The sequence below is a fragment of the Benincasa hispida genome, chromosome 2 (genome assembly GCF_009727055.1).
Source record: "Benincasa hispida cultivar B227 chromosome 2, ASM972705v1, whole genome shotgun sequence".
NCBI classification, from domain to species: Eukaryota; Viridiplantae; Streptophyta; class Magnoliopsida; order Cucurbitales; family Cucurbitaceae; genus Benincasa; species Benincasa hispida.
The window spans coordinates 24,729,098-24,799,809 of NC_052350.1; the positions used below are offsets into that span (position 1 = coordinate 24,729,098).

Consider the following 70,712-nt stretch of genomic DNA (forward strand, 5'->3'; position numbering starts at 1 on the left):
AAAAGCATTAAAGATTTCTTAGTGTAAAATTAATAAAAATTTAAAATTAGTTATATTATGAAATGAAATTTAAAAAAAAAGTTTAAGAAAACAGTAGCTACATCCATCCATCTATCCATCCATCCATACATACATATATATATATAGGAATAATAATTTATATTAAAAATAATAATTTATATATAAAAAATATTAAAAAATATTCATTGTGAGGTCGGGGATGGGGACAGTTAGGGATGCCCTCCCCGTCCTCTCCTCTTCCCCATCCCCTCCCCTCCCCCTCATCCCTGATCGGGGACCCATTTTTCCTCCTCGATTTGACCTCTATTTTCGGTTAAACCACAAATTCTCCGCCTCGATAGGGATGGGTAACCGCGAGGATCTGACCCCATTGGGATTTTTGTCAACCCAATGGTGGATAAATTGAGAAGTCCAAAGTGATTTTTTATGCCTATGGAAAACCTGGACATAAATCCTACCAGTGCAATCAGAGAAAAAGAAGGCAAGACCAAAATTCAACTGTTGCAAAACCAATTCCACGAGCCAATGTAGTCGAAGATGACATTATTGTTGCAGTAGTCGTGGAGGCAAAGTTGGTGGAGAACAAGTTTGACTGGATTTTGGACACTAGTGCAATCAAGGCCTTTCTACTCAAACCGGGATCTTTTCATGACTTCTAAGACACCGACAATAGCAAATGTGTTTTCATGGGAAATTCAGCAACTGCTGGTTTTCTTGGAAAAGAGAAGATTTTGTTAAAACTTACTTCTAGAAAAACTCTATCGCTTAGTGTTCCTTTTTTGTGTAGGAATTTGGTGTCGATGAGTCTGTTGAACAAAGCGGGGCTTAGGATTGTGTTTGAAGCTAACAAAGTTATCACCACAGAAAGTGGTGACTTTGTTGGTAAGGGATATCTATCTGATGGTCTTTTATCTTAAATGTTGTCTCTGCTCCTATTTCCTTGAATGAAAATGCCTTTCATTTTACTTGTATGGTTGAATATTTTGATGTGTGGCATGATAGATTAGAACATTTTAATGTTTAATTGATTAAAAGGCTTAAGATTTTACATCTTATCAATATTTCTGATTCACATGAAAATAATAGATGCCCAATATGTGTACAAGCAAAATTTGCTGAAAAGCCTTTTAAATCAATAACAACATGTAGTACATAATTATTTGAGTTAATTCACACGGATCTTGCTAACTTTAGAAACACCATGAGTAAAGGTGGTAGAAAATATTAAATATCCTTTGTGAAGGAACCCAAGTTGAAAGGAACCTTAAGCGAAAGCGAGATGTCCCAAATACCATTCTTTAAGAAAAAGTAATTTTACAGAATACATAAGTAGATTATGCAATTATAAAATTAATTACAACATGTTAAGATAAACAAAAAATAGGGTTTCATAAACCCTTACCTTTGAAGATAGATCTTTAAGAATCCCTCTAACTGGAAACGGGCACTACCACGATAGCGACCTTGGTATTCTTAGGTAAAGAACCAATGAGTGGGATCTGGCTATTTTAGAATGAGAGAATGGATTACGAGAAGAAAAGAGGATGAGGAATGTGATTGTTCTCTGAGAAAATATCATACACAAAACATTTCCGTCTTTCCTCTCCGGCTCAAAGGAACTCCGATACTCTCTCTTTTCCAGGCCAAATATATTCATCCATTACCCACTTACATGGGTGGAGAGAAAAGAGCGTAGGAAGTTGTAACTCCCTCCTTAATTTAAAAACAATTTATTTATTAAAAAATATTATATATATATGATAATTAACTTATCACATATTATATATATTAAATTATATGTTATATCAAATATAACAAATATCTTATAGTTTTAATATTGTATCATATACAATATAACCTATAGCTTCTTTTCTCTTTCAAATGGCATTTAATATAAATCACATTTATATTAAATTCAGAAATTATGAATCCAATTTATATAATTAATATTTGAATCATATTCAAATATTTAATTCCTCTCAGATATGCTATAATATATCAATTACATCATAATAATTATATCATATATAATTAAAATAACTTAATCATATCATATATAATTAAATCCCTCGATTAATTTGAACAATTGAAATTAATCCAAAAATCGATTATCATTTAATCCTATTGAGCTCCCAAGAGGACCTCATGGATCTGTAGCTTGAAGCACCAACGGTACATGAATAATTAATCAAACTCATTAATTAAATTATTCATCATCCGTTAATCTTTGGACACTCCATTAAAGACCAACAGTTGTACTCTTTGTTGGGGATGATGACCTAAACTCCCGTATCCTGTAGTTTGTAAACACAGTTTTGAACAAACGCTTGTGATGTATAATGTATGATATTTTCTTCACTACTTGTCTTTGAACATTGGATGTTTTATTTGCTTTACCACAAACCAATAAATTAAAATCCCTGGTTGTCGTTTCTAACTTAAGCATGTATGTGGAAACATACAGGTGGATCATGTCTTAAGTAATAACAAAAATGGTTTGTAGTATATAGATATAGGAGGGAAACCTTATCCTGGTAACGCTACAGATGCGGCCTGCTTTGTAGAATAGTTACAAATGTTGTGACTTGCTATAGATGGTCTAATCTTGATCATTCATGTGGGGACAAGCGAGCGGGGGCGTCCTATACAAAGAGTTTGTATAAGACCTGACCACGAAGTGTTATAGTCTCGTTATATAACGTCGTTCATGACAGAGACTTCACTTCACTGGGATGACCATAGGTTACGTGACCTCAATCTTGAGTGAGTTGGGAACTTCTACCTTTGAGGGCGGTCCTTTGATTTGCATGAGCGCGAGTAGTCTGATCGCCGACTCAAACCTACCACTTTGGGGATTCGTCTGATTTGGGAGTTGGGAACTCAGCTACACAAGATGGAATTCACTCCTATCCCAAAGCAGGGGTAAGTAGATAGATTGCCCCCTTAAGGGTTGATCCCGAGGTTTCAACGATATGGCACCACACACCTTCTCATGGTCTGAGAGGTGTCCACACATAGTAGGACTATGTTGTATTGTTCATTCGAGGGATCAGTAGTACTTAAGAAGTTAGATGTAACTACAGGGGCAAAACGGTAAATTGGCCCAACTGTACTTACGAATATCTGTGAAAAGGGTTATCGTACTGTTGATTGATTATATCCAATGGACACAAAAATATATATGTGGTGAGAAGAGTTCAACTGTCGGTCTTTAGTGGAATGCTTGGCAGTTAACGGATGGTGGATCTCGTGGCTAAAGAGTTTAGTCAGCTATTCACGTACCGTTGGAGCTTCGAGCCATAGGTCCATAAGGTCCCCTTAGTAGCTCAATGGATTCAAGTTGAGAATCAGTTTTTGAGTCAGTTTGAAGTGTTCAAATTGACGAGAGGGAGTTCGATTATATATATGATTGAACTAGTTAATTATATATGATATGATTGACTTTATGTATGAGATACAATATTTGGAGGAAAATGATATAAATATGATTTATATCTAATGGAGGAGAAAACACTATGGTTTATATGTGATATTAAATCATAGGTTAATGAATATAATATGATTATATTTATTATTTTTAATTGGACAATTATGGATAATTGTGCCGACGTTTTCTCCGTAATCGTGTGTTAGTGGGAGGTTTCATTCAGTTTTCGTAACTGAAGAATAAAATGAAAATCGTTTTCATTTTGCAAATATCACATAATTCACTCACAAGTTGTATATAGCCTATTGCATAGCAAACCGAGAGACTACATGATAGCTCAACGTTGCTACACAATCCTATACACTTGCGCCTCTTTCTAAACGATCGCATAGGATTTGCTAAACGATCGTGCACCTTCTTCTAAACGATCAAGCATCATCTATACAATAGACCCTGCCTTCTCCCACTTGCTTGGTTGTGGTATACGATCACTTCCTCCTTCCCTCTACCAAATCCAACAGAGCTCACACCTCCTGGATTCTCACATCGAGAATATTGAAGGTTCTAAGTGGTGTCATCCCCATTGTTATGTTTGTGTGGAGGCCGTTCGTGAGTAAATGACCGGGTGATTTGGTAAACGATTGCTTAGATGTTTCAGCAAGAGTGAGAGAAGCAGTCCCTTGGAGAGAACGAGTTTTTCTGTGGAGAAGTGTTCTTCAACTGGTACGTATCTCTTCTCTTTGTTTTTTATTGTTCAAAGCATGTCGGTAATTTTTTGTATAATGCATATTTTGTAGTTAGAATGTAAATATGGTAATTCTGTCACAATGAGTTTGAAACGATCCGCTTCTGCTCAGAGGTACCCTTGTATAAGAGTTCATTCACTTTTCGCACTACAGATATATTACTGTGTCCATTAGATATAACCAATCAACAGTAAGATGACCTTTCACAAATTACTCGTAAGTACAGCTAGGCCAAAATTACCATTTTGCCCCTATAGTTACATCTAACTCCTTAAGTACCATTGATCTCTCTAATGAACAATAGATCATAGTCTAACTATGACTAAACCTTTCTCGTGTCGGGAAAGGGTGTGGTGCCACATTGTTCAAGCTCTAGAATCAGTCCTTAATGGAGAAATTTATTTACTTACCCCGATCTGGGGAATGAGTGAATTCCTTCTTATGTAGTTATGTTCCCAGCTCCCCAATCAGACGAATCCCCAAAATGGTAGGCTTATTGAGTCGGGATCTGGCCACTCTCACCCATACAAATCAAAGGACCGCTCTCATAGGCAGAAGTTCACAATTCACTCAGGATTCAGGTCATGTTATCTATGGTCATCCTGGTGAATTGTAAGTCTCTATTATGAACGACATTATATAATGAGACTAAACATTTCGTGGTCTGGTCTTATACAAACTTCTTTGTATAGAATATCTTCGCTCATATGTCTATACATGAATGATAAGGATCAGATCACTTGTAACACTATACAACAATTGTAACACCTACAAAGCGGGTCATACTCGTAGTGTCACCAAGATAAGGTACCCAGCCTTATCCATCTACTACAGACCATTTAGAATATCATTTAAACATGACCCACCTGTATGTCTCTACATACATGTTTAAGCTACAAGATAACTTTGGATGTTAGTTTATTGGTTTGTGGTTGATGCAACTAAAATATGGAATAAAATATCATATATTTTATTAAATAAACAGTGAGTTTGTACAAAACACAAACTATAGAACCCAACGGGATTTAGGGCATCAACTCCAACACTTTTTTTATTCTTATTTTAGATATACAAAAATTTATCTTTTAAAATCAAAGGATGAAGTTAGTAGCATGTTTGTAAACTTCAAGACTGTAGTAGAAAATAAATTAGATAGAAGAATAAAAAGAATTATATCAAATAGAGAAGATGAATATAGTGACACTTTCCTTAAGTAATTCTTTGAATTAAACAGTATCATTCACCTACTCCGTATTCACCTCAACCAAATGGCATAGCAGAATGTAAGAATAGAACTTTAAAAGAAATTATGAATGTTATGTTATTGAGTTCTAGATTATCTGATAACCAGTGGAGGGGAAGTTATGTTTTTTGCCTATTTTAATCTTAACAGTGCTCCTCACAAAAAGTTGGATAAGACTCACGAGTTAAGTGTAACATCCTGATTTTAGGAAAATTTAAGTTAGTTATCTAAAATTATTGAATTTTAATTTCACTTTCATTTTTGAAAATTGGGATTAAATTGATATAATTGAAAAGCTTTTATTGGTTAAATTGAATTTAATTGATTGGATATTCGAACTAATTATCTTGAAAATATTGAATTTTGTCTACCTTTGATTTTGTATTTTGGAGCCAACTTAAAAGATAATTAATTTTATATGGTTTTAAATTGATTTAAATATTTAAAAGAATTTAATTTGTATCAAGGATTTTATGCCATTTGATTTTGGTTTTTGATGCCTAAATTAAGGTAATTTGAGAAGTTAATTGATTTATTAATTTATATAATCTTCGGAGGTTTTGAAGATATTGTGATAAAATGTTTTATTTATCTTTTTAAAATTTGAAAAAAAGAATGAAAGAATTGAGATTTTTTTTAAATTAAAGGAGAGTGAAAAGAGGCAGAAAATCAGAGAGAAAGCAATTCAATTTTTCAGCAATAACTTCCACAAAATTGTCAATTGCTAGAGTTTGAACAGTTGGATCATGTTGAAATTTGGTCAGTCTATTCGAGACACATAGGGTTTCATTTTGAACATTTGGATCGTTGTTTTAAAATCTAGTTTGTCCGTAATCGCTACTGAATAGAATCGAAGGATTTTCAAGTGTTGTTCACCAAATTTGAGAGCAATTTCGAGACAATTTTGAGCAAGTGTTTCTTTCTTTTTGGGAATTTCTTGGAGATTTATTTTTGCCCACTAAGGTTTTGGTCTAAATTGATTAACCCATTATATCGGAATTCTAGATTCAAGATTTGGAGAATATTGGCTTGATCACCATCAAGTATTAAGTGCCATATGGGTGATTTTTTAAGTGAGAATCTGATTTTTGAATCCTTTTGGGCCTTGATATAATCACTGTAATGTGGGTTTTAATGCCTATTATGGAATGTGCAAAGGATTAAATTATTGTTCAAAGCTTTGGAGTGAGTTTAGGTCAAGCCACTATTTGGTTAAGTGGTTTGGAGACGATTTAAGGTGAATTTGTGTTTTAAGATTAAATTTTACGTGTTGAGTAAATTTTGGTTTATGCATAGTGGTTCAAGAATTTGCATTGGCAAGGATAGATCAGTTTGCTTGTTATTTGAACTTGCTATTTGAGATAAGTAATCTTACTATTGGAACCACCCATGTGCCAGGCGATAAATTTAAGATTTATTATTTGAGAATTCTAAGACTGTTTACATCAAGTTGCATGAGGATAAATAAGTTGATCTTGATTATGTTTTAAAGCATGTTATGAATGCCAGTATGAACCAAGTTACCTTGTTATTATGAATTGCTAGATGAACATTGACATGATGCTATGTATTTGTATGTTGTGAGACTATGTTTTATGATGCATGTTATGATTTTGATAGTGGTAGTTACCTCTACCAGTAATTAGTTACCCACCAGAAGTTTATGTTTCCTTCAGGATTTACCAAAGGTTTGTGTCTCCTTCGGGATTCACCAGAGATTTGTGTCTCCTTCGGGATTCACTAAAGGTTTGGGTTTCCTTCGGGATTCACCAGAGGTGATGACCTTTTTCGGGACTTTACTAAAGGTTTGTGTTTCCTTCGGGATTCACCAGAAGTTTATGGGTACTGCTAATCTACGGTAGTGTGGGTTCAACTAACCATTAATTAGCCATCCCATGGAAATTAGAGGTTTATGCATGTCTCACTAGAAAGTAGCATCTAAAGGACATAGTTTCTTAGTCTGGCCCAGTAGTGAGGTTACTTATTGAGTATTTTATACTCATCCTTTCTTACGTTATGTTTTTCAGGTATGAGCAAGGATGTACCAGCGAGTGACAAAAGGAGTCCTTGACCGTGCCATTGGGACCAAAAAAATGTTTCCGCTCATGTTTTCATGTTTTAATGTTTTAAATTTCCAGTCTTGAAGTGAGAATTTAGAGTTTCATGGTTTTTTTTTTTTTTTACTTACTTATCAAACTTCATGAAATTTATTTTGAAATATTTTCAGTTCTTTGGATGTTACAAAAGTATTTATGTAAATAAATTCATTTGATTTAGTCAAAATTTATGAGAGAGTCGTTTTGAGGTTTACGCATGTATGAAGTAACGGCCTAGTATAAGTCCTAAAAAGTCAGGTCGTTACAGGAAGAGTTACCCACCTAACCTAGGTTACTTAAGATTGTGGGAGTGCTTAGCCAAGGTGGCATATCCAAAATTCAAGAAACCCACATTTTGATCTAAAACTTTTGAGTTTGTTTTTGTTGGTTATGCTAATAATAGTGTTACATATAGGTTCCTGAGTTTAAATGATAATTCATTATGTGAAAATAGAGATGTGTTTTTTAGCATGTTTTTCTCATGATTAAAATTGTTGATAAATCAATAGTTAATTCGCTTAATAATCAAACTGCTAGTACTTCAACTATTGATAAAATGTCTAAATACCTTTTTTCTACTTCTACTAACACACATGAATTATAGCCTAGAAGAAATAAAAGACAAAGGGTTAGTAAGAATTTTGGACCTGATTTTCTAACTACTCAGTAATTTCTAGTTTTGGAAAGAAGCAATCAAGAGTGAATTAGATTCCTTATTATGAACCAGACATGGGAATTAGTGGAACTAACTAAAGCAAATAAACTCACTAGGTGTAAATGGATCTTTAAGAAGAAAATGAGACTAGATGGTACAATAGACAAGTTTAAGGCTAGATTAGTGGTTGTGAGATACACGCAAAAGCAAGGCATAGACTATTTTGATACTTACTGGCCTGTGACTAAAATAGTCACTATTAGAGCATTGATAGCCTATGCAGCGATATGTGGCCTTCTAACATGTCAGACGACATTCCTCAATGGGGACTTGGAAGATAAAATATGTATCACACAACCTGAAGGTTCAAGTGTTGCTGGTCAAGAAAATAAGGTCTGTAAACTCACAAAAATATATTTATGGCTAAAACAAGCTCTTAAACAATGGTATGAAAAATTTAACACTTTAGTAAATAATGACTTTAAAGTAAACTCTTCTGACACATGTGTTTACTTAAAGTTGTTTGTGTTGGGGTTGATGCCCTAAAGTCTCGTGTCCTATAGTTTGTGAACAGTATTTATGAATGCTTATGTTGTTAATATATGATATTTACTTCACATCTTGTATTTTTGCTCAGTTACTTGTTTTATTTGCTTTACCACAATCCAATAAACATAAAATCCCTGGTTATTTGTATGTGACTCAAGCATATATGTGGTGACATACTAGTAGATCATGTCTTGAGTGATAACCAAAATGGTCTATAGTATATGGATATATGAGGAAAACCTTATCCTGGTAACGCTACGGATGCGGCCCGCTTTGTGGAATGGTCATAAGTGTTGTGACTTGTCACAGATGATCTGATCTTGATCATTCGTGTTAGGGACATGCGAGCTGGGGCGTCCTATATAAAGAGTTTGTATAAGATCTGACCACAAAGTATTAACGTCTCGTTATGTAACACCATTCATGACAGATACTTTACTTCACTAGGATGACCATAGGTAACATGACCTCAATCCTGAGTGAGTTGGGAACTTCTGCCATTGAGGGTGGTTCTTTGATTTGTATGGGTGCGAGTGGCCAGTTCGCCGATTCAAACCTACCATTTTGGGGATTCGTCTGATTTGGAAGCTAGGAACTCAGCTACACAAGATGGAATTCACTCCTTCCCCGAAGTAGGGGTAAATAGATAGATAACTCCCTTAAGGACTGATTCCGGGGCTTGAACAATGTGGCACCACACATATTCTCTTGCCCGAGAGGTGTTCACACATAATTGGACTATGTCGTATTATTCATTAAAGGAATCAGTGGTACTTAAGGAGTGAAATGTAACTACAGGGGCATAACGATAATTTAGCCAACTGTACTTACGAGCATCTGTGAAGGTCATCGTACTCATGATTGGTTATATCCGATGGACACAGAAATATATCTATGGTAAGAAGAGTTTAGTTGTTGGTCTTTAGTGAAATTCCTAACAGTTAACGAATGGTAGATCTCGTGGCTAAAAATTGAGTTAGCTATTCACGGATGTTGGAGCTTCGAGCCACAGGTCCATTAAGTCCCTGGGTAGCTTGGATAAAGTCGAGAACCATTATTTGGGTTAATTTGAAATGTTCAAATTGACAAGAGAAAGTTTGATTATATATGATATAATTGGAGTGGTTAATTATATATGATATAATTGGCTAAATGTATGAGATACATTAATTTGGAAGAAATTAGATATAAATATGATTTATATCAAGTAGAGGAGAAAATACTATAATAGATATGTGATCAAACTATAGAATATAAATATAATATGATTATATTTATTAATTAATTAGTTTGTTAATTATATGATAACTAATCCAATTTTCATGTTTGGACGTGGGTTATTGGGGAGCGTCGGTTAATGTAACCGATGAATTAAAATGAAAAAGGTTTTCATTTTGATCGTCCGTCGTCAAATTGCCCGAAGAGAATTTGGAAGTGAGTGTTGGTGAAAGTAAACGATCGCTCAAGAGCCTATACGATAGCACTCTCCGCATAAACGATCGTCCTTCGCATGCCTAAACGATAGCACGTTATTTCCTACACGATCCGATAGCTTCTCTAAACGATCGTATAGTGTGCCGATTTTGCTAAACGATCGTGTACTTTTTCCTAAACGATCGTTCAGTAAATTCTACACGATCGTGTAGCTCCTCCTAACTGATAAGCATTTCTGCTATGCGGCTTCCGCACGTAAATCTATATATCCTCCTTCTGTCTGTTCATCAAAATCAATATCTGTCCGATTTCAAAATCCACTTTTCTAAAGAAGTCAAGCCAAAACACGGTGCCTGTCTCTTATACACATCTAGATGTGTATAAGAGACAGTGTTCGTGCTGCTGTTGTTGACGCTGCTGCTGGGGGTTGGTAGATCGCTTGGAGGGTTTCGCTGCTTGGAGTGCCGAAGTGTGAAGAACGTCTTCAACTGGTATGACACTTTTTCCCTTGTTATTATCTTGTTCATAACATGTCGATAATTAGATTTGTTTGCATAACTATATGTGTTGAATGTATAATGTTGTATTTTGGTCACGGTAAGATCGGAGTGATCCGAACGCGCTCATGGAACTCTTAGATATGAGATCCTTCAGTTTGGAGCTGACTGTGTGATTATCTGTTTGTATATTGATGATATGTGGATCTTTGGTACAAACATAGATATAATTAACAACACTAAGTCATTCCTATCCTCACAATTTGAAATGAAAGATTTAAGTGAGGCTAACGTGATACTAGGTGTTAAGATACTAAAAACTGAAAATGGTTTTTCTTTATATCAATCACACTATATTGAATTTTTGCTAAAGAGATTTGACAGTTTTATTGTTACGCCTGTAATAACATCCTATGATCCTAGTATGAGTCTTAAAAAGAATAAGGGTGAAAGTGTCTCTCAATCTGAATATACAAAAATGATTGGTAGTGTTATGTTTTTAATGAACTATACTATACCTGATATTGCATATGTTGTACAATGAAATTTTGTCTGCATTTCAACAATTTTCCTGCAATATTAGAAGGATATTGTGATGTGACCTATGTAACAGATAGCGACGAAGTAAGTTCCACTGGTGGATAAATGTTTATACTAGGAGAATGAACTATTTCATGAAAATCAGCTAAACAAACCTATATAGCACGATCCACCATGGAGTTGGAGTTTATAGCACTTGAGCTAGTTAGACAATAAATAGAGTGGCTAAGAAGTCTACTAGGAGACTTGCGATTGTCGGGGGCTTTTATACCGATATCTCTATATTGTGATTCACAAGCTGCTATAGATATTGCCAAAAACAATGTGTATAATGGCAAAAGAAGGCATATTCACCTGAGACATGGAATTTTGATGCAACAATTGAATGGGGGAATTATTTCCTTCGAATGTGAGGTATGAGAGGAATTTAGATGATCCTCTAACAAAAGGCTTAACAAGGAGAGAAATCCTAGAATTTTCAACAAGTATGGGACTCAAACCTTTAGTATGATCCATAGCCCTTTATTTTGGGTGGTATATTGCGATAGACTTGATGGATAATTTGTAAAGTCTTCGCAGCTCAATTTGGAGTGGTCTATTGTAGTAGACTTGATGAAGCATCAAACGTGAAAGTGAAGGCGTGAGCATTGCCTTCTATGAAAAAGTTTGAGGGACTCTTTCTAGAGCTTTAACGATGACCCTTAAGGGATTGAATTCCTGAAGCGGAAGCGAGTGAACACAATCATGTCTTTAGTTTTATTTTACACAATTTTAAATTGCAGAGTGACATAAATAATAGGATAAACAACAGAGAACCTAAGCATGCTTCTACTAAATTAATAGAGAGAGGACAAGGATGTGTTACTAACCCTTAAAGAACCGACTTCTCGCTTCCCTTCTTATGAAATCACGAACTGTGAAGAAACTCCTCTCGAACTTGAAGACCGAATGCAATAACCCAAGAATAGCACAGTAAGGACACCCACCACAATATCTTCCTCGTTATTCTCAATGTGAGAATCACAGAGAGTTGTGGGCTTCTATGTATTAATTTTGGTAAAGGGAGATTTTAGTTTTTCTATATAAAAAATTGCAGAGAATATGAAAATCTATAAAGATTGAGATGAGAGGGAGTTATCTTTCAAAACCAAATTTTTTCGAGTTAAAATAAAATCCTCCTCCAACATCCTCTACCCCACTATAGATTATTATTCTCTTATATAAAGTATAGTATTGTAACAATAATTGTCTCCACATGATTGATTAGGGATCAGATCATTCGTAACACTTAACAATAATTGTAACAATTACAAAGTGTATCATGTCTATAGTGTCACTAGGATAAGGTACATAGGTTTATCTATCTATGATAAAACCCAGATATATTGAAATATAAAAAAGATATCGAAAATGCAAGATAAACCAAGTGTTCGAGGTACTTGGACCCTCCCAATCTTGAGATAACACTCAAGCCCTAATTCATATGCCAAATATTGCTTGCCTCCTCCATTCCCCTCTCCCTCTATTTATAACAAAAAATTATAACTAATTCCTTATCTAATTTCTATTATGCCCTTAATACTCTAATAATCCACTAATACCGATTCTATCATTACCGACCCCTAAAACACACCTTTTCCTCGATGTGTGGGTACACAACTTTTTTTTTTTTTTTTGTTTCCCTTATATCATAGCAATAATAGGGGATTAATAACTCAATCAAATCAAAACTTTATTCTTTATTAATCAGATTCGGGCAGATATTCAAATTGATATCTTCCATTATGGTAAGGAATCATTTAAAAAAAAAAAAAAAAACCTAAAGCTAATGTTAATATCAGCCCCAAAACCGCTTTTGAGAACGAATGGGATGCCATTGCTCCTTCTTAGAGCCAGCCCATCAGCCCAACAAACAGCATGCCAAAATAACACATGTGATGGCCAACTACCCAGATTCTTCTTCTTCCTAACAACCCACATGACTAGGGTTTCATTTCATTTTTTTTAAAATTATTTTCTCTGCTTTTTCGTGAATCCCTCTCCTAACATCTCTTTTCATGAACCCTTTTCACCATGGCTGCCCGTCACGAAGCTTGCGCCGCCACTGGTCTTCAGTAAACCTTCGCCTTGCTTTTTTTTTCCTTACGAAAATTGCAATGTCGCCATCTCCAAGTCCAGTTCCCCGGCCATTCACACGTTTGTCGTTGACCTCCAACAAAGATTTCTTCACGATACTCCATCGGCGCCTACTCTCGATTTTTGTCTTCAAGAATCGATGGCGACCTCTCTTCGAACCTCTATGACACCAAATCAATCCCTCTATGGCCTCTTCTCGACTCTTGCATCGACCTTTCTTCCAAATTTTCATCTCGACCCACACTTGCACATACGGACGACTGTCTCCGCTGGCTATTACGCTTCTTTGATTTTTATTTTCGTGTGAATCATCCACCCATGCCACTGCTTCACGGTTCTTGCGACGGCGCCTCCAACTTTTCATCACCACCCTTTGAAGTTGCAATCGCCAACGATCTCCCTTAAAACATCTTTGGCCAGCGATTGCTCCTTGTCGGCAGATCTCTTGCGAACTCCTTGCCTCTTCCGCTTTAAAACCACTCTCTGAACTTCGGTAAGTTCTCGAATGTCGTCGAACTGTCGATTGGCCCTTCGTTTTCATATTCTTCGGTAGCTTCCCCATCTTTTTATTCTTTTTATACTGCTTTTACAGAAGCCATGTGATCTAGTTTGTTGTACATATCTTCTCCTTTGCTTCTGCTCAGCCTTGTTTTCCCTCTTTTTTTTAATTTTTTTCTTCACACGAGGATTCAGAGACCTAGTTCTTTCTTCTCCCTCACTGGTTGAAGTGTTTTTCTCGTCCTTGATGATTGATTGTGCAATTTTTTGCACAGGATCAGCTTCCATCACATTTTTCAATGATTCCACTGAGGCTGATTCTATAATTCCTCTCTCTTCATCGGTCACCGTTCGCTCTGATGAACCACCTCGATCACCGTCCATCCAAGTCTCCAAGCGATATAAAACAAAATTCAACTGATTCGACATAAATTCAAGCTTCTCACTATGCTTTCTAAAGTGCAGATTCATCTTCTCCTCCATTTCAACTTGCTTTTCTTCCACAGCGATCATTATGCTCTCCATTTTTCCCACCATGCCCAGAAAACTGCTCTAATACCAAATTGATAAAACCCAGATATATTGAAATATAAAAAAGATATCGAAAATGCAAGATAAACACTAACCCGTATTCTTGATAAACCAGCGTTTATATATAGATGTAGGAAGATCTGTTTGGGAAGTAAGCAGCCCCTTTGACATCTCTTCATCTGCAAAGAATTCAAGTGTTCGAGGTACTTGGACCCTCCCAATCTCCAGATAACCCTCAAGCTCTAATTCATACCAAATATTGCTTGCCTCCTCCATTCCCCTCTCCCTCTATTTATAACCAACAATTATAACTAACTCTCTATCTAATTTCTATTATGCCTTTAATACCCTTATAATCCCCTAATACCGATTCTATCAATCTACTACAGGCCTTTCAAATTATCAATTAAACATGATCAATCTGTATGTCTTTGTTTATTGTTCAAAAAGCTTAACCAACAATTTAAGCTTATTAAATAACCTTGGATCTTAGTTTATTGGTTTTGGGTCTAAAATCTCCCACTTGCTCTAGACCAGAAGCGATGTCTTGTAGACCCAGGCTCTCTAAGTGACCCTCAATCACTTTAGTCGTGAGAGCTTTTGTAAATGGGTCAATAACATTATGCTCCGAAGTGATCTTTTTGACAATCACATCACCTCGATGCACAATCTCTCATATAAGATTATATTGTGCTCTATGTTTCCTACGTTTGTGGCTTCTAAGTTCCCTAGAATTTGCTGTAACACTACTATTATCACAACAAATGGCAATGGGATTTGACATTTCTGGAACAACTTCAAGATTAGTAAAAAACAGCCTCCTTGGCAGCTTCATAAGCAACTACATACTCCGACTTCATAGTAGAGTCAGCTATGCTCCTCTAGACTACAGCTCCTCCATTAAGAGTGAACATTGATCCTGATGTGGATTTCCTAGAATCCCTGTTAGCTGAAAAATCAGAGTCAATGTATCTTGTAAGGATCAAATCCTTAGACTTATACACGAGCATGTAGTTCTTCGTTCTCTGAAGATACTTGAGGATAGTTTTAACTGTTGTCCAGTGATCTAATCTTGGATTAGATTGATATCTATTAATTATCCCCACTGCATAACAAATGTCAGGTCTAGTACATAACATTACATACATCAAGCTACGATGCATAGGGAATCTATCTCATCTCCTCAATCTCTTTAGGTTTCTTAGAACACTATTCCTTAGACAAGATAACTCCATGTCTGAAAGGTAATAAACCTCTATTGGAATTCTATATCGAATATTTGACAAGCATCTTGTTAATGTATGATGCCTGAGACAAAGCCAACGTTTTGTTCTTACGATCCCTGAAAATCTGGATCCCTAGAACAAACTGCATCTCTCCTAAATCTTTCATTTGGAATATGGCCGCTAACCATTGTTTAACATCATTCAGTAGACCTACATCATTTCCAATGAGTAGGATATTGTCTACATACAATACTAAGAAAGATAATAAATTGTTGATCATTTTCTTATAAACATAAGGCTCATCAACATTCTAATCAAAACCATAAAGATCAAATCTTATATTCCAAGATCGAGAAGCCTGTTTTAGTCCATAAATGAACTAATTAAGCTTGTAAACCATTTTCTCTTAGCCTTGGGTGATGAATCCCTCCAGTTGTTGCATATAGATGGTATCTTTAAGATTATCATTCACAAAGGCAATCTTGATATCCATTTGCCAAATCTTATAGTCATAATATATGGCAATGAACAAGAGTATCCGAAAAGACTTTAACATGGTAACAGGTGAGAATGTTTCCTCATAGTTAACTCCCTCACTCTAGGCATAACCCTTTGTCATCAGTCTAGTCTTAAAGGTCTGTACTTTACCATCAACTTTTTTTTTGTAGATCCACTTGCCACTTATAAGTTTAACCCATCAGGTTGATCTACAAGATCCCAGACGGAATTGAAGTACATAGACTTCATTTTGAGATCCATAACTTTGATACATTCATCTTTGTCCAAATCATCCATTGCCTATTTATAGGACAATAGATCCTCAACATCGTCATCAGAAATGACAGTCAGGGTTTCTGTTAAACCCATATAACAAATAGGTGGGTTCGTAATCCTCCCACTACGTCAAGGCTCCCTCAACGATTGAGGTAGATGTGTACGGTTAGATGAACCGATATCAACAAATCTTGTTGATGTACTAGGCTTTTCAACAACTCTTGTTGAAATTTCAGTAGTTTCGTTGGAAAGTTCACTTAATACAATCTTACTACGTGGCTTATGCTCCCTAATGTGGTCCTCTTCTAAGAATGTAGCAATTGTCGACACAAATACTTTATTATCTTTAGGATCGTAGAAGTAACCACTCCTCGTTCCCTTGGGATATCTTACAAATAGGCACAATTTTGAACGAGGTTCCAATTTTTTAGAATTGGCCTCAAGCACGTGTGTTGGACAACCCTAAATCCTGAAATGGCATAAACTACCTTTACACTATTCTATAATTTCAAAGGTGTTTCTGAAACACTCTTGGATGGAACACAGTTCAAAATATAAGTTGTACTCTGTAATGCATAACCTCAAAACGAATAAGGTAATTGAACATAACTCATCATACATCGAACCATGTCCAACACGGTTCTATTTCTCCTTTCTGATACACCATTCTACTGAGATATACAAGGTACTGAAATTTAGGATTAAATTTCATGTTCAATCAAATAGTCATGGAATTTTAAATACATATATTCTCCACCTTGATCAGTTCGAAGTATCTTAATTATTTTACCTAATGTATTCTCAACCTCGGCCTTATACTCCTTGAACTTTTTATGTACTTCAGACTTATGCTACATTAGGTAAAATACTCATACCTAGAATAATCATCTATAAAAGACATGAAATATTCAAACCCTTCTATTGCCTTAACATTCATAGGACCACAAAAGTCTGAATGCACAAGTTCCAAGGGTTCTTTGGCACTTTGATCTTTTTCAGTAAAAGGTCTTTTAATCATTTTGCTTACAAGATATGACTCATATACCGGTAAAGAATTTGCTTTTAACTTACTTAGAAGTCCATCTTAATCAACTTCTCAATCCTATTGAGATTTATGTGACCTAATATTAGCTGCCAAAGTTGGACATTTTTCTAGGAGAAACTTTTTGTCTTTTATTATAAGTTGTTGTAGTTCTGAACATTTCAGTATGGTAAAATACCCATACTTGAATAAATTAACATTTCAATAGGATGACCGTAGGTGCACCTTATTCCTGAGTGAGTTGTGAACTTCTGTCTATGAGGGCGATCTTTTGATTTGTATGGGTGAGAGCCAAATTCACCGACTCAATAAGTCTACCATTTTGGGGATCTATACGAGTAGGGAGCTAGAAACACGGCTACACAAGATGGAATTCACTTCTTCACATCTTTAGGATAAGTACATGAATTGCTCCCTTAATAGCTGATTTTGGATCTTGAACAATGAGACCTCACTCTCTCATTGGCCCGAGGGGGATTAGCTTATAGTTGAATTATAAACTATTTGTTCATTAGGGAGATCATTGGTACTTAAGAAGTTAGATACAACTGTAAGGATAAAATGGTAATTTGACCCAGTTGTAGTTACGATCAATTCGTGAAGGGTCGACTTACTGTTGATTAGTTATATCCATAGACATAGAAATATATCTATGGTGCGAAGAGTGTAGTTGTTGGTCTTCAATGGAGTGACCTACAGTTAATGAATGTTGATTAATTTAATTAAAGAGCTTAATAAATTAAGCTCGTATTATTAGAGCTTCTAGTCTATAGGTCTATAAGGTCCTCTCACTAGCTCATTAAGGATAAAACAAGAAATAAATGGTTTTGGAATAATTTGAATTGTTCAAATTATTTAAGGGAAATAAAGATATTAATCATATTAATATGATTAAATAAAGTATGATATATATATTGGTACATCATAGTATATAATTAATTATAAATATGATTTATAATAATAATTATATATGAGAGTAATATATTTGAATGAGATTCGAATATTAATTATATAAATGAGATTCATATAAATACTATAGGTTAAAATTAATGTGAATGGGATTCATATTAAAACTATTTAGTTAATGAGAGGGATTTTCATTTTAATATAATTAAAATTCATAATGTATGATTAGTTAAGTAATTTAGTTATATTATATTTAATTTACTTTAATTAATTTTAACTCCCCATTATAAAAGAGTTATTTTGTTCACGTGGGTGGGGAGTTATTGTAACTCCCCTCCCTCATCTTCATATTTGTAATCAAAAGACAGAAAAGATGTTGAACAGATGTGAGAATATAGAACTCCCCTTCAAAGATTGCTCTCTAAAATCTCTCTGCAATATATTCATTCCCTCTTCCAAAACACAATAGAAATCCACAATTTCATTCCTTGCCTAAGAATAATGAGGAATTCAAGTGGTCGTATCCTCAAATATGTGACTTGATGGATTCGTGATCATTCCGGTTCAAGAGAAGGGTTTTCTGTTTGTGCAGAGAAGTTTTCTGTTTGGGATCCGTGGAGAGGAAATATGTCAAAAAGAGATCTACAAAGGTAAGTTTTTCTCTTCCTCTTCCTCTCTAGTAAAGCATGTTGTATATAATTATGAATGCCTATCCTAGTTTCTTTATTTTACTTCTCTGTGTTTTGAGTTTTTCAAAATTCACTGTCAATAACACGACGTTCACACACTTCCGCGAGGAATTCAATTCCTTCAAATAAAAAGAAAAAAAATATATAGTTCCATTAACAATTGAAATAGGGGACGGACACCAAACATTTGAATACACAAGTTCAAAAGGGAAATGATCAACCAACTAAGAATGGGTAAAAGGAAAACAATGACTCTTAGCCATTTCATAGGTATAAGTATTGAGACACTTATCCAGAAACTTGCAATTATATTGAGATAAATCAAGCTTGACAATTGTTGATGCTTAGATCTCGTATGCTTTGGGCTTCATTGCGAGTCCTCAGTGGCCTTGACCTATGGCTCGCTTCTCTCCGCTCTAGTCTTAATATACTCCGATCTGGACCTGTGTAAGAGATCCTAGCATCATTAAGGTGTCGAGCTTACTGCATTCTAATGTGTAAGTTAGTACAAATAATGGTTAATTCAGCTAAGCACAAAAGAAGTAAGATTAGGTCTCTCATTTAGAGATTACTTACTCTTCTCTTTAGGGTGGTCGAATGGGGCTATTTATAAGCATGCGCTCTGACATACATCTACGACTACGTGTGATGACAGTAGTGTTAGGGATATTTATGATACTCGAGGTTGTAGAGTGCTAGTTTAAATCCGTCTTGGTTATTTTTTTATTGGTATCAGTTGGTCGGCTCAAACCCGAGGTACTGATGCTTTTCTTTTAGATGTGCACCTCCTTATGCCTTCTCTACGTACCTTATATGCTTGGGCCCGCTCATGAACTTTAGATATTGCCTTGGACTACCCTCAACAACAATATTTAATGTAGGCTAAAAAGATAGATGTTGGACACTTGACAGAAGAGCCATAGGTTGTGTATGAGGTTGAGTGAAACAAGACTAACCATAAGGTGTAGAAAGCTTGTAGAGACAACCATCAAGTTTTCCCTTGAGGAGAATTTGTTTGGATTGAAGATCCTTCACGAGAAAATAATTATGAAAGAACTCAATAGATACATGATTTGACATAATCGAGCAATACTAATGGGATTGTGAGACAAATTTGAAGTATGAAGAACAAAATTTAAAGAGACCAAATGATTTGGTATAAGAGACGAAAATTTTGTGGAGCCAATACGAGAGATAAGAAGAGACATATTATTACTAATGACAACTCGCTCAACACGATAATAAGGAGAAGTTTGTTGCACATTGTTTATATCGGGAGTCATATGATGAGCAAATCCCAAATCTAAGAACCAACCATCATCAGGGTGAGAGGAAGGAGGGGTAGAAGCATAAGGATACAGGGTAGGGAAGTATTTGGAAAGAGTTAGAAACTTGGGTAAAATAGGTGCGAAGAGTGGGCGAGGATTAATAAAGAAAATTGTTTGAATTGTAATAATCAAGGGCTATGTGTCCTAATTTACTACAAATATGACATTGATGATGAATGTTTAGAGATTTAAAAAGTCATTGAGGAAATTAGTGGGATAAGAGGACGAACCAAAACTACCAGGACCAGAAGGAACAACAATAGGAAATAGCATAAACCAATGAATTAACAGAGTGGTAGTAATAGAAGAGTTATTGGATGGGGACCATTTTGGTCCGAAGGGGTTCTGCGACACGGACAAATTGGCAACATTAGTCTGAATAAGATTGAGTTGATTAGCCAAAGTTTGTTTCTCCAAGTGAACCTTATATGCTAAAAGGAGATTTTGAATATTTGCAACAAATTGAATATCCGTGTGATTCTAAATAGTAGTGGCAAATTAATTATACTCATTACTGAGGCCAAGGATATAACTTAAATGATCACGATAAGATAGAGCTTCGCTGATAGCAAAGAACTTATCGACAACATCTTTAATTTGAGCAAGGTATTGTGAGACGTAGAGACCATCTTTCTTTACTTTTTGTAGCTAAGACCAAGCCCCATGATGCATGTTGTAGAAGAAGACTCATAAACAATGCGTAAGGACGCCCAAATATTAAACACATAGTCAAAACCGATAATTTCTCTCATCTAATCCTCATTGAAAAAGGAATAAACCCAACTCATAATGGTTTGACTATGCTTTTGTCAGAAAGAATAATACAAATTTACCTAAGTCTCTTGTGGGTCCAAGTATCAAGGAGGTAGGGACCAACAATGAACCTGTCATTCTTTTGGAATAAATAATTAGGGTCAGAGTGAGCTCCCAAATGTGCATCTCGCTCAACTTAACTCGGGTTTATTAGGTGGTTTAATGTCTTTTATCAATAATTTTGTTGATCTTGAGCACCAAAGAGATAGATTTGAGCACTGGGATAAAACCTAAGCTTTTCATATTGTTGAGATTCATCTTAGCCATGAGAAGCTTGACTTCGATGTTTAGTGACTAAGATAAGTATTTTCTAACCTAAGTTGAGGAAGAAACCCATAGTATTATTCTATAGGGCTTGTAATTCTTATTTCATCTTATGTATGTTGGGGATTAAAAACATAAATTTAGTAAAGTTTCCACCTCACTTAAATTTAAATTTTTGTTAGTCGACATGAACCCTAAACCTTATGAAAGAAAATATAATTCTTTATTTTGTCCTAACAAAAATATTTCACGGAGAATATAATTCTAACGGCTATAATTGTCTAGAGATGTGTTTTCCCTTTAGGGGCCGTTTGGATTGAGGTCTTCTCAATGCCCCGGAATTAAGTATGTCTTGGAATTATATGTCTGGGAATAAAATTACTGGGAATCAATGATGACTATACCCAAAGTGGACAATATCATGAGATAGTTTGAGGGTCTTGTCCTATCAAGCATTTGTGTATTCAGCATATTTATTTATTTGTAACTATTTACGATTATGACCCTAGGATTTAGAGTAGTACGCTATATAAACTCTCTAGAGGCACCGTTTTTTTACGTAATTTTCTGAAAACATTCTCTCTAATAATACTGTTCTCTCTCTGCCCGTGAACGTAGCTAACACACTGTTAGTGAACCACATATATTTGTGTGTCGATCTATTGCTTAAATTATCTACACGATCGTTGAGCTCCGTTACACGATCGTTTACAAAATACTATACGATCGCTTAAAATTATCTACATGATCGCTGAGTAACAAAATGTTATACGATCGCCTACCAAATGTTATACGATCACTTACCAAATGCTACACGATCACTGAGCTCGGCTACACGATCGCTGAGTAACAAAACGCTATACGATCACTTACCCAATGCTACACGATCACTTACCAAATGCTACACGATCGCTAAGTAACAAAATGTTATACGATCGCCTACCAAATGCTATACGATCGTTGAGTCACAAATCACTTACCAAATGCTACACGATCGTTGAGTAACAAAATGCTATACGATTTCACAGTTGGATGGAAGGAAAATCGTGGTAGGAAGCGGAAGAAATGAAAACCCACCCTTCTCAATGGGTATGCAATTCCTTCATTTGTGTGGATAAAAGATACGTAGGAATTGTCTTTTCCAAGATAAATAAACAAATCTCACCAACCAAATATGGACTTTGTAAACCCATTCTCATTCTCTTTTCCTCCAACCAAATGGCCCTTAATTCTGTATCTTAAAAGGTAAACCCTCATCACATTCTATACTTAAAAAGGGGGAATAAGTAAAGATATGTTATAAAGATGGTATATTAGTGATATGTGAAAGTAGAAAGAGAATTACAATTTACGTGTCAACTTGATATATCGCAACTGATTAAGTGATACAGTCGTAGAACTTTAACAAAAAAGAAACAATTACAAAATTAATTAATTAATTAAAAAAACTATATTTGTAAAATGTTTTTCGATGTCACATATTTCCAAGTATGGCCAAAGAAATTTCCACTCGTGATAAAAGTGTTAATATATATAACTAAATGTCCATTGGACCACAAAAAACCACATTTGAACTAGGGGAAAGAGCTCTTTCTTCACGAGGAATAACTTATCTAAAAAGCCCTTTCTCCGTGAAGCAAAATTCCAAATTGGAACCAAAACTGTCAGGTTAGAAAAAGAACCAAAAAGGGAAGGAAAACTTGAATTAAAACAAAGGAACAAACAGAATCAGGCAAAAATGACTAAACACACTGTCCATTGCAAAACATTCTGTCTTTATATTACTTGTTCTCAGCTCACATTATTAGCCATTTAAGATAAGGTTAGTTCACACTATATGCTTTTTCAAAAAAAGAGAGACAAAAGGTAGGGCCCATTACACAACGTGAGGATTGATGGCCTAGCTGGAACCGGCAAACCTGATATAACATCGTTGGTCCAGCTAAGGAGCCAGGCTGCAAAAATAGCAATAAGACGATGTATTATCATCATAACCTGCTGCAAAAGCTTATCTTAATCTTAATTCTCAGTAATCAACCAGGCTGGCAAAGAATTAAGGATCAATCAATACACAAAACAAGAAAATATTTCACATTTAAAGTCTCTAATGAAGGCAATCACAAATAACCCCAACAAAAAAATGGAGGAACAGTCAGCAGAGCGGTCGGAGAGGTGTTATCTATATTACCTTCCCGTTGAGACAATGGGAGAGATGGGACAATAAAAGAATGACTAATTACAATGGGACTGCATGTTTTTTCCTTTTTTTTTTTTTTTTTTCTTCCCAAGGAAAACAGATAGTTTAGGGGACTGGAAAAAAAATATACATATACATATATAGATATATATATCATATAATTATATGAGGATTTTTCAAATCCGAGAAAAAAACAGCAGTTGGACTCTACAACACAAGCAATGAATGCACAAGGTGGGGCGCAATTAGAGACGACTCCAGCTACGAGGTAGCTTCATGGATTGATGTTCTTTTTTTTTTTCTTGTCTTCTTATTTTTTCTTTTTTTCTTTTTTTTCAAGTATCTCCGGCTGGAATCTGACCCACCAAACCGAAATTTGTTGCATGCTTGGGCCTCCACTCAGTTCTTCCTCTAACAATCTCAGCTCCATTTTCAAGTCGAAGCAGGTGCTGGCATTCGATGTCGCCAGCATCGGCCAAATTGCTGATACCAGCACCAGATACAGCAGTAAGAGATTGCAGTACACTGTCCCTTCCACATTCTCTCCTGTATTCCAAAGTCATGGTAGAGAGTTCATGACTCTCCAGGATTGGCAAGGGTGCACTCTGTGATTACCAAATCTTTGGTCAGAGACGGCCGTGGCAGAAGAAACCAATAAAAAAAAGAGTTGAGAAGAAAAATACCTCAAGTATCCAGCCAATGTACTTCACATTATTAACATGCTGGTTAATATCTAAATCACTCCATCTAGGCTGCAAATCATTATTCACAACAATGAAACGAGGAAGCCTCCATCTAGTAAAATATTATTTAACCAAGAGGGAGAGTTATAACTTACTGTTAAACCTGTACGAATGTAATCAGCAGTATCATCATCAAGTTTTGAAAGTTTTCTCCCATCTTCTTCTACTATGGGAGGTGAATCTGCAAAATAAGGTTCTATTTCACCTCTAACTTCACCAGGAATCTTTGATAATTTTCTTGTCTGCTTATTCATCATCACCCAAACACTGCCATTGGACGAGAAAAGAAGAACAAACCCAGTAATTAGAATTGCAGTAACCGACTTAAACGGTAGAATAATTGTCTAGATCCGTCGTTTCTCTTTCCTTCTTTTGAGATGCAACTACGAAGAGAATTGAGAAAGGGAGAGAAAAAACAAGGATTACATTCTGGCAGGGGAAACCTATACCTTGAGGCCCTAGTAAGAGTTTCACCAGTTTTGCAATCACGAACAAGCCAATCTCGTCGCATGCCGTTCTTCCCAGATGCACAGACCCAAGTGTCTACTTGAACAACATCACCCCTGCAAAAAAAGGGGATAATTGATTCAGTTCTTCAACCTCTTTGTCAGCCATTAAAATATCCTTGTGATATTTTCCAGATACCAACTCATCTCATTTTTCTTCTATTTCTTTTTTATGAAAATAACACATTTCATATTAAAATTAGAGAGCAGTTGTAACATAGACAACCTAAAAGTCATACACTGGCGGTTGGCTACATGTCCTGAGAATATGAGAAGCTGTGGAAGTCAAATATCTGAACCATTCATCTTACATGTTCAATAGAAAGATATAGCTAACGCAGAGATGAATAAATGTCATGAAGCGCTAATTATTTTCCTAACAAGGATATATATACAAGAAGAAACCTATGCCAACTTACCAAGTAGGGTATCTATCTACCACAACCTGCATCTTCGCAACTACCCATATCAAGTTTTTTTTACACATTTCTGGTGTCGAACCAAACCCATCACCTAGCAGTCCAGCAGTTTTCACATGATTAAGTGCAGTCTCCTGTAGAAGAAACAAGATAAGATCTTACTGTTTCCAATAAATAAAATAATAGATGAATTAACAACAATATGCATTCAACATGCAACTAAAAAAATTTTAATCTACAACAGATAAAGCATCATAAGAATCAAAATCTAACAAGAAAACAACTACATGATTAATCATGTACCTGTAAATGATTCATTAGTGTTTCTATAGATGCAGTCCGATCTGCACCAATTTCATAAGATCTAATTGAAAAATTCTGTCGAAACACAAGACCATCTTGAACAATTCTTCCCAAACCAAATGGATCAATAAGCATGTCAGGCCGCCTAGGTTTCCAGTCAAGCATCATCCATTGCTTCTCGGCAGCCAGAAATATGGTGGTGATAGCAGCAAGAAGCATACTCCAGTCAGGTAGTAGGTTAATGAAGGTCCTCGGGGGAGGTGATGTTGTCAAGTCATCATCAAACATGACACCCTCCAATCCAACGGAAGTACCATTTATCTTTGGAGGAGCTTGGGCATTTGCCTTAACTTGCAAACCACGAGAAGAAGATTTGGGCCTGCTTCCTCCGGGATTGACAGATCCACTACCAAATTTAGTTGACTTTGCACCAGAGTCCGAGGACGGAGAAATAGCAGGAAAAAAGGCAGAAGTAGCTGCAGTGGCAACCATGACGAACTTTCTACCAGAAACACGGTCAATCTGCCAACCGGATACTTGTTTCAACGAAATTCCCCACTATCAATCAAAGCCTACGTACACGAAAGATGGCTGGATTTTCTCGAGGAAATAGCCATCAGCAACCTATGCAGCTACATGAAAATTAGTATCGACTATGAAAGCTTCATGAGGTTGATATAAAAGTCATCAATATCAGATCACACATACAACTTACGAATTTATTCTCTCTCTAACAATAAAATAATAAAATTAAATAATTACGAAAGTGATGAAAATCACATAGGATGTAATATTCGACTAAAAACCTTAGGAGTATCCATAGAAATGATAGCATACACATCTAAAAGATCGTAATCAAAACGAACAAAATTAAAAGGTAGTTCAAAACAAAGCTTCGCAGAAACAGGATGTAGAACACGATTAACGCAACAAATTCAAATAAACAAAGCATGACGAAAGAAAAACAAAACTCTGATCCAAGATCGTCAAGAGACAAGCCGAAACAAAAAGAAGAAAGAAAAAAGAGCAGAAAGAACGAAAATGACTACTAAATAATAATAGCACTCTCTAAGGAAAAAAAACGCATTGAAAATCAACGAATGCATGAACTCAAAAGAGAATCATCGACTTGCATGCTCAGAACAAGATCAGAAGAAACCTATCCTAAATCTACAGAAAAAGAAAAAAAAAAAAAAAAAAAAAAAAGAAACAGATCGCGAAATGAAGGCATCCTAAGAACAAAAATCAAAATTAGCTATACAAGACAACCGAAGGCAAAGATGAGGAATAAGAAAACTCCAATAGAACAAAAGGAAAACGCATGTGAGAGCCAATGACAATTAACAAGAGACGAGGAAAGTTGTAAACGGAAGAAGGAAGAAAAAAACAAAATAAAAATGCAGATCTGAAACGATTAATGAGTGAAATGGAGAGAAAGAGAAGAGAAGTGGAGCGACGGTACCTTGAACGGGAAGAAGTGGAAAATCGTCCGGTGATGAGATGAAGAGAAAAAGGAAGGAGTAATGTGAGAAATCAAAATGCAGATCTCTCCTTAACGGGCGCGGATCGTAGGGTTTGCAGAAGCTTTGGTGTTCGGCGTTTTGGAAAATGGTTTGTGTTAGTTGTTTTTATTTAGGTCGTTCGAAAAATGGGAAAATGAGAGAGAAAAGGGTTTGAGGCCAACGGTTGGTGTTAGTGGTGGGGAATTGTTTCAAAGCCTTTGAAATAAATAATGATATATAAAGCGGACACCTGCCTTCTTCTTCTTCTCCTCCTCCTCCTCCTCCTCCTCCTCCTTCTTTCTTCTTTCTTCTTCCTTCCTCCCTTCCAGTCCACAGTTCCCATCTTCAATTTACGATTTTGCCCTTTTCCATATTTTTTATTTATTATTTTTATTTGTGCATTCTCTCAAATTCCTTCCAGAACCATCTTCCTTTTCTTCTTAATTGCTTTTTACTATTTAATTATTAAATTAATTAGTTCTCAATTTTTAACCATTATACTCGTTTTAATTCCATGGTTAGATAACATTCACGGGGGACGTGTTTGGATTGATTAGAGAAAAAAATGTTTCTAAAAAATTCATTGTTGTTTAAATTTTTTTAAATACTTTCAAAAACTATTTTGAGTATTGCAAACAATTTAATTTTTTTTAAATAATTTTTTAAAGATTAAACACTTTGAAAAATTAAATCAAACACTCTTGCGTCCTGTTTGGAATGATGATTCAAGAAAAAGTATTTTTTTTAAAACTCGTTTTTATTTAATGAGTTTTGATAAACACTCCAATTTTTTAATATTAAATACTTGAAAATGTATTACAAACACATTTTTAGTGAATGATTTAGTTGTTTAACTTTTGAGAATGAGTGTCAAAAGATTAAAGGGTATAATTTTAGTTTTAAGTTTCAAAATGTTGAATATGAGAGCCTCGTTTGTAACTTGTAACCATTTGATTTTTTGATTTTTTGTTTTTGTTTTGAACCATTTCTTACCATCATTTGCATACGTAACAATAACTTTTTGAAAACTACTTTTAATTCTCAATACAATAGTTATCAAATGGGCTATATAATCGAGTTTTAAATTAAATTTTCATTTGGTTTTAAATTTTAAAACGTTATATTTTTACCCTGAATTTTCCGTTTATATTTTATTTGACCCAAAGATTTTTAAATGATAGAATTCTTAGTTTAGATTTTATTAATTTGGCCTATAGGTTTTAAAAGGGTTGAGTACTTAGTTTAGATTTTATTTGGTTTAATAGAATTTAAAATGATTGAACTTTTAGTTTAGATTTTATTCGGTGAACAAGTTTTTAAATGGTCATAGTTTAGATTTCATTTGGTGTATAAATTTTTAAATGGCTGAGTTTTTAAGTTTAGATTTTATTTCGTTTATAAATTTTAATGCTCACTTTCAGTATTTGTTATTAACTTTCGATTAATTAATTTAAAATAGTTAATGAGATAAAATTACAATTTTATTCGATCAATAAATAAAAATTAAGAAAATGTTAAATTTATACCTTAAAACTTTGAATTGTATCAATTTAAATCTTGAATTAACTTTTGTATCAATTAACACCACATTCATGCTTAATTTTAAAAATATTATATGTTTCAATTAAATTTCTAATTTGTTATATTTTAAAAATCATCCATACATTTAGTTGAGCTATACTTGCATATAGGATTGTCGATGTATCTTCCAAATAATTCACACTTGATTTATATTGCCATCTTTCTTTATGTAATATTAAATATCATTTGTTCAGAAAATATCAATATCATTTGCTTTCTTAAACAATTTAGCTTAGGATCTTAAAATATACATTCCTATCCTATAATTAATTAAACCGTGTAGATATAAATATGCAGCTACCATGTGAAAGAAATTGTTTTTCTATTGTTCGTTTCTTCAATCAATCAAATCAACCATAAATTAAAAGAAAATTCCATGATTAATCAATGTGAATTTATTATAAAAGAGCTAAGGAATAATAGAATAAATGTGTATTTCATGTTTTTATACACATAATAAATTCAGAAATTAAATTTTAATTTAAACAAATATTTAAATTGTATTGATATTATATATTTATAAATCATAAAACTAGTTGTAGTTGTCCATTAATATTTAGTTGACAATAAATTATTATTAATTTATTTAAATATGATTTAGATTTAAAAAATTATATAATTTATAATACATTACATAATACATATTATATTTTTTAAAACATGAATTGAGTTTATAATTGGACATATTATATTTCTAAATATTTTTATCTTTATTTAATATAATTTTACATTTTAAAATTTGGATACAATAAAACTTGTTTTCACAATTTGCACGGTCATAAAATTCGAGTGGTCTATCAAACATATATTTGAAAATTTCAATAAATCTCAATATAAAACAGAATTTAGATTCTCTACCAAACAGATCTTGAATATAAAAGAAATACATAACTTGTGATTGAAGATGATATTGATAATAATTGTGAATATAAAAGAAACAAAAGAAAATAATGTTAGTTAAAATGATTAGGAAGCAGCCTAAGTTATGGGAATTAATAGTTAAATTTGACTTTTCTTTATTCTTTATTTTTGGTTATAGACAAACCCAAACAATCAGTGAGCCTTATTTGTTGGCAACAACAAATTGACCAATATCAGAATCCAACTCCTCATATAAATAAATAAATAAAGTGAGAAATAAATAGATAAAGTAATTAAAAGAATAGGTAGCTCAACTGCACTTGCTTTCTTTGAATTTTATTAAATTTGACTTTTATCTTTTCCTCTCTTTCACTAGTTTTCCTTCAATTGCAACTAATTTTGTGGTCAATTGCTTCATCTAATTTGTTATCCATGTTCATATTTAAATGTTAAATCATAATGTTTTTTCCAAAAAAAAAAAAGTTAGTTAAATTAGACTGAAATTTTACAATAAAATATTAATTATACAGATGAGTTTTGCATTCTTCAAACTTCTTATTTTGAGTGATTTATTTTATTAGTATCTCGTGATGTAATCATATAGATTGTAGACTCTTAGTTATTATTCTAAAAAATATATATTATTTAAGAATATCATGAATCTAATGATTTTAAATTATACGTGAAGGCAAGGTTTAGACATTATGAAAATATTATTTTTTTCAAATTTATTATGTTTGAAAACTATGTTGAGTATAAAATTTGAAATAGCTCAATTGGTCAGGTGTCGGGAAAACCCTAATTAATTTGTCTTAGTTTTTTTTTTATTTATTATTTTTCTTAAATAAATGGTAGTCATAAATAGGGGGAAAAAAGAGAAAATTATGTGATTTTTGTAGTTGAACAACATGATGGTGCAAAATTTTGAAGTTATGACCTTTTGGTCGAGGATGGAGGTGTTTTAACCCATCGAGCAATATTTAAGTTGGAAAAAAAAAAAAGAAAAAGTAATTATCAATCTATTTTTTAATGTGATTTTCTATTATGTGCATAAGTTTTTAATGTGAATTTAAGAAACATAATAATTTTTGTTTGTAATACTTTTGTTGTTTGAAAAAAGAAATACTATACTCTTCAACTTTGAGATAGATTTTGGTTACATTCACAGACTCTGAAAAGTTTTATTTTATTTATGAATATTAAAATTTGTTTCGAAAATATTCTTACAATTTTTCCATTAAAATAAAATTTAATTTTTAGCTCGATGACCAATATATAAAACATTGTTCACAAAATTGGTCTGAAGTTGATGGATAAAATTAATTATGTAAATGATTTTAACAATATACTTTAGTGAAATAAATATTAACAATGATTTCAACTTTTATTTAGCTATAAATAATAGGTTAGATTTGTTCAATTTTGGTCCATGTATTTTTAATTGTTCAATTTTAGACCCTATACTTTGAATAGATCTTAAATTTAGTCATAATGCTAGTTCATTGTTAATTTTTTTAAAAAAAACACTTTTGGTTATCTATAGCATTTTTACTATAAATTTTGAAAACTTATTTTATTACTATTTAATCGATTATAGTAACAATTAATTTTGAGAGACTAAATTTAAGATTTATTGTAAGTACGAAGACCAAAATTAGACAAATAAAAGTATAAGGACTGAAATTGAACAAACTTTAAAAGTAGAAGAACCAAAATAATATTTTCACCTAAACAACACCACATACACATTTAATATATAGGGTTGTTTTCAAATATAATAAAATGAATAAACTTATTTATAAATATAGCAGATTATTACAGTTATCTATCTGTGATAGATAATGACATTTTGCTATATTTAAAAATATTTTTAATAATTTTATCATTTAAAATAATTATTCTAATAATTATTATATGTCAATTTTGATGTTTTATTTGAATAGATAAAATATTTTCTTCTTGGAAATTATTGGGTGACCAAACAAAATTGGTAGTAAAGTAGCAAAAGCACAATTGGTCTTTTAATGTGCTCTCTCAATATATATTTATATTTATATCTTTCCCAGAAACAGCTCAAAAGCCGCTGGAATATTTTCTGCCTTCAAAATCTAGACGATTCTTCTTGATGCCAGCTCAACGTGACACGTGTCCACTGTCAGTTGTAAAATGTCATTCTCGTAATTAATGCCTTCTTATAGCCCCAATTTCGTAGTCTTCGGCATGCCGTTAGCCTACTCTTAAAACACGGTGCCGCTGGCCTCTTGCCTCCCCTTTCGCCCGCTAATTATTTTTTAAATTTTTTTAAATTTGAAATTCTTATTACTTAATTAGGTTAAATTTTGTTTTTTTCCCCTAAAACTTGTATGAAACTGATAAGTTTAATAATAATAATTTAGTTTGTAACTAGTTTTTGTACTATGTTTATAACGATTTAGTCTTTATTATTATAATTATTTTAAGATTTATTGCAATTTTTACATAGTTAGATCAATAAACTAATTAGGTATCCAATGTAGTAATAACTTATAAAATTTAAGGTTCAGTTTGATAACTATTTAGTTTTTTTTTTTTTTTTTGAAATTAAGTATATAGATATTACTTTCACCTCCAAATTTATTTATTTGTTATCTACTTTTACCAATGATTTAAAAAATCAAACCAAAATTCGAAAACTAAAAAAATTAACTTTTAAAGACTTGTTTTGCTTTTTTGAATTTGGCTAAGAATTCAATCATGTACTTAAAATATGCAAACCATGGTAAGAAATGAGAAAGAAATAAGTTTAATTTTCAAAAACCAAAAACCAAAAATGAAATAGTTATCAAACAAGACCTAAATTATTAAATAATGAAAATTGATATTTAATTTTTTTTGACTTTTTTACGACATGGATTAAGTTGTCACAATTTTGAAAGTATAAAAACTAAATTGTTATATACAAGAATACAACGACTAAATTTTTACAAAAAATGAAAGTGTAGGAACTTAATTGTTATAAATCAAAATTCAATAGACTAAATTGTTATCTCCATAATTTTTCAACCTTTGTTATTATTTTATTTTATTTTTGGTTAAATATGTACTTTAGTTATAGTCTCAATCCATCCAACTTTACTTTGAATTTTACCTCCATATTTTGAAAGAGAGATTGTATTATATTTCATGAAACAATGAGGATGTTTGAGCAGTTATATTATTTGAATAATATTGATTTATATGTATTTAAAAATATGGTTTCAGTTTTAGTTTTAGTTTTACCATACATCCTATTTCCATCGGTTAGGTTCAAAATCATAATTAAGTTATTTGAATAATATTGATTTATATAAGTATTTAAACATTTTGATAAAAAAAAAAATTAAAATACACTTAAAAAAGTATTATGAACAGCTGCAAAATATGATTTTTTTCACAATAAAAACCCCAACAACAAAATAGTAATGAAAAATACTAGTACTACCACTTTGCAAGTTACTCTATGATTTTTTCGCCTTCATTTAATGAAAAAGATGACAAAATAGTAGTAATGGAAAGAGCATGCAATTCTAGGGTAAAAACAAATATTTTAAAAGTTAAATGACACTAATAAAATTTATTTTAAATGACATTAGTAATGAAAAGGCACGTGGCGCATTAAAATGAAAACGACTTCTCCCAACTCTTACCGAAGTACGTTTTTATTTTCCACAATAAAAACCCCAACAACAAAGAAGACCAATATTGTATCCCCACAAAATAAATAAATAAATAAATATCTATAGAGGCTGCTGCTTGGTCAATGTTACATTTTGATTTATCCACGTCCATGCATGAGGTGGAGGAAGCATTTCAATTATGGTTCCAATAGATTCGAACGTCATTAGAATTTTGTGGGCTATTTTGATTAAAAAAAAACAAGGATTCGAATTTTGGAAAAAGTGAGGTTCTCAACAAATATATTCTATCTTCCAACACTTTCATGGGAAGTTCTTCCATGAAAAGACATGATGAAATCAGCACATTAGAAAATGAAATGGTATATTATTCACACAAAATCACCTCGAACCTCAATTTACAAAGTTCTCTTTACAGCAGAAGAAAATTGCAATGAGACCGTATAATAGTAAAACCCCCTCCTCCCTCTGGAGAAAAAAAATTAAATTGGAGTGAAAGAAAAATGTTGTAACTGTACAAAAAGAACTTAATTTACAGAAAATTTATGCACTCAGGGCATAGAATTGGATTCATAAAAAAGACGCTGAATGCTTGTTCTACAGCTGATTCTATTTTCCATTGGGAGGCCTTGAAGTTTGAGCAGGGGGTGCAGCAAGAGCATAGGTTAGTCTGGAAGATGAATTCTCTATTAGACCAGCAACCCCGGCAGCAGCAGATTGGGCATTTGATGGCAAGAAAAGATCATGTTTCTGATCTTTATAAGCACTCCAAACCTAAAATACAATATCGACCAAATTAAGAGTATTATGAGTGGATGAAGTTTAAAATTACAATCTGCGTGGACCCAAACACTGTATCATAACAAATACTACTAGCCGGTATACAGGCAACCATTTTCCTAATATCATTCCGAACTTTTTTTAAAAAAATACAAAAACTGTGAGATGGGAGATGGGAGATCGAACTCCAAACTCTAAGTTGGAAGGTCATGCAATTACTGTAAGCTCAACTTTGGTAATATCATTCATAAGAACATTGTAAATGTGTGGTCAATGAATGTAAGCAAGAGATGGTACACAGTTATCTTCCATGCATTTTTCATCCACTCTTCGTGTATAGAGAGAAGCCAAGAGATTGACAAAAATTCAGGGACATTTAAGGAGCATGGAAGGAAGAAAGGTAAATGAAAACTATGTTCTAGATCTAACTATCCGTTAATAATTACCTCTGAGGAATCTAAAATATCCCGCACTTTAGAACAATGTGCCCCTTCCGTGGCAAATGCATGCAAAACCTGAATGTACACAAGGAAGAAAAAATTTATATAGATAATAATGTTGCATTAGAAGAATCTTTACTGATGCACGTATCATTTCTAAACTAGAAAGCCCCGTCTTTAAGCCACTTGCTAAAATTCTTGAGAAGTCTTAGTGAAAAAGGAGCTCAGAACTTGGCAAGCTCCCATTTCTTAAGAGGTGTTGTTATTGTGTAATGGTCAATGTTTAAAGGGATGCATCAAGATTCCAGCCAATGTTGAGCCTACCATCTGAAGAAAGGCGTACATGATGGTTATTTCTTTAGCCTTATATACAATATCGACCTATGTATATATCCTCCGACCAAATCACTCTCCAAAATCCTAACTGATTGGCTTCACTCTCCTCCCCTGATCTATTCCTTCAACCACGTCCATCATTCCCTCCAAATGCTTGGTCCCCTTCTCGCTTGTCATTGTCTAACAATTCTTCTTTGAAAGTCTCTCGTATGTCGAAGTTCAAGTCCTTCCGTTAAAACCCCTTTATTAATTAACCCAAATCATATAATGAAAAATCCGTTTATAATCAAAATATAACTCGGGTTGGTGAGAATAACATTGTACTATACATTTAATAACGTTAGACATTCTTGAATGGATTAAAAGTTCCAACAAAATCAGTTAAAAATTCTTCAAATTTCATGTTTTATTCCAAAAATGGAAACAAAACTAGATAATATTACAGAACACTCTCATATTCTGAGAAGTCCCTTCAAGAAAATCTTATGCTTTGAAAAGTCATCCAACAACAAAAGATAGCAGCCGCATCAAGCTATTAAAATTAATAACTACAACAATCAACCAACAAGAAGGCATTCAAAGCTACATACCTCTATTGCTAGCACCCTGCCAATAGAAGCTTCAGATTCATTCCATTTCATTTGAGAGCAAAGTCCATTCCTTCCCCCAGCTCTCCAATCAAGAAGCCCAAGGAGTACTTCGACAAGGCCAACCCTTCATCATAATGCAATAAAGAATGAATACAGAAAGCTTATGAAGAAGAAAGTTCAATCTTAAGCACATCAGTTTTACAATATTTTCTTATTTCATATCAGTCCATACTAACACTAGCCTTACAATCATTGACAATCACAAATTTCATGGGATAACATCCAAAATGGATCAAGATGGTCTTGAGTCATTTGTCAACATCATGCCCAATCCATGAGGTTGGGCACCTCAAAGATCCTATAATCTATGTAAATCAATAAAGTTGTAGTCAACAGTGACTAAAATAAGTTGCCATCAAACTCCTTACCAAACAAAGGCAGAGATACAAGAATCAAAGGTATCTAACTACAGGGACAAACACAGCAAATGGGACGCTGCAGAATATTATGGTTAACTACTTGACACATAAGGCATCTAATCAGGCATTAGAATGTCACACTTGTTGATTCAAATTAGACACATTAGACATCAAGAGGACTCTTTTATCCTAAATTATAATATAGAAGTACCTTATGGTGTTTAGAAAATCTAATAATAGTATAATACTAATAAAAGTCAAAATGTGTGGCAAACGTATCATCTAACAGCTTTTTCCGCTTGGGAACAACATTAGAAGCCATGAAGTAAATTTTGATATACTAAATAAGATACTCACTTAAGCCCTTGGGCAACAAGCGCATCCCTGGCTCGATTTCCAGCAACCACAACACGCTTTAGGGTTTCAAGTGCCAGTATGCTTCCACCATTCCATCCTATTGCTTTCATTAGAAGAGGAACAACCTAGAACCATATAAGTGCTAGTCAGATAATACACAATGATGAAACCAAAGCAAATTAAAGATGATTGATGGCACAGGTGTTTAGATACTATTAATTCATCCCAATGTGCAGAGAACTGCAAACACTTGATCGTTCAACAAGAACCAAGAGTGAGAAAAGCACGCTAACATCTTTTTTTTTTAATCAAGACTAACATCCCACAAATGCCATGTAAAATTAATATCCATCGTCCTTGGATAAATTGTCTTTCATTGGCTAACATAAATATTTTTTTGCAGGGTGTTGCATAAATAATATAATAAAATATACCTGAGGAGTTCCAACACTAGTTGCTGCCATTGCCTCTGCACATGTAGTACTAGCTGCCAGTTGATGCAGGACACGTAAACAGCTGAGACGCACACGTTCCTGTGGAGTTTGTGCAGGCTGTTCTGATCCATCACTAGGTTCATGAGTTCTCTCCTCATAGTTGCCATTGTTTGGCTCCTCTGATGACATAGTTTCTCGTCTGGCCTCGTAAGCCACAGCAGCAACAAGTTTGGGTACATATCCAAGATATCCAACATGATCTGCTAGTGCTGGGTGCACTCGCAATAACGAAACCAAAGCAGCAGAGAGAAGAAGAGGAAGCTCAGGGTTAAAAGCTTGTGTATCATAATGTGTGGCAGCAATAGATGACAAATACTGATCCAACAATCCTTCCAAAAATCTCTTTGGATTTCTTAGAGGGAACTTGGGGTCTTTCAGAAACAATCTAACATATATTCCTCCAACCTGCATGAACATAAAGCTGCTAAGTTTTGCAGCAATGAAGGCAGACAATGTAAGATGGCAGATACGTAACATATATACCTGAGGTTCATCTCTCATTTCTTGTTGTGTAGATGCCTGCTCAGGCACATCCCAATCAATAACACGACCTTTCATCTGCTCACGATACAAGTCTGAAGCCATAGTTGCAATTTGGGCAGACAATGAGGCTGCCATTGCTGACGTCCATACAAGTTCTGGCGTTTCGGTGGTTTGGTCTACAGCTGCCACTACTGCTTCACCAGGTCCATCCCTGATAACTGATACTAGGCCATCTGGAAGAAATCTAGCAAGAGTTATAGCAACTCTAGGGCCATGCATGGGCTGCCCAATGAGTTTTCCCAACAAGGAGGCGGCAGCAGCTCTTTGTTGCAGAGGAATTTCATCTGCATATTATACATAATAAATAGGTCAAGAATTGTCTCTTCCACAATCTCTACATGGGAAAATATAAAATTCAATTTACAGTTACTTACCCTGCAGAGGTAAGAGAATTTCAAGAATATATACAACACCACCATGCTTGGCAGCTGACCAGGCAAGTTCTGCAGTACTTGCCAAAGCATAAAGAACATGGAGAACCCCTTCACGACATTGAGGATTGGAATGGAGCATTTGTAATAAAAGGAGAAGACCAGATCCATCAGCAACCATAGCCTCTAAGCACGGAGCATATGCAGTTAAAAGTGACAGCACACCGAGACAAAGTTGAGCAATGTTGCATTTTGATGGAACAGGAACAGAAAAGCATTCAAAAAGAGGCAATAGCTTGTTTTTGGTAGAAAAGATGGATGCCAGATTTGGATACCGCGTTAGCAAATTCTGAAAATTATAATGGAGGACAAGAGTGTCATATATGTTGCATTGCTTCCAAATCAAATAAAAGACATCAATTTAACTGTTCATATTCCCCATATGATCCATAAACTCAATAGACAATAAACCCATTGGGTGAAGTGATGGAAATGAATCAGCAGCATACCTTTAAGGAAATCAATCCAAATTGAAGGTTCTTAACCAATAAAGCTTCTTCTTTTTCAGAACCGTGCCCATCTGATGCTGACATTGTATCAAGAGGCTCGCTCTGCTGGCTAATTTGTCCAGAAGCCTCTTTGTTAAGTTGCTCAGCTTTGGGAGATGGAATGCTGGAATTAAGTTCATTTTGTAAACTACAGCTGTCACTAGTAACAGGTTTATTCTGAGAAGCAGAATCTACAAAGTACTCATTATGAACAAGGTCTGATATGAATTCAACCAAAGCAACACCAAAAACCTCAGGACTACTAATCTCGAAATCTGGTTGATCATTGTAAACTCTCAGATAAACATTGCCAACATAGAGTTCTTTTGACAGTGCCTCGTACACAAATTCATGTGAATCTTTCAGATCATATGACCCATCAGGGCCCTGGCTACTGCGCTGCTGATCCACAAACTTGAGGAGTTCTGCTCGCGTGGAAGAGTTCCAAATAATCTACAAGAATAATGTTTAAAAAAATTAGGGAAGAACTCCAATTTAAGGAAACTACATTCATTATACAAACTTAGGGAAGAATTCCAATTTAAAGAAATTACATTCATTATACAGGAAGGTAAAATGGCATATTGATACTGATTGAGTGTCAAACAATTCTACCTTCAAATATATAAGAGTAGAAAGACAGAATAACAAAATTAGTAGACCGATGTGTACCTCAGGTGATTCCAAGTTTGCATTTATTTTGGATAGTAGATCTTTAGGTTCTGGATCCTTCAAAAGACTAGCAACTTTTGGAGTTAACAATGTACGGAGAGCATCAGCTGCAGCCTGATTATAAGGTGTAGGACTGTCATCACTACACATACCGCTAAGCCTTGAGAGGGCCTGAGAAGCGCGTAAGGCATGCAAATTCTTTGCAATTTGAACACTGGCACCGACACCATGTGACTCCTTTGTGTCAGAATCCTCGGCTGTTGAGTCATATTGAAGCAACAAGGGCAAAAGGTACCTAAAAATAATTTAAGAAAGTCGAGAAACAGGATTAGGAAGTATTCATTTCTGATGACAGGGCTTCAATAGTCTATGGTTATTAATTGAACCAACAAACTGGAAATGGAACAAAGACACTGCGGAAATTTTGCCTTGTGAACGTTATCATCAGAAGATAAATGGACAACTCAGCAAAACAATCTAATAGGAATGGTCTTGTAGTTTAGTTACTGTTTAAATTTCAAAATCCCTCTAACACCCTAAGACCATTCCTATCACAATAATAACCAAGTCATGATCAAAACCAACCAGAGAGATACAGAGAGTGAATTAGATAAGAAAACATACCATAAGACCCCAGCTTTTAACAAGGCATCCTGAAATTCAGAGGAAACAGAAACGTGGGCAATAGTCTGGAGAGCAGCATCAACAGCTGCTGGTACTAGCTCAAGTTCAGTGCAATGTACTATGTCATCCACTAGACCAGAAAATTCGAGCATCTCAACCCTCGCACTATCAAACTGGCTTAGAACAGAAAAGGTTCGCATGACATTTGTAACAATGATAGCAGATGGTTCGTTTGCAGAAGTAGTTGGTTGCACCACACACATGCAACGAGAAAGAAGAACTGCAAGAAGTTTAATTCCACTATCCCTCACGAGTTCTTCGCCATTCAATGAAGACGATGCACATCTAACACATCAAAGAAGAAACTTCAGTTCATTTTATCCATCTCATAAACTAACTAAATAACAATGTGAAAAAGAATAGTGAAATAGGAAAAGTTACGTGAGCCACAAAAGTTCTGATGCTGCTACAAGGAGGGGTGCTCTATCAGATGCAAGAAAATTGTTATCTTCCTTGTCCACTGTTACAGCATTTAGCAGCATTGGATAACCTGCATATTTGAAAGGTTCGAGTACATTTCCATAGCGTCTGTACAAGATACATTGACCTCTCAACAAAAGCAGCAACCTCCAAGGTTGTGGACCTTGCAACCCTTGCATGGTAGCCTATGAAGGGTAATGGAGAAGGGTTTGATTAAAGAAAATGTGTGATCGTCTTTTACAGATCCAGCCCAACGGCTGTCATGTGATGGTAACAAAATAAAATAATATACACACTCTGAAAAGGTTCTAAGTAATGTATTGTGTACGTCCATGAACTAAATTCTACAAGTCATTGGTAACCATATCAGAAAGGGTACTATATTTTATTTCACAACATGCACAGAAGATTGTAATAAGCAAACCCTCTATACTAGAAAATCTGGGCATCACAAGCACTCAAGCATCAAGAAGGTTACAAACTGATGGAAGAGTTGGTTCCAATTCCCATTTTTCCTTCCTTTTTTGTTTTTTCCAATTTCTTGAAACTTGCCAGAATTTTAAAATACCATGCATGACATGTACACACACTGTTTGCTTATGCCATTTTTTCCCCCTTCATGAGACTTGCCAAAGTTTTGGAGTTCTGTACTTGAGATGTATATTCTATGTCTCTATTAAGCTCAATTGAGTCCATTAGGATCCACAGGCTCAAATGAAACATGCTTGTCAAAATATCAAGGTTTATCTTTTATTTTCTCATCAATGCTGTGTTTAGTCTTTGACGTACAGATATAAAGCGGTAAATGCACTAGCTTATACTAGAGCATACTTTGAAAGGGGACTTAAAACCCTGATTGTCAATATGCTATTTGCCATGTTATAAGCTTGTTGAAAAACAATTAGGTGTATGCATCAGAATAAAATGCTTCAGAGGCCTACCTGTAGACGCTCATAAGCTTTCTGCACAGCAAGAAACTTTTCCCTTCCTTCTGGATTTTTGTCAGGATGGTATTTCATTGCAAGTTTTCTATATTGCCGTTTAAGCTTTTCTTCGTCAATATTCTCAACTTGTCTAGAGATGCCAAACATCTCTTCACCATTTTCAGAAGAATGTCTCACATTACCACCATCGTTCACCACATCCTCCAGAGATATCTCCAATATTTTGCAAGCTTCTTCTTCAGAGAGATCCATAGGTCTGCGTGTTAATTCTTCACGCCACATAACAAGTAATGACTGTAGAAATTCAACATGTTCAACAATAGGCCAGTTGGGAAATCGTATCTCATCACACAAGTTCCTCAGATAGTAACGATGACACCACATTTCATCCCTCAACTCTTGGTATGTCACTGGTGGCATAGGAGCATATTCATATAAACAATGGCAATGCTGTGATAATTTTTGGGGAAAATCGCCAAGATGCTGCAAGACCTGGTAAAAGAGAGTTTCTAGTTTGGACGTCTGTTGAATGTAAAGCAAAAAAATTCATTTATGGAAGCAAAAGTAGACCCAAAGCAAGGGGAGCACCTGACAAATAAGGTTTTCTGCTCTCATTTTGTGTGTCCATATGATCTCGGGAGTATCTGAGTCAGAAACCATAGCAGCAGCAAATGCAGCTGGGCCACTGCGCTCCAGTACATAGAGCAGGGATTCAGGAAGAAGTCCACCCAATACACTACGCTTTGCAAGAGGCAAAGAAGAGGAAACTGCAGCCTCTTCTCCACCATGAAATGCTTGATGGACATGAGTCACCGAGAAGAGTTGTGCGATTGAAAGAAGGTTAGATCCTGGATACGCAAGGGCAAAATAGAAAGCACCTGTACTGTAAAGACGAATCATGGCTTTGGGATTTCTGGTGACAACAGCTCTTAATAAAGCAGCTGAAAATTCCACAATGTTTGGTTCCCCAGAGAGCATAGCCTACACACAATAAGGGGAAAATAGCCACTGTAATACATTCTCCAAGGCTAGGCCAAAAAAGGAAAATAAAGATGACAAGAGAACTCAAATAAAGACTCAACGTTAAGGTTTCAAAATGTAGGCAAGCCAATAAAAATAAATAGAAATGGACCTACCAAATCATTATTAGTAATAAGCGAATACAGAATGCAAACTAGTGATATATGTGATTAGATTTAGGCAGCATCGTATTATCACCATAAATAGAACAATTATACTTTTTTACATTAAAGAAAAAAAGGTTCAGCATACTTACAATTGATAAATCTTGTTTCTTGAGATGTGTTTACTGTTCTTTTCATTAAAAATTGAATTATGGGTAAGAGTTACTTCTTGTCAACTTCATAAATATATCATCATCATCATCATCATCATCATCATCATCATTATAGGAACAAATAATTATTAACATTACCTTAAGAATCATTTGTCTTTTGAAGTACTTTTTCAATGATTTTTTCATTGAAAAGTAATGTATGAAACTCTACAACTTTCTTGGTTCTCACTAACTTGCATAATTCACAATTTAACACCATTAAACTCATACAATAAGTAACACGTTTATCCAACCAGACCATCACTTTGAGGTAAGAGTTAACCAGTGGTTCCTCCTCCCAAGTAACCTGCGAAAGACAAGAAAAGAGTTCCAGATCTCACCTGAGCGATGTGTGGAAGGCACCTTGGACTGGACAAGATTCGTTTTACTCTAGGGGTTGGTGTGACTATCTCTCCAGCATCATCCAAGTCCGAATGTGCAGATACCATACTATGTAAAATGGACAATGCTGTCTCACCAATCTAGACAACAAACTCATTATATCAAGATATCAGTGGAAACAAAGAGAGAGGTTTCAAAGTATATTCTATACATAGTTGGAGTCAAGGTTCGAAATATCCATATTGACATAAATATCGAGGTCCCAAGTTTATGGAAATATCAATATCGATGGAAATTTTGGAAAACTTTACGGAAATCGATAGAAATTGATAGAAATTGTTACAATTAGTAATGAAACTTTGATTGGGACCTAATTAGACTATATTTGACCATTTTTAATCAATATTTCTATAAAGTAAGACAATATTTAGAGGTATAGTGTAAATATCTGTGTAGGTGTCAATGTGATAGCAGAAATTAAAAAAAGGAAAAATAATTACAAAATAATATCAAATATTGGCAATTAATTGCAAAATTAAAGGACATGAGATGTTTGCATATAAAATAACAGTAAATTATTTATTATAAAACCTACATGTCTAAGATAAAAAAGATGACTTTGAGCATCTAATCTAGAATCTTGATAATTTTGGTAGAAACTACAGTATTGCTACCAAGTCATCCTATATTGAAAATATTGAAGATAGTTACTTAAATGAAAATGATAGGACTCGTATGGCCAACATATAGACCCTATTGCTGGATACATTTCATTGATCGATGATCTTCCTCCTTCATATGGAAAATAACTATTTGGTGGAAAGTTAGGCTGAAAATTGTTATGGTCAAGTCTTTAAAGACCATCATAATTTGAGTAAGAATAATTACATTGACCATAGTTTTGTTGTGTATTAGAACAACTTGTGACCATAATTTTCTAAGTCTTTTTCTTGGAAATGAAAACTTTGGATGGTAAAAGAATCAAAACTCACATCAATTCAATTTTGAGGTGAAAATCCATGAAAATTCAATAGAAAAAGGTTTGAATGAAATTAAAAATAAATATATGTTATTTTTATCAATTTTGGTTTCTTAGGAATGAAAGAAGTGGATGGTAAAAGAAATAAAGCTTACATCAATCCAATCTTGAGGTGAAATGATATGAAAATTCAATGGAAAAAGGTTTGAATGAAGTTAAAAATAAATATATATTATTATTTTTCTCAATTTTGGTTTCATGAAAATGAAAGCTTTGGATGGTAAAAAAACAAAACTTGCATCAATTCAATTTTGAGGTGAAATGATGTGAAAATTCAATGAAAAAGGTCTAAATGAAGTTAAATATAAATATATGTTATTATTTTTCCCAATTTTGGTTTCTTGGAAATGAAAGCTTAGGATGGTAAAAAACAAAATTTACATAAATTCAATTCAATTTTGAGGTGAAATTATACATTGATGTGTAAAACTATACAATTCATGTAATCAAGACAAGTCTATAAACCTTAAAAAACTTCCATTGAGCCTAATTGCTTTAAAAAAAATTGAAATATCCATCGAAATTTCAAGAATGGGGAAAAATCGAAAATCCTCCCATACCGAAATTTCGAGATTTCAACTGAAATTTTAAATTATGGTTGGAGTATACAACAATAATCAAGCAGTACCAACACACTCAATTAATTGCTTGAAAGGAAACATAACCGGGCAGGAAAAAAAAAGCTAGAAATGCAAGTGTACATTCACAAGGTATTTTGCAGGAAGACTGGAAAATGGCCATGGGAGGTCCAGAAAATAGATTGAGCAACAAAGGGGTTATTAACGTGTAATGTAGCCACATCTTAGCTTTAATAAACATATAAGCACACAATAAAAATGCATACCTGAGCTGGTGTGAGAACCGGAACTCGAACAGCTAATGCCCACCGTAGTTCACGTATATCACGCAATCTCTTCCAGTCAAGCATTCCAGAGGCCCAGCACCGTGTTGTCCAATCAATAGATTTCTTTGACCACAGTCTTCTAATGGCATCTTTCTCCAATGGCCCAACTTTTGCATTCTCTTTGTCAATAAACATCCACTCTTTGAGAGGTTCCATAAAAGCAGTGGCAGCAAGCAAATTAGACTCTAAAGGAATAGCAGTCCTCTCTGAGGCTTCATGAACCACTGTCAACAGATCAACAGCTAATACACATCCTCCAACCAAAACACATGCCTCTACATTTGACAATACCTTCATCAATGCCTGCAAGCAAAGTTAATATAAGTGAAATAAATATCTTTATAAAATCTAAAGACCATATTAATCATCCTGAAAATTGTTCCATGCTAGCTTAGTCCCAAGACCCAAAACAGTCAATTCTCTAATTTTCGTTAAAGGGAGTTAAAGAACTGAACAAACTAAGATAGTGATTTTTTCCCTCCATGATAATTCATGGTGTTTGGAAACAAGTATATCACTCAAGGTAGCAGGGGAAGTGGACAGGGGGAAAGGGTTTTGAGCATTTGTGCACCTTCAAAAGAAGAAGAAGACGATGCCTCAAAGCTCTATCATCTGTTCGATCCAAGAGAACTGTTATATGAGCAGTGCCTTCGAATGGACCGATTGTCTGATGATGCTGTTCATAGACAATTGACATAGCCCTTGCACATAGCTCTCTGACAGAAGAACCTCCACCTCCTCCAAAACCATCCAGTCTTCCCATATCACACCAATCATCAGATGCACCCAGTTCATCAGGAATGGTACCATCTACTGTGAGTCCCGTGTCCGCATCACATAAGAATCGATGATAAAGTGCTCTAAAGAAAGCAACTGGGTCACGGAGTGGAAAATCCTGAACCCTGCCGGTACTGTTGCTTTCAAGCAACAATCGTAAATAATACTGACCTACACAAACTTCTTTAGACAAACTAGGATAGCTAACTAAGAACTCAGAGTAGTTCCAAGAAATTTTTGGCAGACTATCTTGACTAGTCATACTTTCTCCAACAGGGGTGACCCCAGGCACGATATCTTCAGACCGTTCTTTTTCAACATCTAATTTATGAACCTCGGCTTGCAATGTCTCACGTAGTTCTTGTCTTGTGCGCTCATTCCAAATCAAATCAGCACGATTATGATCAAGGCTAAAAGCACGCCAAAATTCAGGCCAATTACAGAGTAGCCTGCCAGATCCAACAGGAGTGTTCTCCACAACTACCTGAGCAGGAGCAGGAAGTCCTGACTCCTGATTAGCATCAGCACAGCCAATATTTGGTTCTGATGCCTCATTTATGATAGTAATTGGAATATCAGTCAAAGAAGGAACAGCAGATTGATCACGTTGGGCTAACCCGGTAACATCACTGATAGCATTGTCACTAGGATGAGCAACAGAAGCTTGAATGGTTGAAACTGGACCAGCACTTATCTGCCTTGAGGGTTCGCCAGTCTCAAAATTATTATGTGGCAAATTTTGATCTTGAGATGTTGTCATTCTACCTGTACGGCCTCTCCTCTGGAGTAAGCGTCTCTGTCGTCTACTATATGACCCTTCCTGATTTGAATCCTCATGCAGAACTCCATCAGATCGTGTGTGTAAATATGCAACAAGCCCAGGAGGCAAAACTCTAGACAACAAATCTAAAGCTGGTTGATAAGAGTCTGCCCATAGAGCAACTAACTGCCGACTAACCTCACGTCTCTCACCAGCCGGAAGGAAAAATGCATGAGATAAATGCCTCAATATAGCACCATCTCGTAAAGCAGCATCACGCATTGATTCTGCTGCAATTGCATCTTCTTCTGCAATTGTGCGCATTATCACAGCCACAGTTTCTCTTACACTTTCAGCTGGATGTCCAAAGAGGGCAAACAAGCGACGCTTGAGACCAGCTACTTGGCGTAATAATTCAACAAAAACTGGATATTGAGTTGTTTCACCATGTGGTTCACATATCATCGCATCAAGCACTTCAACAACAGCCATGGAAAGCAAAGGAGAAATAGACATTGGCTTCAGTCTGTTGACAAGAATAATCACATAACCTTGATGAGCAAACAACACTGACTTGGTGTGCATGATTGTAGCATGCCGCTCTCCTTTAGAATCTGTCACCAGATTTGAATCACCAGGCCCGCCACCAATAAGCACTGCAATTAGGCCTGCAGCTTCAGCTGCTACACCCTCAGAACCATTTCTAAGCAAACCCATTATTCTCCCAACAGCAGCAGGAAATGACATCACGTGTGATGCTGCACTTGTTGATGCTAACAATCGACGTAAACATGAGACGAAGCCCATTACAGTTGCAGCTGCTTTAGGTGAAGGAGGTGGCAATGGAGGGGACTCAGGAGGAAGATTTGGTGCAGCTGGAAGCATTGTGATCAAGGCCATGAGGGTCACCTCTGGTACTTCAATGTTGGAAGGAACCCCACTATAAGGTATACATGCATTAAACTCCCTTATTCTACGCCAAAGTTTAGCTCTTGATCCAGGTATTGAACCACTTTCGGCCACAGCATCTTTAGCAGCTGCTGCTAAGTGCTTCAAATGCATGGACGCATTTTCCAAATCAATGACTGATTGTTGTTGACCAAATTGTAGGTGGACTCTTCCACACGGTGGATCAATACGATGACCAGGCATTGTTAGCCTAGGTAACACAGGTACTGCGTACTGTCCCTAAAGGAAGACAGCAGAAAAGAAAATAGACAACATTAAGATACCAATGACACCAATATAGAAATCCATTTATGGACACTAAATAGTATAAATAAATAAATAAATAAGACAAATACATCATCTACCTACTTCTGTTTGCAATACATCCCGAATGGCTGCAAGTAAGTTATCACGAGACGTACTGGCATATACCTGATATTCATGCCATGTCCATTAAAAGTTCATAAAATCATATTAATCTAGACTGAAAATTTAAAAGGTAAGCTCACATGAACAAGACATCCATCGTTGAATTCAATAGCAAACATCTGGGGCTCCTCTGCAAAGCGTACAAGGGAGCTGACAGCAGATAAAGGACGAACTGTAACAGCCTGTACATAAAATTTTCAATGATTTACAAAACTTTATCTAACATGCAAGATACATGTGCAATGATGCTGAATGGTCGCCTTAATATTTCTGTTCACAGAAACTTCACTCAAGACTACACAGTTTTTTTAGTTAGTTGAAGTATGTATCATTGTGAAATTTTGTGAGACGAAAATAGGTGTATACAATGGCTAAGAATTGGTTATCTGGGATTCCAATATCTAGACTTATCATATTATCATTTCTGACTTAAAAACAAATCTGAAATCTGAAATGAGTATGCATCCGTTTTGTAGAATGTAGACATGAGCAATTGAGCATCAAAATTGTTTAATTAATATAAAGTTGATATCCACAACAATAATTAAATCATGTTTGATTAACTAATCCCTTCTATTAAAAAAATAACTGTAATTAATTAATACCTGTATAGAACAATTTTTCAAACAACTGCTGTATCAACTCAATAAATATCATTACTTGATAATTCAAGTGCACAAAATAATTAGTTACTTAAACAACTATGACTGCAAAAGTAATACCTGTATAGAACAGGTTTTTCAAACAATTTCTGTATCAACTCAATAAACATTACTACTTGATAATTCATGTGCACAAAATAATTAGTTACTTAAAACATCTATGATCGCAAATTTGCCAAACCAATCAATTCATACTTCACATTCAGAATGCTTAAGACTGAAATAGGATTTTAACTATCAACATACTTTATTAATATCAATCAACTCAATTTTCATAGGGGCAACAAATAAAATCAGCGGGCTTATTAAGAGGCATTCCAATGAAATGTAAATGGGACCACAATCCGGTCACTGCATAAGGTGCTCAAAACACAAACGAGAGGGTGGAGTTCCAAACTATGCCCCGGGGAAGGGGAGAGACCAAACTCCCCAGGGCAGCAGAGGCCTTAATTTGAATGCACCATTTTGGGGCATCTAAGCACATAATCGAGGGAGAGAAACTTCAAATGAGCAGACTGTGGAGGGGTCTTGGAATGTGAGCAATCCTATGGGGTGCTGAAGGAAATCCACAGAAGGAGAGTTGAAAGATAGACACGGTTCGTTTTCCTTCAGTGTTTGAGCTTTCATTACGATCTAAATTAAAAGAAACAACCCCAAACTATTGCAATATCAAAGAGACAACCACAATAATATTGTCTTTCAAGAGCGTTATCCCTCTCTAAGTCCACAATGGACCAATACCAGGTCAAAATTATGTCTAACCTCTACACTCCCTAACTCCCTCTATTTCCTCCACTCTAACAAATTATAATATAATTACAATTATGTCACTACTTATATAACCCTGTTTTTACAGCACCAGGAGGAAAGGAGGAGCTTCAGACACATGAGATGTGGATGCATCAAACACCAAGTAAAATACATAGTGATCAGTTCAAATTGATGGCAAGCAAATAATACAAAGCTAAATGTTTGTCCACTTACTTCATAATTTTCTGGGCGTCTTTCAACTATTGAGACTTTTGTAAGAATGAGTTGTCGAGACACAGCATCACCATGTTCACCAAGTCCTCCTTTAGGACCAACTCCCAAACTCAATCCTGGAACATTCAAAGTTCCATGTGCAGCAGACCGTAGTCTTGTAACAGACCAGCCACCGCATGGGGTTTCATCAGCTCCGACAGCCTCTTTTGCTAGATTTAATACATTTTTTTCAAATAAGATATGACAAATAAATTTTTTGAAAAGGATAGAAGAAGTACATATAAGAGAGGAAACAGTTTAATGAATTACCCCTTCGATTTATGTACTCTGTCACAGTGAGAGATTGTGAACTGTCCACTGAAAGTGACAACCCTACCATGGATTTTGCTGTTTTCGTCTACAATAAAGTAGACTTAAAATTAGAAATTCTTATAAATGTTAGACCTTTCAAGGTATTGTTTTGGTCATTTCTCCCTGATGAACAAACCTCACATTTACACAAACTGCTAACCAACAAGATGTCATAATTAAGAGTATGTGCAACAGCTGAGATTCCAACCTACCAAATTTGAGATGATGGCACTGTTTGAAGTACCCGAAGAAGCTTGAAAGGCTTTTGATTTCCTTCCATATAAAGGGCATAGAACAAAACCACCATATTCAGCACTTTTTTTCCCATAAGCATCAGGTAGGATTATAATTGCAGGAGAGCCCATATCTCTAAAATCCAAGCACCAACGAAGGTCTCCAGATTTCACGTCTATAAGCTCGACTCCAACATTAGAAACTTTTAATTTCTGTAAAAGCAAGCAGACAGTGCCAAGCCATTCAGCAACTGAACCTAATCCACACAATAGACTTGAACATGTGAAAGTAATTATAAGTAGTCCTACACAAAAGCACTTAATTCGATAGTCTCGCCAGTTTGATTCAACTCTTCTGATTGTCTATTTAGTTTTATGGTTTTAACCCTGACGAGTTAAGTATTAAGACAAACATCTAATTTTCCCTGGGTTCAAGGCAAGGCAAACACAACTTTCTTTCAGTTTCTTGTATCCGGTACTCTCAACCAATGGTTGCAGCCTAAGAGATGTACATATAGAGAGAGTTCCTTGATACAATGACAATGTTTAGACAATTATTTTTATTTTTTAAAAAAAACTCGGTAAATAGCAAATAGTTCACCACTCAATTCTGGATGCAGGCAAAGGAGAAAACTTACAAAGGGAACCCATTCCGAGCCTCGTCGCCGAAGATGAAGCACCGGAAACTCAGCCACGGGGGCCAATCTATTCCACCTAATTCTGTGCAACGCCGTCAGTATACTCGCTCTGTATTTGGAAGAGAACTTCATCCCCTTGAACTTTCCACGCCCATCTGTGCGAACACTAATGTTAAACTCGTTCGAATTATCATCTCGCCCAATAATCGGTGAGGCACCCTCGTAATCACTAGCGACATCGTATGAATTAGTCACCGCCAGTGTGGAAGGGTCTAACGTAATGATCGAAGCGGCCGAAATACATAGAATCCGCTTGTAACGGCCACGCCACGAGTGCTTAATAACCAAATAGCGCGCCAAGTATTCTGGCTCTTCGGGAGGAGCAGAATTGGAAGAATGAACAGTAGATTGTTCCATTGAAGGAGGACGAGCAGGAGCTGGTCGAGAATCAGACGTAAGCCGGTTCACAGATTCGATATTAGCAAGGTAAGCAAGAGTATGGGTAGGAGGCACATTGTTAGATCGGAGAAAAAACCAGAGTCCCGCGCCGGTTTGGACCGATGCAGCCGCCGACGGGCTTCTGTGAGACCGAGACTGATTCGCCCCCAGCTCTGACGGTTATATATCCAACTCTCCAGCTTTAAATTGAACAAACTAAACCCTAATAAACTCTAATCATCAAAGTATTCCGCGAAAAGAAATTGATAAGCCGTAATCCGTGGAACTGATCATGCAAATAACAAAAGGGCATTTGACTCCCTCGATTGAATCCGATCGAGAATTATCATCAGACAACCAATTGCAAATTACTAAAGAATGAATTTAGTCTGACCGTCGTCGTCGTCGTCGGAGGAGGAGGAGGATGGAGAGGAAAAGTCGAAAACAGGTCGGAAACGATTGTTCCCAGCGTTGGGAGGTACCACTGTCAGTTGGGCAAAAAAATTCGGGTCGGGGTTATCGTCACCTGTCAGTGACCATTTAATGACGTGGCATCAATTCGATTGTGAGATGTGTTTAATCCAAGCCGTTGATTTGCAGGACGAAGCTCAATTAAATCCATCCCTTTGATCAAGGGCATTACTTTCATAGCTAATGTTAAATTATTAAGTCAACTTCGTTGGATTGTTAGGGTAACGTTCAAAATCGAGCATGAGAGACATTTTTATTATAAGCTCCTCAATTAGATATAACTTTATTTAACATAAAGAAGTTGGGTCTAAAAGAACGATGATAAATTGAACTCGAGAAAGAAAATGATGATAAATCAATATTTTATAGATGTTGAGTATTTTCTTGTCTCGTCAAAACCTTAAATATTATTCTTAAAATTTAATCTCTTAAATATCCCCAATGTCGTTATTATTAAATTATTATGATCGAGTGATACAGTATGTCTGAACTAACCATCACGTCATTTGTCCTGTTACAATTATTTTTGGGTCAAAGTACGACCTTTCGTGTACAAGCACGATATGAGATATCGCGATATAATAGTAGATATATGTTTGAATAAATAGTCACGTTCTTTGATCTATTATAATTACTTAAAAGTCGAAGTAGTGTATCATTTCATGTATGAGTGTGATTTAGACCACATATATATGAAACATTATTACCTATCGATGAACATATGTTTGAATAGATAGATAGTCACATCCTTTGCTTATTACAACATTTTCGAATCAAAATGGTTTTATGACGAAATAGTGTGTCATTCATGTATTATTTTATTGATATCAACTGAACTAATTTGCAATGAAGATTACATAGATATAAATATACAAACAATGAACCAAATAAGGAAACAACTAAATTAGCCTAAGATTTTGATAATTTACAATTCGAATAATATATATATATATATATGGTAACATCATTCCTTAAACTCAGTGTGGTAAAGTAAAAACTAACTTGTATTTTACCAAATTGAGTTTGTGAAGTAATTGAGTGAAGCATCCAAGTGACAATGCCTTCGTGAAGATATCAACGAGTCGTTTGGTGGTGGAGACAGATCGTAAAAAGAGAGTGTTGCTTAGGAGATGACGACAAACAAAGCAACAATCATTTTTGTGTGTCTGATGCGTTCATGGATACATCATTGTGAGCAATATAGATAGCACTATGAATGCCACAGTGAAGTAAAGTAGCAAATAGTTGAGGAACACTCATTTCGGCAAGAAGCCAGTGAAGCCATAACAACTCAAAAATAGCATTAACAAGTGCATGATATTCAATATTTTGTATTTGAATAGAAAACAACATATTGTTTCTTGCTTCACCAAGATATAAGAGAATCACATAAGTAGAAACAGTAAGTGGAGGTGGAATGTCTAGATCTGGGTAGCCAGATAACACGAAGATGACTAAGAAGAAAAATGAAGAAGTGTATAGTCCATGGAGCAGGGGGTGAGTCACAATTAAATAAATAAGACTGCCAACAAGTTGTCAGTACAGTTGAGCGGAACGCCATCAAAAGAAGTTTAAGTAACAATTTAGTATAAATACTTTCAAAATTGTAACTAATTTAGTCTTTAAATTTTAATAGAATATATTTTCAAAGTTGCAACCATTCAGTTCATTTAGTATATACATTTTACCGTTTGTAATTATTAAGTCTTTATTGTGAAAAATATTATTAAAATTTAATGAGAGTTCTTAAATTTATAATGTTTACACATATAGTTAAATTTAATCTCCAAACATGTAAGATCGGCCTCTGTGCTAAGATCAACATTGAAAAGGATGTTAGATGAGTTTAAAGTAATTCTAGAAAGTAGTATAAATTATTTCGAATGACTTCCCTGTTTATCCATCTATTTAGAGATGGTTTGATGGGTTAAAAAGTAAACTTGTACTAAATTTTTTCTACGAGGACTTCTAGAAAAAACTCATAAATTTTACATCTCTATTTGAAACAATAGATTTTGATATTCCATGAAGTGTAGAATCGATATGGCAACCTAGAGGAGTGAATAGAGTTTTTTTTTTAACTAATTAAATTTTTTTACTAATGTGAGTTCAATTAAACAAATTTGTTAATAAGTAATAAACAATAAATTCATGCAAATTGATTCAACCCAAAATAGCCAAAGAAAAATTAAAACTAACATTCTTAAGCACCCAATTTAATTTTAATAATAAGAAAAGATCAATCCAACCAACCTAAATAACCATTAAGCAATTAATTTAAGGAAAAAATATTGCAATTAATTTTATGCAATAAAATATAACAACAAATTAATTGCAAAATTAAAATAGGAGGGGATAGAGAATTAATTGCTTTGAGTCGAACAATACAATCCTTTCCACGATTGAGAATCAAATCGTTACAACGACCCTTTTCGGGATCAAGAGCAACCCTCGCAATAATTTGAAAAAATAAATAACACTTGACAAACTCTATAAAAGAGTGAATTACAAAATTTAGCACTCAATGAATCAATTCTCACGGCATAAAATATCTCTCTCAAGAAAAAGATGAAAATAAGAAAATTGAAAGTTAGAGAAAGAGCAAGAATGATGGCTTAATGAGTTATGAAGGATTGAAAATAATAAAAATTGTTGTTATGATTTGGAAAAGAAGATGAGTTTAAATAGGGAGGAAAAATTGTTGAAAACCACATCTGATTTGAACGAAAAAGAAAAGTCAATGGTGGAGATTCTAAACTTAACTAGCCATTCGACATAAACAAAAAAAATAATTTAATATCTTTTAAAACCCAACAAAAAGTTAAAACCATTTCTTTCAAAATCCAACAAAAAGGACATGTCCACCATATATCCAAAACTAGCAATTACACACAAACTTATATAATATTAGATTCATTTTTTTTAAATCATTTTCTTTTTAAAACCAATCCAAAATAAAAAAACCCACCCTATGTCATTCTTATATTGCTCCAAGTGGCACATTTCAATTGGTTCACTCTGATGTGAAAAAGTTATGCCACCATCATTAGTTTGGATTTTTTTGGATTTTTTCCGTTAACTTGGATTTGAGTGATTCAAATTGTATTAGAACCATTGTTCCAAACTCTACACAAGACACTTCAAACCATCCAATTTTTTAACAAATAACAGCAGGTTTATTATCTAATTAACTAAAATGAATTAATTTGAGATTAAGGTCCAAAAACCACAAACAACTCAAGAAAAATGAAATTCAAAGAGTGTGTGGTATAGAATATGAACAAGAATCACAATCAACACATATATAATTCAATTAATTTGAAAACAATAAACATTTCAATAACAAGGTACTTTCATTTTTCTTACTACCTCTCCCCTTTTTGGAATCAATCCAAAAAAGATAATTAAGAAAAATAGACAAAGATATGAAAGCCTCCTTTAAAATCACAAGTACATACTTTGTATTTCTTTTCATACCGAGATACGTTCTAAAAAAATAACAAACAATATCTTAAATTTAAGAGGCTTAAAAAAGAATTAATCAAGTTCAAGCTTAATTTTATTTAAGGCCAAATTTCACAAATTCTCCCCTTTTTGAAATCAATTAAACACTTCCCTTAATAAGGGACAAAAGATATTTAACGTATAATTTAACTTGAGAGTAGAAATATCGAATAAATTTTTAAAATAAATTTTTAGTTCAATGACAATAACTCCCCCTAAAAGGATAAATAATATGCATAAAAGAGGTATACAATAATAAAGGAATATGGAGAATCAACATCATCAAATATATGAAATTCATATATGAAAGTGTATAACTCTCATCTAACTTGAGCATTCTCCTTCTACTAAGAAAAAATCAATATTTACCAAGGACATAATATCATTCAAGTAAGATTCAAGCAATTGAAATAAAAAAAAAAATCAAATATTTGAAAATAAACATCAATGGTGAAAAACACATAATAATACCAAATAATAGCAAAGAAATATTAGTAAATCTATACTATATTAAAAGAGGCAAAATTGAGAGAATTTTTACATTCCTTTTTTGCCCTTATGTTTCTCAATAATACCTATCTTACCCTTACAATTATTTATACTCTTTGGTGGAAAAAACTACTTAGGGGCACATCGAATAGGTGGATGGAAAAAGATCGACATCTCACTACAACTAAAAATAGAAACACAACTCTTCTACTATATTGGATGGGATCTACCTATAAAAATAAAGAATTTGATAATCTCATTATCATTTATCAATGATCGCAATGTCAATATGATGCCATGAAAAGTTTTTATATCAAAGAAACTCTTCTAGAACTAGTGAGGATTAAAAAATTTTGTTCTTCAGAGGAAAATATTGAACCTAATCGAGATGAGGCCTTAAAAAACCAGACTCATTGATGGAAAATTATTCTTTTCTATCTCTATGACTAGATTAGTAGTGTGTTTTTGAGAAGTCTTTTCAAGTGAAAATTTGCTCTTGGAGATGCTCTTTTGTTAGAAAATAAAAAAGAAATTAAAGAATTAGGATGAGATTTCAGTTTGAATGAGAAAGGAAAAAAAAGAAAGAAAAGAATTTGGATGAGATTTTTTTTTTTTTTGGATGAGAAAAGAAAAACCAAATGAAAGAATTAGGATCAAATTAAGTTTGAATGAGAAATAATTTGGATGTAATGTGTCATTGTCGTATGAGTCACATGGTTACCATTTTTTCTGTCCCCACTTCACTCAATACTCACAAGATAAATAAATAAATAAAAATGACAAAAAGAATTATAACATATATGCAAATACTTAGAGAAAAAGAGTATTGAACCATCCTTTGATTGGTGTATAATTTTGTGGGAAATTTTGCTTGAATCGACAATTGAAACATGAGCAAATTTCATTATTAGCAACTTCATTGTAATTAGTTTATTCTTTCTTGCTTGGAAAAAATTGCTTATTTTGGTTGGATTTATTGGAAGATATTCATATAACAAATTTCGTTAGGGGTTAGGAGATTATGGAGAGAGGAATTGAAAATTTTAGGAAATATTCGGTAGAGGGTAGTTTAATCTTTTTTAATTTTATTCTTAATTTGAAAATCCCAACCAACTATTATTTTTTCTTCATTTTTTATAAGCTTGTTATGTATATGCTCCTTTTATTGTATTCTTTTGGTAAATGTTTAATTTGTTAATTTTTTGTTAATTAAATACTTATTTAATTCTTAAATTTAGTGAAATGTATATTCATTCAAACTTATATTGTATATAGTTTTATCTACTATTTCTTTTATTATTTTGTAAAATCATGTTAAATGTTTACTATTTAAAATAAATGAAAAATGTCCCTGATGATTAATGATTCAATAAACCAAGATTTGACCATGAATGCAATTTTAGAGAGACTCCATTTAGATTCGTAAGGGTGAGTTCACTCGGGTCTGGCACTTTCGGGTGGGATAAAAAAGAGCCCAAAGGAAGCGAAATAGGAAGAAAGGTTACGTGAAAAATATTCTATTCAATATTCAAATTTCATCCCCAAAATTTATGTCTTAAAATTTTTGACTATATGCATTGCACGTGTTCTTAACTAGTAAATATATGCATGGTATCAACATATCATGCTAACGGGAGATGAAGAAAGTAAATAAATTCAATAACTACTTCCCTTATGGAAAAGAATTTTATAAGTCTTCAAAACAATATGCTTGATGATCAATTCTTTTCAACATAGGACAAATAAAATACTCAAAATATTTTTCATTCAACAAGACATATTTCATCTAAGTAACACTATTAGAAAATTAATCATCAAAACATAGCATTTATTTTCCATGAAAGATGCAATAACTTATACCAAAAAGTATCTGATACAAATTTAATATATTTCAACCAAGAGATGAACAACATATCTTAATCATCAAAACAATAATCTTTTGCAATACTCAATATCCTTTTGCTTAAAATTTTCAAGAAAAAAACACAAGAATAGAACAAACATTTAATTGATCAAAAAGTCACAAATTAAGCAATAAAGACAAATGTCAAATAGATAGATATACATTTATTTCTCATGACATTAAAACCAATAATCAATATATTTCACAATCAAAATCTAATTATTCAAGACTGTTCCAGAGATATAATTTTCATAAAAATACCAAAGGAATAATTATCTCAATAATTCAAAGAAAATAAAGGTTACCAAATATGCAATTTCCTTTTGTTGGATTCAAGCAAGTCTTAAGAGCTCCAATTTGAAATAATTTCTCATTTGAAGTCCAAGCAATAATTGTTTCTTGAATATTCTTACAAATCTCAACCAAAAGATTTTGATACTCATTTCTTGGGTCATGGTTATTGAGCAGAGACTTTGGAACCCATTTCCAATTAGTTCCAACATGACTAGCATTGATTTTTGGTAAATAACAAGTATTAAATTTATGACCAATTTTGCCACAAGAATAACAAGTCACATTAGGCAGAAATTTCTTTTTGACACAAAAATTTTGTACTTTATTTATATTCGAGAAATCCTTTTTAGATTTAGAACAATTTGGTCTCATGTGACCTTTAACTCCACAATAATGACATGTAGGCACAAAGTTTTGAATTCACATGATATTTCTAGCATTTACATGTCTGTCACAAATTTAGCATTATGCACACATTTAGATTTTCCATGGCAATGTTAGGCACAACCTTAATTTTTCATGAAATGACCTAGCTTTTTCATCCTTATTCACAAAACTCACATTATGAACATATTTGGATCTAGCATGAATGTGTTTTTGCACAAATTTTGAATTTTCATAGATACATAATTTTTTCATGCCTGGGCACAAAGCTAGATTCAACAAATTTAGGTACATTGAGTAAAGAATAATGGGACATACGAGGGGTAGCTTTAATAAAAGTAGAGTCTTGGACTGACTTGAGAAAAAAGTGTTTTTTAAAAAAATTCATTTTTATTTAACACTTTTTAACAAAAACAGATTAAAATACATTTAAAAAACTATTTTGAATGGTTACCAAGCACTCCACTTTCTTCCAAAATAACATATTTTTTAAATTAAACACTTGAAAATGTATTCTAAGTACACTCGTAGTCTTGGAATTAGATGATGAATTTCCATTCAAATAGTTTAATCCTTTTTTGTCATTAAAAGGTTTGCCTTTATCTAGTTTTTCTCCACCTATAGATAATTTCTTAAGACTCTTTTGCAAGTTCAAACTCTCTAATAACAAGCAATTCTTTTTCTTTAAGCAATGCACATCCAACTCAATAATTTTATTGTCCAACTTAGCAATTTCATCATTTAATTCCAAATTACAAAATTTAAATTTCTTATTTTCAGTCCCAGGTCATTCAATCCAACATTCATTTTACAAGATAATTTTTTGAGATCATTATTCTCTTTTTCAAGGAGAGCAATTTTGTCCTTCAATGAAATTTTCTCGTTACACCACTCATCATGCAACAATATATCATTGGCTCTATTTTTTAAACAAGTACTTTCATCAATCAAACTTTTATTCTCAATAATCAAGACCTTATGTCTCTTTGATAATTTTAAAATATTTAGAGCTAACCTTTTCAAGATCGCATTGCATGCTCTCAAAGGAATCATATGATTCATCATAAGTTGGGATTTGTGATTTACCTTATTTTCATTACTTTCATCACCAGAATCTTTATCCGAATTAACCATTAAGCACAAAGAGGTTTGATCATATTTTTCATTTTTCACTTCATGTAACTTTTCTTGATTATGAGAATTATACTTCCCCTTCACATCAAATAAGTTATTAGTACTACAAGGAGAATTTTCTAAGCTATACATATTATCAAGAAAATTTCAAATATCATATGCATATTCAAAATTTAAATTTTTTTCACATATTTGTCTATCCAATGTATAATATATGATGATATTTATAGCTTTGACATTAAAAGTAAGCAACTCATTATTTAATTGCAACTTTGACAAATCATGCTCACAAACATATACAATGTTAAAATCCATACCAAGCATAAAAGTTTTCATTCTATTTCTCCAAACATCATAATTTCTACTACCATACAAAAATGAAGGTTTATCAACACAATGATCTAAAGTTGCCATAGCTCTAGCAATTAAACTTTTCAAATAATTTTTTAAAATATTAATAAGATGCTTTAGGTATCAAAATAATACTTGAAAAAAAATTCACGTAGAAGAGCTACCCGCCGCTCTTATACCAAGGAGTAAGAAACTCAAACAATAGGCATCAATCTAAAATGATTTATGAAAATTTTTATCACAAACAAGAGAGTAATCGACTTTGATACTAATTGTAGGATTGATATGACAACCTGGAGAGGGTGAATAGAGTTTCTTTAAACTAATTAAATTTTTTTTACTAATGTGGGCCTAATTAAACATATTAACAAATTTTTTTGTTAACAAGTAATAAACAATAAGTTCATGCAAATAAATTCAACCCAAGATAGCCAAGAAATTAAAACTAACACTCTTAAGCACCCAATTTAATTTTAATAAAAAGATTGGTATGAGATATGTAAAGATCAATTCAACAAACCTAAATAAACATTAAGCAATTAATTTAAGGAACAAATATTGCAATTAATTTCATGCAATAAAATATAACAACAAGTTAATTGCAAAATTAAAATAGGAGAGAAATAGAGAAACTAACACTGAAAATTTTATAGTGGTTTGAACAACCGGCCTACATCCACTTTTAAACTCCTCTTAGGTATGTCATCATGAACTTAACTCTTTCCATGGCTTAGAGTCGAACTGTACAATGTTCTTTCTCCGGGCGCAAGAACAAATCTGATCCTTTCCACGATTGAGAATCAAACCGTTACAATGACTCTTTTTTCGGGATCAAGAACAACCCTCACAATAGATTGAAAAAATAAATAGCACACTTGACAAACTCTCTAAAAGAGTGAATTACAAAATTTAGCACTCAATGAATCAATCCTAACAACATAAAATATCTCTCTCAAGAAGATGTAAAGAAGAAAATTGAAGCTTCAAGAGAGAGCAACAATGGTGGCTTAATGAGTTATGGAGGATTGAAAATAATAAAAATTGTTGTTATAATTTAGAAAAGAAGATGAGGTTAAATAGAAAAGAAAAATTATTGAAAACCACATTTAATTTAGGTCATTAGATTTTGGAAAAGAAAAATCAATGGTGGAGTTTTTAAAGTCAACTAGCCGTTAGTCACCAACAAAAAATTAATATAATAATATATATCTTTTAAAAATATTTCTTTTAAAACCCAACAAAAAGCAAATGATCATCATGTGTCCAAAACTAGTCGTTACACACAAACTTATATAATATTAAATTCATTTTTTTTATAACCAATTCAAAAATCAAAAGTCCACCATGTGTCACTTCTCTATTGCTCCAAGTGGCACTTTTAAATTGGTCCACTTTAATGAGAAAAATTCTGCCACATCATCAACTTGAGATTTTTTCGTTAAGCTTGTTTCTGCCTATATTCTAAGTTGAACTCCAATTTGAGTGATTCGTTTGAATTGTTGTTCCAAGCTCTACCCAATGGACACTTCAAAACACTCAAATTATTAATAAATAAAAACAGGTTTGTTGTCATCAAATTATTAATTAATTAATTAAAATCAATAATTTTGAGTTTAAGGTCGAAAAAGCCAACAAGACGAACTATTTCTTTCAAAAACAAATTAGCAAATATTTAAAGCATCGACCGTTTTTTTTACAAGTTAAAAAATGGTTCATTTTACTAAAGCGATCAACAAACACTAAAATTAGTGAATCATGACCACTTTGTGTCCTAGGAAGACCTAAAATAAAGTCCACGGAGAGAACTTCCCAAATAGTTTTAGGTACGTGCAAAAGTGTATATAAATCAGTGTTTTGGGTTGAGCCTTTAAAAGTTTGACAAATAAAACAAGGTTTAACAAAGTTAGTGACATCTTTTTTTTCAATTGGGGTCAGAAAAAACAGGATGAAGTCGAAAGAATTATTTTATCTCCACCAAAATGATCACCAAGGCCTCTCGCATGTACTTCTTTAAAATAATGGACTCTCTAAAAGACGTGTGTGGTATGCAGACGATGTCTCCCTTAAACAAAAAAAACCATCTAAGATGTGAAAATCTTTACATGGAATATAATTACAACATGTTGTCCAAATATCTTTAAAGTCGGGATCTAGAGGGTATAAGTCATGGATCTAGTCGAAAGACATGATTTCTCTTTTTAAAATAGTTAGTAAACTACCTTTTTGGCTACGAGCATCGATTACCTTGCTTTACTTTTTGTGTGTTTGATAACAAAATCGAATCATTAGAAAAGCTGTTGTTGGGTTTGATGCCCTAAATCTCATAGGGTTCAGTAGTTTGTAAACACTTGTATGAACAAACATATTGTGATGTAATAATATGAGATATTTTCTTCACTATTGTCTATGAAATATGAGACATTTTAGTTGCATTAATCACAAACCAATAAACTAAGATCCCTGGTTATCGTTGTAACTTAACATGTATGTGATGACATACAATTGGATCGTGCTTTAAATGATAACCTAAACGGTTTGTAGTATATGGATAAAGGAGAAAAACCTTATCCTGTTGACATTATGAGTGTGGCTCGCTTTGTAGGTGTTACAAGTGTTGTAAAGTGCTACAAATAGTCTGATCCTGACCATTCATGTATTAGACATACGAGTGATGATGCTTTATACAAAAAAATTTGTATAAGACTGGACCACGAAATATTTAGTCTTGTTATATAACGTCGTTCATGACAGAGACTTTCATTTCACTAGGATGACCATAGGTAACATGACCTTAATCCTGAGTGAGTTGAGAACTTTTGCCTATGAGGGCGATCCTTTGATTTGTATGGGTGCGAGTGGCCAGGTCGCCGACTCAAATCTACCACTTTGGAGAATCGTCTGATTGGAGAGCTGGGAACTCAGCTACACAAGAAGAAATTCACTCATTCCCCGTTTTAGGGGTAAGTAAATAAATTGCTCCTTTAAGGGCTGATTCCGAGACTTAAACAATGTGGCACCACACATTCTCTTGGCCCGAGAAGGATTTACTCATAGTAGAACTATGATATATTGTTCATTAGAGGAATCAGTGGTACTTAAGGAGTTAGATGTAATTACAGGGGAAAAACGGTAAATTGACTCGACTGTACTTACGAGCGATTTATAAATGGTCATCGTACTATTGATTAGTTATATCCAATGGATATGGAAATATATCTGTAGCGCGAAGAGTGCAGCTATCGGTCTTTAGTGGAATGCCTGATAGTTAACGGATGGTGGATATTGTGATTAAAGAGTTTAGTCAGTTATTCACGTACCATTAGAGCTTCAAGCTATAGGTCCATAAGGTCCTCTTGGTAGCTCAATGGATTCATGTTGAGAATTAGTTTTTGGGTTAGTTTGAAGTGTTCAAATTAACAAGAGAAAATTGGATTATATATGATATAATTAAATTGCATCAATTATATGAGATATAATTGAATTAATGTATTAGATACATTAATTGGAGGAATTATTATTAAATACTATAAGGAAGAAAAAGAACTATGGTTTATATATTGCATGAGATGTGATATTAAAACTATAGGTTATGAATATATTATTTATTTGTAATAAAATCAATTATGGGATAATTGGTTACGGTTTTTTCTTCCAATAACCAACTTAGTGGGAAGTTGTGATCAGTTATGATAACTGATGGATAAAATGAAAATCGTTTTCAATTTTTCACAATGCGATCATTAAGCGATTGAGATTCATATGATCAAAAGAATTAGCTAAACGATAGCTTGAGAGCATACACGAACATGTAACGAGTTTTCTATACAATAGTCACTTGTTTTCTAAACGATCGAGTACTCAGTCTATACGATAGACTATAGTCATCTCCCACTTACTCGATCGTTTACACAATCTGTCAAATTCCTTCTACCCTCTACCAAATCCTACAGAGCCCACAACTCTCGGATTCTCACACTGAGAATACCAAGGTAGCCTTCTGGTGGTATCTTCTTACTATTCGAGGGACAAGTGAGATTTGTTCTTGTTTGAAGAGATTGTTGAGGTGTGACGTTCATGTTGGTGAACGATCATGCTGTTACATCGAGGGAATGAGAAGAATAGTTCTTCAAGGGTGAGTTCTCTTGATCCTTAATATTTTCTTTTTGTAGCATGCTGTAATTTAGAGTTTTTGCATAACTATTACTGTTTGATTGTAAATGTGTATGTTCTATCACAATAGGGTTTGGAACGATCTCGCTTCTGCTCACTGGTCTCTTTGATAAAAGTTCTTTCAATTGGTATCAGAGCCAGGTTGTTCTGATAGTCCAAATTCCATTGATGCATCAAATTACATTTACGGTCTTGGTGGATTTTATGTAGTCTGTAATACGTTTAAATGTTAGATGTAGTTATGGATGTGAATCAATGGATGTTTCAGGATGGTTGCCTCTATTTGTTAAAGATTTCTTTATTTTTCAAGTACATTTGTAAGGGTCCCTGTGTTTTTGAGCATAATGATAATGCTACCGAGTCTGTATTCAAAGTGTTTGAGTTTGTGAGAGTCGTTCATGAAGAAGCTTCAGCACATGAAGATGTCGTTCTCATCGTGGAAGAAGACCAAGAGTTGGTTGCGTGGTGTAGCCCAGGCTAAACGATCGTTTAGATTTGGCTACGCGATCGTGTAGAAAAGTTCTACCCGATCATATAGTATTTGCTAAACGATCACATGGCTGATGTTGAGCGATCGGGTAAAGTGTTTACTCAGTCGTGTTGTGTTGGCTACTCGATCGTATAGACGCTGAGGTAAACAATCGTTGAGGTTTTAATACTCGTAGCATGGTAGGCGCGCGCACTAAACGATTGAGTCAGCCAGCATGCTTCATCGCATAATCATTGGCTACTCGATCACTTGGTATACGATACTTGATGCTTGCTTTGCGATTGTTTAGACGATCATGCTTCACCGTATAGTTGTCGTCTACTTGATCGTTTAGGCATGTGTTACACGATGTGTGCTGCACGATCGAATGGCCTTCATGTTTCATCGCATTGTCATAGGCACAAGATCCATGCTAAACATTCGTTTACTCTCATTCAGCGTCATTAGATGATCACAAGGAGCTGCTATATGATCAAAGGAACGATGCTTCACCTGAACAATTGAAGACCCAGTTCACCTATTTGAACCGGTTGGCTCTTTTTTTTTTTTTTTTGTAATAGATAGTTTTAATTTTTCTGATTTTTGGGGCTAATCATCCCAGTCCATTGATTCTTGATGAATGTACATGTGATGTATGTTTATTTTTATATGTCATACAGTATGCCATATAGTTTTTTAAAATCCACCATAGGTTATACATTTGTCATGCATCATCTCTATATTGTAAGAGTTATGATATAGTAGCTTGCATAACTAAATTACTTTAAAGCATGCTCATGCATCATGTAATATAAGAGTTATAATATATGTATGCATTAAGCATATCCATGCACCATCTTTATATTATAAGTGTTATAGTATAAGGATGTATGAAAGCATGTATGCTTGGTTCATTACCTAGTCTAGCTTAGCAATGTGAATGATCTTAGTTGTTTCTTTTATTCGAGTTATATTAGAAATTAAAACTAAAATCAATAAGAAAGACATGCATGCAAACTTAGGTTTAATCTGGTTTTAAAAGAGTTTTAAAATTTGATTGAGATAGACCTAAGATCACGATTCTAATGAGATTAGAAACGTAAGTTTAATCTTTTAATCGGTTTAATAGGATTAAATTGATTAATAAAAGATTAAATATGTACCAAATCTATGCTATAAGGGACCTTTTGTCTAAGGCGGTTTTGTCTAGGCTGGGGTATTTAAGGTGACGGAAACAGAACACCCCTACCTGGGAACCTACCTGGAAAGGTGAATTAGATAGATTTAATGCATGTATGCAAATTCAACGATAGTCTGTTAAAGTGTGACTTGATTCGAACTTGTTTAATTATCAAAGAGTTGTTTTTTGAGCAAATTAAACTCACACTTAGATAAAATCAGTACCCGGATTCTCTAAGTTAATGAATCCCTAGGTAGAACATTCAGTGGGAGGTGCTTGGTGATAACGGGCAGACATGCACATTATTACAGTGCTAAGTTATTAAATAATGAAGGTTTCCGTTTATAAAATATGTTAGATTGCATCCAAAAAACATTAAGTTCATAACATTGCGGTCGCACGTTCATCACATAGAAATAGCTAATTTTTGTATTTTTATGTAGAATATGCGTTGACACAAGGTGAAAAGTGCGATCACAAGAAATCAACGGTTGAGTGTAGCATACCGCAAGGCTTTGCGGTGATTTGTGCTCGCAAACATCTGTTCAAGAAGGATTTGCCACATAGAGCCAGCGCAACTTGGTGGGCGATCTTGGGTGAAAGGCATAATTAATCACGATGGGACAGAAAGCTGATGACAGTCGAATCCGAATTAAGTTGACAAGCCGCTAACGATAACAAGTACACTCAGCTTTTTGGTGACAAATATTCGGCGCATCAGTCAGAGAATTAAAGCCATCCCATCTGTGTAATTATAAGAGAGAAGCCATCTTTCACCCCGAAGGCTCTATAAATATCGAAGGCAACCTTCAGAAAAGGGGTTCAACAAGTTCGAAGAGTTGGAGAATTTTTCCTTAGATAGTTTAGCCTTGTTCTTAGATTTTCTTTTATTTTAAGGCGAAAGCGAGAGAAGGAGATTGTGCCTATAGATCGTTCCGGTAAACTTGGGAGAGTGCCGGAAGCTTCAAGATGAGAGAGAGGGTCAGTTCCTGTGGAAGCAGGAATATCTTTTGAACCGAATAGAGTTGACAGTGTAAAAGCCTTGGGAAGCAAGGGATTGCTACCAGGCTCTCAATCCTTATCTTCCATTGTTATTTTGTACTCAAGCTCATTTATAGAAATGGAATTTACTATTTTATATCTGTTCATTCTCTGTTTATTACGCATGAGTAGCTAAATCTGTTGAATGGGTTTAGAAGCACTTAGCTAGAATAACTGGGTATCTTCATTCTCTGTGATTATCTTGTATTATGTATGCTTCATTCGTCCATTAGAGATACTCGGGAGGGTAGTCTAAGGACAAGATCTAGGCTTGAAAAAGTCAGGTTAGAATCTAGGCTCGGGAGAGTCAGATTAGAATGCATAATCAAGAGATAGGAGCTCAGGAATAAGCATTATTTGCTATTAACGCATCATATGCATCCTAGAGATAGGATATGATTGTGTGCTGTCATCTTGTTTTTATGTGCATCTTGCATCATCACATAGGAAAAGAGTAGATACTTAGGAATAATCTCTATGGACACTTTTGCATTGAACACATGCGTCCTAGACTTAGAAGCACCGCATTTGCATTGGAAAATGATTTTTTGTTGTATGAGTGTAGCATGATCGCATAGTCTGACGCATTCCCAGGTAACGCTAGTTAAAGACCTTCTCAACTCGTTCATCCGTATACTCAGTGCATCCATCGCATAATCAAACTTTTCTCAAACCGCCGTATTTATTTATTTCATTACCACAACCAACAACACCAAACAACCATTTGAGTTACCGGTTACTGCAAAGTCTTCGTGAAAAATTATCACCGCATATACTCAGTGCATCCATTGCATAATCAAACTTTTCTCAAACCGCCGCACTTATTTATTTCATTACCACAACCAACAACACCAAACAAATATTTGAGTTACCGGTTACTGCAAAGTCTTCGTGAAAAATTATCACTGCATATTATTTTCCCAAGTCCCTGAGTTCGACCCTGTACTTACCAGGAAACTCAGTGGGGTTTATACTTGGATTCCACTGAGAAAACTTGTTGCTCAATGCAATTCCATCACCGCATTTCATTCCATATTTTCACCTCATACATAACGCATCAAGTTTTTGGCGCCGTTGCCGAGGACTTCGGCACATCAGTGTGTTAACAGTAATTTTCTGATTTCTTTACAGCTCTCAATCTCTGGCGAATTACGATCTGAAGATTGAGAGGATGTTCAGATGAAGACTAAGAAACAGTCGCCAACCACAACAACGAGATAAAGATGATATGGCGGAGTAGCCTGGAAACGAAGCACCAAACGAAAACAACATCATGGTGAATCCAATCCTCTTGAAAAACGATCGTAATAGGTCCATTAGGGACTATGCAACGCCAAACCTCTATGATTTCTCTCCAGGAATCATGAGGCCTGCCTTTGATGGAAGCCAAATCGAAATGAAATCGGTGATGCTGCAGATAATACAGACTGCAGGACAATTCGGAGGACGGCGTGGTGAAGACCTGCATGCCCACCTCCATAACTTTATAGAAATTTGCAATATTTTTGTGTTCCTAAACATCTCTATCGAAGAAGTTCGACTAACTCTGTTTCCATTTTCTCTGTGTGATCAGGCAAGAAAATGGGCGTATTCCCTCGAGCCGGGAGAGATCACTTCATGGGAACAGGTACTAGAGAAGTTTATGAAGAAATATTTTCCACCTACTGAGAATGCTCGACGAAGGAAACTAATCACCAATTTTGAACAAGACATGGACGAATCACTTAGCGATGCCTGGGCGAGGTTTAAGAGATTGCTCAGGGACTATCCATACAACGGATTACCAAATTTTCTTCAAATGGAAATCTTTTATCACGGTTTAAATCCCGCTTCGCAGACCACTGCCAATGCGGCAGCCGCTGGTGGTCTGCTAGACAAAATGTATGACGAGGCTAAGAACATCTTGGATCGCATCTCTAAAAATCATGAGGATTGGAGAGAGAGCGATCAGAGACAGAGAATAAAGGATCACGATGCAAACAATGGTGCTATTGCTTCACTACAAGATCAGATGACCGCAATGATGAATCTAATTCAAGGAATTTCGATCAACAACCCAACACCGCAGAATGGGCAAGTAAACACAATTAATCAGAATACCGCAAGGTGCGCGACTTGCGATGACGGACACGCAATGGAAGAATGCCCACAGAACTCACAGTCTATTTACTTTGTGAAAAATAATCCATTTTCTAACACCTATAACCTCGGGTGGAGAAACTACCCCAACTCTACATGGAAGAATCAACAGCAGAATTTCCAATCTGTGGCGCAAAAAGAAGGGCCGCCTAGATTTTTCCCACGAAATAATGGTCAGACAAGCAGTCAAGCCAGTAGCTCACAACTGCCGTAATCTTCTTCCTTAGAAAGCTTGTTGAAGCAGTATATAGAGAAAAACGAAATTGTGCTTCAAAGCTAGGCGACGTCCATCCGCAATCTAGAATTACAGATGGGCCAGATTGCGAGTGAGTTAAAGAACAGATCGTAAGGGACCCTGCCGAGTTCAACAAAACTCCAACGCAACCCGGGGGGATCAGGTAAAGAGCAATGTTAAGTCATGACATTGCGGAGTGGAAAAACTATGGAGGGAGATGATATGACTTCAACTATCCATTACATGTACCTAAAGGACCAATTACAAGAAGCAAGGCAAAGAAGATTCAAAAGGCATTCACATTACATCTTCAAAAACTAGCAAATTCACAAGAACCGACAAATAATTTTGAGACCAAAGTTTTACATAATGTTAGTTCAATGAGTCAAGAAGAGAATGACATGAAGATGGCATGGGAAAAGTCCTATAATTTGGAAGATGACACGGGGGTAAAGAAAAGTGTGCAAATTTTGTAAAGAAAATGTTGTCAAGTGTGTACTGCATGGGGAAATGTGATGTCAAACCTTGTCAAACGTGCATATCTACTTTGCCACCTTCTAGAAGAGATATGTAAGGCAATTTGAAGACTTTCTACATTCCTAGTTTTGCATTTGGACTTATAATTTAGTATGCAATTAAGTTTCAAGTTTCTAGGTGTTATTTTCTACAATTTGCAATTAATTGTATTTGAATTACTTTTGAGTTTCTTGCATCCATGACCATTTGGCCTATAAAATAGCTTGTAATGTTCTTCAAAACTCAAATTATCAATAGTGAAAAGCTTGTGCTTATTCAAACCTTTGGTGTTGTCTTTTTCTTTCAAATCTTGCTTTAGATTTGATATTTAAATCAATTCATTGGATTAGTCTTGATCAAACTAATTCTGGAGTGAGTTGTCTTAGGATCTAAGAGTGACCATCATAGATTCTAAGTTTGATCTAAGTAGCTTTTTTTGTGAGTGTTTGCAAGGATCCTAGAAGGACCTCTAGCTTTGCATCCAACAAGCATCGCAGACGCTTACCATTTGGTATCAGAGCATTCGTTCATCGTTCTTGGCCGACTTTAGAGGTGTTATCTTTACTTTGTTTCAACTTATTTTATTTCACTTTTTTTTTTCATAGCAATTGCTTACATCTTATAACAAGACATACTACACCTTTTCTTCAAAACTTCTTCAAATCAGCTTAGATCTTAAAGAAAAAAAAAGTCAAAAAAAAAAAGTCAGCAAAAAAAAAAAAAAAAAAAAAGAAGAAGAAGAAAAGAAATCAAAGATCTAAAGCACATGAAAGTTTCTTGTAATTCATTTGAGAAAAAAAATCCAAATTTATTTTATTTTTAGCCTAAGTTTAGTTACTCTAGTCTTAGTTTGTGAGAGTTGATAATTTTGAATTGGTTTTTTTTTTCTTTTTATCAAACTTTTAGTGAGATTGCACAAAAAATATAAGCCAACTCTTACATCTTTGACCTAGTACCAAAAGCCTACCCTTGAGTGATAAACACGAGTGTTCTTGAGTGAAATTGGTGAGAAGTGTGGTGAGGTCCTTTTATTACTAACTTTAAAATGTCATGGGGTGAAGGAGTACCACAAGTACAAGATACTAATATGGCTATTCTTCAAGCCATTTAAGGCATGATGGAAATGATGAGGGAAGATAGGCAAGAAAGAAGGGCACAACAACAAAGAGTCTTACAAGAAGACGAGGGAGTAATTGACTTTGTTGAACAAGAAATACAAATTGGAGGAAGAGGAAACATGAGAGGAAGAGGAAGAAATAATTTGCACCTTAGATGAGGAGAAAGAATCCATGAAGATAAAGATAGTGGAGTCAAGCTCAAAATTCCACCATTTTGTGGAATGTCGGATGGGAGGCATACTTGGAATGGGAAAGGAAGATAGAACATGTGTTTGATTGCAACACATTCAGTGAGAATAAGAAGATGAGACTTGCCATTGCCGAGTTCACTAACCATGCGGAAAATTGGTATCAACATCTCAAATCTGAGAGAAGGAGGAAAGAGGAGGATCCCATTGAAACTTGGGAAGAACTTAAAGAAGCCATGAGAAAGAGGTATATTGCAAAACATTATGAAAGAGATTTGAGAACTAAATTGCAAGTTTTGAGGCAGGGAACAAAAAGTATAGCTGGATATTATCAAGAGATGGAAACTTTGATAGAAAGAGCAAATATTCAAGAAGAAGAAGAAGACACCATGTCTAGATTCCTTGGAGGTTTAAATCGAGAAATTGCTCATATCATTGATAGATATCCTCAACTATACTTGGAAGATATGTATCATTATGCAATCAAAATTGAAGTACAATTGAGAG

The 70,712-nt window shown here is 34.3% G+C and overlaps 2 protein-coding genes across 4 annotated transcripts; both read right to left on the reverse strand.

Moving 5' to 3' along the window:
- Window positions 1-23,483: 23,483 nt before the first annotated feature.
- Window positions 23,484-27,382, reverse strand: LOC120071362 (palmitoyl-acyl carrier protein thioesterase, chloroplastic-like). Of its 2 annotated transcripts, none has more exons than XM_039023604.1 (7): window positions 27,046-27,382; window positions 25,584-26,207; window positions 25,281-25,414; window positions 24,805-24,918; window positions 24,451-24,622; window positions 24,296-24,364; window positions 23,484-24,217 (listed from the first exon to the last, which is right to left on the reverse strand). In XM_039023604.1, the coding sequence occupies exons 2-7, from the start codon at window positions 26,073-26,075 to the stop codon at window positions 23,948-23,950; spliced, it is 1,251 nt and encodes a 416-aa protein (XP_038879532.1). In that variant the 5' UTR covers window positions 26,076-26,207; window positions 27,046-27,382; the 3' UTR covers window positions 23,484-23,947. The 2 variants fall into 2 exon arrangements, with proteins under 2 accessions (XP_038879532.1, XP_038879533.1); XM_039023605.1 differs by having other exon boundaries at window positions 25,584-26,215.
- A 6,086-nt stretch (window positions 27,383-33,468) lies between these two features.
- On the reverse strand, window positions 33,469-51,125 carry LOC120070959 (dnaJ homolog subfamily C GRV2). Of its 2 annotated transcripts, XM_039022898.1 has the most exons (22): window positions 50,182-51,125; window positions 49,523-49,756; window positions 49,269-49,356; window positions 48,960-49,168; window positions 47,394-47,495; window positions 47,254-47,316; window positions 44,971-47,124; window positions 44,340-44,702; window positions 42,456-42,596; window positions 41,367-41,759; window positions 40,776-41,270; window positions 39,796-40,019; window positions 39,355-39,699; window positions 38,731-39,025; window positions 38,020-38,511; window positions 37,514-37,859; window positions 37,080-37,423; window positions 36,537-37,001; window positions 36,103-36,227; window positions 35,327-35,450; window positions 34,407-34,475; window positions 33,469-33,954 (listed from the first exon to the last, which is right to left on the reverse strand). In XM_039022898.1, the coding sequence occupies exons 1-22, from the start codon at window positions 50,596-50,598 to the stop codon at window positions 33,790-33,792; spliced, it is 7,653 nt and encodes a 2,550-aa protein (XP_038878826.1). In that variant the 5' UTR covers window positions 50,599-51,125; the 3' UTR covers window positions 33,469-33,789. The 2 variants fall into 2 exon arrangements, with proteins under 2 accessions (XP_038878826.1, XP_038878827.1); XM_039022899.1 differs by lacking the exons at window positions 48,960-49,168; window positions 49,269-49,356; window positions 49,523-49,756; window positions 50,182-51,125 and having other exon boundaries at window positions 47,250-47,316; window positions 47,394-47,439.
- Window positions 51,126-70,712: the final 19,587 nt, after the last annotated feature.

What these genes read in the sequence shown, in the direction of transcription:
- LOC120070959 (XM_039022898.1), bottom strand. Translation starts at nt 50,598, where the DNA reads ATGGAACAATCTACTGTTCATTCTTCCAATTCTGCTCCTCCCGAAGAG. An exon ending in GCCTTCCACACATCGCTCAG is followed by an intron (nt 41,760 to 42,455) that starts GTGAGATCTGGA and finishes TATTGTGTGTAG; the next exon opens with GCTATGCTCTCTGGGGAACC. An exon ending in AATTCTCTTACCTCTGCAGG is followed by an intron (nt 37,424 to 37,513) that starts GTAAGTAACTGT and finishes TATAATATGCAG; the next exon opens with ATGAAATTCCTCTGCAACAA.
- LOC120071362 (XM_039023604.1), bottom strand. Translation starts at nt 26,075, where the DNA reads ATGGTTGCCACTGCAGCTACTTCTGCCTTTTTTCCTGCTATTTCTCCG. An exon ending in CACTAATGAATCATTTACAG is followed by an intron (nt 25,415 to 25,583) that starts GTACATGATTAA and finishes TTTCTTCTACAG; the next exon opens with GAGACTGCACTTAATCATGT. An exon ending in ACATTGGCTGGATACTTGAG is followed by an intron (nt 24,218 to 24,295) that starts GTATTTTTCTTC and finishes TGGTAATCACAG; the next exon opens with AGTGCACCCTTGCCAATCCT.